We start from the raw sequence: 72,089 nt of genomic DNA, 5'->3' as shown, positions 1-72,089 counted from the left end.
TGGTGATTTGCAAGAAGAGGTCTATATGGAGCAGCCACCAGGTTATGTGCATGCTATTCATCCTGAGTTTGTTTGTAGGTTGAAGAAAGCCTTGTATGGCTTGAAGCAAGCACCCAGAGCATGGTCTGACAAGATAGGATAGTATCTTGTCACTGTTGGCTTTCAGATTTCCAAGGCATATTTCTCACTTTATGTGAGAAAAACTGAGAAAGGCATTATGCTACTTGTCATTTATGTTGATGACTTGATCATCACAGGTGATAGTGATGAAGATATCCTTCATGTGAAAATGCTATTGAAGTAGAAGTTTGAGATGAAGGATTTGGGAGAGTTGCATTATTTCTTGGGCATTGAGGTGATTAGATCCACAAGTGGGATATGGCTCTTGCAGAGGCAGTATGGATTGGACATGCTGTCCAAATCTAGGATAACAGGCTGTAAGCCTATTTCAGTTCCTTTGGAGCAGAATCTGAAGTTGAGTGCAGATGCAGGTGAGCTTCTGGAAGACCCTACTGTGTATAGACACATAGTAGGAAGTTTGATTTATATGACTATTACCAAGCTAGATTTGAGCTACGCTATTGGGTTGGTAGGTCAATTTATGCAAGCTACAAGGAAAACGCGTTTGGATGCAGTTAGACACATACTGAGCTATGTGAAGTCCACACTGCAGTATGGACTATTTTATGAGACCAGGGTTCAGATACAGTTGCATGGATACACTGCTCTTGATTGGGCTGGTAGTATTTTTGATAGATGATCTACCAGTGGATATGTGTTTTCTTTTGGGAGTGCTATAGTCACTTGGAGTAGCAAGAAACAGCCTACAGTTGCCTTGTTAAGCACAGAGGCTGAATACAGGGGTGCAGCAATGGATGCATGTGAGGCAGCTTGATTGCATAGGCTACTTTATGAATGCATCATTCTATAGATGGGCCAGTTGTCATTTATTGTGACAACATGAGTAGTTTACACTTGGCAAATAACCTAGTCTATCATGCTAGAACAAAGCACATTGTGGTGCATTATCACTATGTGCAGGAGAAGGTTGTAGTAGGTTTTATTGATCTAGTGTATGTCAGCACAAAGGATCAAGTAGCTGACATATTCACAAAGGCATTGGCCACAGAGAAGCTGCGCAAGTTCAGAGACCTACTTGGTGTGCAGGAATTGGGATTGAGCTCGAGGGGGAGTGTTGAGATATCAAGCTCCACTCGTGATATGCCAGGGTGACCGTTGTGCATTTATGTCACTGACTTGTTAGCTGCAGATGCGGTTGGTACACCGCCCATGAATAATAGCTAGATGATAGCTATCTTTATGTACTATAGTTAGTGGCTCAGTTAGTATGCCACCTAGGTTAGCTGAGTTTGGTTTGAGACCCACATATAGGGTTCACCTATTCCTTTTGTACTAAGAGAGATTCTTTTGGCTTTTACAACTAAGAAGAGAAGAACTGTTTTCAACCTCCACCTTTGTGTGTATTCCCCCATTGTGTATGTGAGAAAGCTGCAAGTGAGACTTCTTACTTCTCTCCCACTCTCTTCACATGAAAATGATGATGTGGCTGTGGAGGTCACATATAGTGTGCCTGTGTGGCACTATGCTTAGAAGGCACATGGTGACTATGCATGCTGGCTGGGCAGGCTAAGGTGTCAAAATTGACTAGGCTACTAACATAGGCATGATGACATGGTGCATGTGGATAAAGTAGCCACATGGCACAATGGTAACCAACCACTCTAACTCATGGTTATCTAATATTGACCATGGTTAGATTACAACTGACCATGATTAAAATGGACCAAGGTAGCTTAACCTAACCAACCTTATCTTGGACCCAAGGTAAAATATACCTAATTGTGGTTGGCAAACCCGAATGCCACGTGTCAATGAACAGAGATCCTTGGAAGAGAGAAACAAAAATGAATGTCCATCGCGTCGATGGCGTAGTGGTGACAAGGGAAATTTCTACTATCGAGGGAGATTATTCCTTGAGAGCAGGTGGCTCATTGGGGGAAGGTAGTTGAAGTCTAGGGCTACTGTAGTAGAGGAGCCATGCATGGGCACTCGATTGTAGCTATGCCGAGTTGCAGTTGTGATGAGTCGTAGGTGGAGGAATCTGAGTGATGGTTGGCGGAGATTTATTGTAGCTCATTCCTATTTGTAGCTGCAGTGTTTGGAGGCACAGGCAGTTGTAGTTGCTAAGTAGGCGGATGCTTGGATCGTAGTTGCTTCAAGAGTTGTGTCTCCAGCCAGAAGGAAGTGTGGCCAAATGCTCTCAAAAGCATTGTAGTTGTCGTGAAGTTGTGGAGGTGGCTGAAGATTTGATGAGTCAACCAAGGACTTGTTGGGGTCGCCTCTCTTTATCAAAGTCGGTTGGTTGTAGGTGTTTCATACGGTGAGTTGCACCCATGAGTTGCGAGTGGAGTCATGCCAACTGCCATTCGTCGAAGGAGATGGCATTTAGGGTGCAGCTGGCTACTGAGCTATAGGGTTCACTAGATGGTTGAGCTTTTGAGGCTACTAGCAATCGACTTGCCTCTAAGTTGCCATGAGCTTTGCCTTGGGCTGTAGAGGTCAAACTATCGTAGAGGCTCGTTGGGTGCTCAGGAGGCATAGAAGTCCTTGTAGAGGCTTGCTGAATTCAGCTTGTTGGAGACGTGGCTTTGAGTGAAGCTTAGACTCGTTGGCAGAGCTAAGGTGCTGCTTGCTTATAAAGCCTTTCATCTTGTTTTGCTGCGATGGTAGCTTGTGCTGGTGCTGTTGCCTTACATTAGGCTAACAAATATGTGGAGCTACATGCCCGTGCAGAGGTTCCCACCATGAAGTCCATGGAGGGTGCTTCTTGTCTCGTTGAGCCTTGGAGGTGCTCGTTGTCGTAGCTATGAGCTACTTTGTGAAGCAGTTGGAGATCAATGGTTGGAGTAGTTTAAACAATAGAGAAGCAAAACTCCTAACATTACACCTCTCAAAACTATGAAAATCTCAAGGCTCACATCTCTCAAGACATGAAGAAGAAGAGACTACCACTAACGAACATAGCTGAAGTTTTAAAAATCGAAATCATGAGCTTTCTATCTCAAATCAGAGAAGGAGAAGAGCTTTACAAGATGAGCTATGAAAATGAAGAAGATGCCTTGAAATGAGGGCTTATTGCCTCGACAGAGCGAGGGCTTATGTACCTTGATGGAAGGAAGGGCTTTCACTCTCTCTGACGGAAATATCTCTCAATGAAAGATGGCTCACGAAAGGAGGGATTGACACTCATGAAGCGAGTGGAGCACCATTGGCTTTGATACCATGATAGCAAAAGTGAGAGAGGGAGAGAGAGAGGACTGCACATGATATAGCTACCTGTACACACAGTGTATTGACAATGAACATGAAGATATACATGTGAACCCCTTAGGGTTAGGGTTAGGGATTGCCCCTATGCCTTATGTGGATAGTGCAATTTACACTATCTTTAACAATCAGAGCTGTTGGAGCCTACACCAACTCTATTGGGACCTACAAACCTAGGTCATCCCTTCTCTCTTCCCAATCAAAGAAGAACCAAAAGGATGACTGCAATCTATAGAGTTTTTTTTACTTTGTCCAGATGATGCAAGAAACTTTTCTTGCCAACAAATGGGGCAAAGCATGTTATCAAAGCACTACCGATCAAAATCAGTGAATCTAAAATTTTGTTTTCTTCCTCTGAATAGTGGAAGTTTTGTCTTCAGACTAGATCTTCCTCCTTAGAGGAGAGTAGTTGTTCAGTAAGGACATCATTGTACAAATCATATGATTATAATATAATCAAATATTTCTTTGCCCATTTGAATCATTTTGGGTGGGATCTCTCGATGTAAAGCTACTCTCCAATGGTTCCACAATATTGAGAAATGAATCAAGTGCTTGTCAACATCTTGGTTCGGTGCATGTTGATAATGGCATAGCTCCTTCTAGATTCCATTAGGGTCTCTTTCCCAAGCATATTAATCTTAGAATGTATCTCTCACTTCCCTATATGTAGGCTCGTGTGTGGGGGATCTTGGGCCTCTTGAGACATTGCTGCATGGTTTCGCATCCATGTACTAGCTTCACCTTTCAAATAGTAAGTCAAGATCTACAACAACACCTCTGGGGTATTATTGTCCTTGATTAAAACTGTGAACTCCATCTCTTCCACAAACCCAACATCATCTTCATGGGGTAGTCCAATGAATCTAGGAAAGTCCTATGCCATCTCTGACTTGCAATTTCACCCTCGTTTATTTCTTCTCTTGTCAACATAGTGCTAAGGATATCTCCTCGTGGGGGGCTCCAAAATAGTGATGAGAATAACTAGAGGCCATGAGTGAATTTTGTGGTAGGCAACTAACACTCAAACATACATTGAACACTAGAAAAGGGTTGGTAACTCATACATTTCACTGAGCACACCTTGTAGCAATTGTGGTTTTTACAACCCACACTACCTAAGCTTTCTCTGCTCCTAAAAAATAACTATTTTCTAAAGCCTTTCATAACAAAAACAAGTTGGTAGTCATGTTTTGAGTTTTTGACCCTTTGTCCTGCCAATTTTGGCCCCAAAATTTTCTAAGAATTCATAGATCTCAATCTCATCTTTGTGCTGATAAGAAAACTCCAAATCCAAGCTAAGGAGCAAAATTTATCACAAAAATAGTAACTGTTCATTTTTTTGGTGAGATGTGACTGCTTTTTTTAGCTGCATGCTCTTTACCCTTGCCTCCACATTGACCTATCTAACAACAATCAGTTTCTATCATCATGCAAATAAACATCTAGTCCTAGCATGCAAGCATGACCTAAGATGTGCAATAGTATTAGTTGTGCCTAGTTCCTATCACTAGTAGTTCAAAATGGGGCCCCCTAAAATTTGCTAATCAATGCTTCTTGCTTACGCTCTATCACTACTACTAATTCAATCCCTTATCTCTATGAAACTTCCATCATTGGTATGGTCTAGTTCAAAAATTCTTTTCCTTCTCTACGTCCAAGGTAGTTGTGAATAGCTGGGTGGATAAGGCATGGGTATCTAGCAGTGCAATGATTCCTTGTAGATAAATTTGTGTTCATCCCTCCTCAGAAGAGATTGTACAACAATCACTCACGAGAGGTGAGGTAATTAGTGATGGTTGTCATCATATACTATTAGCAGAGCTAGTAGGTAAGAGGCTCTAATTGCCAATTGATGGCCATCAAGATGTCTAAAGTTATGGATAACTCTATGCTCATGTAATGTTTGGGGAGAATGGAGAGTTTAAGCTTGGTAGCATACACCAATTGAATAGGTTGAGTGAGTGCCAAGCCATCACAACATGATTTCCACAAAGTTCAAGACCTCTGGACGTCTATAACAAAGAATCCAATTTTTTTAAAGACCAAACACATTTCTCATAGATAGAGGAATAAGGGGAACCTTTCCCACAAAACTAGCCAGCTTCTTGAGGCCACCCCCTAGCCAAGATTGGTGAACTAGGAAACTCAATCCACACCAAAAATTCATGGAAAATAAGCTTATCCACACTAGAATATGGATTCCAAGGGACAACCAACACCACAAATCCAACAAAGAAGAATGAATTTCCCACTGAATTCATCTAAAAAAGCTTTAGATGCACAATGGACAAAAAAGAGCCTCCATCAAGGAACCTTCATTTGAGGGGGTTTCACATTCAAAAGTCAAGAGCTATTCAACATCGATGGTACCCATCTTAGGAAGGAAAGAAAGATGCCACCCTTTGCTAGCTTTTTTACTCTGGCATGACAACCTCCTTTGGGATATCGTGGACCATCACATGATTCTTCCCCAATTCCAACTACCCCTTCTGATACATATATTTAGCATGCTATGCAACCTTTTCCCTGAGCATCTTATTTTCCTCTTCATCCCCAAAAGGGAGAGGCCCCTTGAAGTTTAGGGGCCATAGCATTTGCTTATGAAAGTAGGTCAAGTTCCTTCCTCTGTTTCTTGTCCACCATCTCTATTGAACCTACTTCATGTCCCTTTCCATCTTGGGCACCACTATCACTCATGGGCACACTCTTGGAGTTCTGGGAATTGGCTGTGTGGGGATAGCTCCCTCCCACTTAGTTTTTAATCATGGCCTTGCCCTCATTCTTTTAAACCCGCTTCTTTTCTCCACAATTAATTAATAGGAATTTCCCATTTTTCAATGTAGGGGCTACACTAAAAATAGTTTTATACATTTCAAGCATTCAGCAAATGTAAGTACTTCAAACTATTTTGATTTCAAAAGTTGACAAGTGGTCCCTTGCCCCCTTTCCAATCTCATGTAGCTCCCTCTTGAATTCCCCTACCCTTCGTTTTTACTTAAAATTTTTTTGATTTCAAAAGTTGACAAGTGGTTCCTCACCCCCTCCCCAATCTCATGTAGCTCCCTCTTTATTTCCCCCTACCCTCCATTCCTCTTTAAGTGAAACTCCTTCCCTTGCCCTTAGTTTAATCAATCTATCCTTGCCCTCTTCCTTTTTAACCCTCTTCTTTTCTCCATAAGTAATTAATAGGAATTTCCCATTTTATAACATTATAGAGTACATACTAGAAACCAAGAATATATGCATACATTTCAAGCATTCAAAAATATAAGTAGTTAGACATAAAACTATTTTGATTCCAAAAAATTGACATAATATTACAATAAACCAACTCTATTGGTTCAATATGTCTCAAATATAGACATAATGTTACAAATAACCCAAGCTCTATTGGTTCAACAATATACAACAAAGAGTAATTGCCCCAATGGGATATAAAATAGGGGGATTATGTGTCCATTCATCACTAGTGCAAGCCTAGCTAGAAGGGGCGACCATGTCCTATTGAGCTTATGGAAGGATCTCCTCCACAATGTTCATAATTAAATTCTAAATGGTCATAGCCCTAAATGCCTATAGATCAAAGGGCTATATACAATGACAATGGGGGATACTACAAGGAAAGTAGAAGTTTATATTTATTGTAATGAAGAAATCATAAAGAAATATGAAATAACATTATATAGAAAGAAGTCCATTACATACTTGTGACATTGTCTTTGCCTCAGTTGTTCAGCTACTTTATTCTCCTACTGAACGGCTTACAAGGCGAGTACTGGGTATTCACCCTTCGAGCTGGTTGGCCGTCATGCCTTATGAATTTTATCTTGATACCCAGCGGGTGCTTCTAGACAAGGATGACAACTTTGAAGCTTGTACAATGAAATCCTTATGGTATTTGGAGGCACTGGTAGAGCATCGACATGAAGCAGTCTTCGCTCAAGAAGTGTGGCAAAAACAACAAAAAGCATGGCATGATCAAAACCTCAAGAAGAGAGAGTTCAAAGTTGGTGATTGGTATTGTTGTATTCGAGTAGGTTTCTCAACACAAACCTAATGGTTTGTAAGTGGTTGGACAGGACCATTTTTCATAGCCATGCTTATCCCAAGTGGAGGTGTTTACTTGGCCACTTTGGAAGGCAGACTTCTACCTACACTAGTGAATGGGCCACAAGTTAAGAGGTACCATGTTCAATGAGGACACACCCTCCTTGCAAGATAGGTTGGAAAGTTGATCAATGTGACCATATGTACTTGTAGCATACTCTCCAATTGTAGGTATGGCCATCATTTTGCATTGTTGTTTTATATTGTTGAATACTAAGCTAATTTTCATAGCTTTTCTACGTGACTTCCTCAAAAGCATGTAGCAACTTCTTTGCAGACCTATAACATATATTTGAGCATTAATGCATGCATTGTAAAAGATATGTAACATACAAATAATAACACACAAAGTGTACACTCACTATGTCTTGGAGACATGCATGCTATTGACAGAATTGACCAATTAAATTTAGTTTTCCTAAACTCTAATGTGAGCTACACGATCAATGAAAAACAATTATTATTTGACACAATCTAAAAAAGTTACATGCTTAAGGAAAAATAAGCATACGATGTTTTTGCCCCCTCATTGTATGACTGCACGTCATCAAAAGGTACATCAAATATCTAATGACAAATGTCCACATAGGAGTGTTCACTTTGACACATTATCATAGAAACAAGGGAATAAAAAATATATATACGATTTGGTAAGTCATGAGAAAATTGTGATATAATCATACTGCAATAAAAAATAGATAAACATTAGCTCATTAGCTTCAACCAAAATACTCAAGTATGAAGCAAAGAAAAAAAAGGGAATTTTAGGATCAATGGAGGGGCCCTAATCACATTGTGATGATCAAAACTAAAAAATAGCTAGGAAAAACCCAACAAGTCTTGGAATCATCGCAATGCAATATGGAAGTTTTTGACTCAATAGAGGGACCCTAGTCATGTTGTGATGATTTGAATGACAAAAAAAAGGAAAAGGAAAACATGAGTGTTCTTGAAATCAATAGATTCATACCATGCTAGAAGAGCTTACAAAGGTTAGAGGAAGCAATTGGAGAGTGGAGGACATAGAGATTAGTGTTGTCCACTTGAAGGAGAGGGGAGGCCTTGTAGGTGAGGGAGGGAAGGTGCAAAAGAGGGTGGAGGATGCAGAGATTGGTGTCGCACACATGAAGGAGTCCATAGAAGAGGGTGGAGCTATGGTCAAGTGCTCATCTCATTTGAGTTTCATTCTTTGGATGCTTAACAATGACTAATTACTTAGTATGCCCAAAACCAATGATGAATTTGATGCAGTATATGCCCTCATTTTGAACAGAAATAATCGATCTTGAATTTGTATGTAGTGTATTGTCATTATGTATGTCCTCTTTTATGAACATCCTCATTTGTGAGAGAAATCAATCATGAATTCGCAGTGTACCACCATTATGTATGCCCTCATTTTTGAAAGTAGTCATGTATTTGCATGCAAGATTACGATTCACTATCCCATCACTACAATGTGATTAGAGCCCTTTTGTTTGACTCTAGATGAGTTACCTTATTGTATTATGATGATTCCAAGACTAATTCTAAGTTGCAATTGTTTACAAATTCTAAGCTATCAAATCAAGCAAATAGATATCTAGATCGCCATTGGGCTTGACATGCAATCCAGTGAGATCTTGGCCAACTTTGAAAGCTTTAGGACCAAGAAATTCCCCAAATTTCCACACATTACATTGATGTATATGATAGGTTGTATGATATTTAAGGCTATGATTCTAATGAGGATGTGGGCATTGGCTATTTAAGTCATCCTCCTCCTATTCCACCCTCATCTTCCCTTTGGTCACTCTTTGACTCCACTTAACAATGTTAGCACTTAGCAATTAGGAAGGCACCAAATGTACTTTTTTTTCAAGCTTCTTCAACACGATCTATCTGCTCTCTCTCTCTCTCTCTCTCTCTCTCTCTTCTAGCAACTTGTCTCTATTTCATGCTCCCTTACAATAAAACTACCTTATCACATTGCCATGATTCAATGAATGTCATGGCGCTGACCGATACATGGCCCAAAGAGTCCCATGAGCCCATAAGGTACCTACTCTTGAGCAATATCGATGACCATCACAACCTTGTAGTTTGTTGAGCTACAAGGACTAGGGATACTCATGAGCTTATAGGTGAGCCTAAGGGCTAGAGGGGGGAAAATTGTTCTAAGATTTTTTGAGATATCTCCAGTGACAATCGACAACCATCATGGTGTGTCACATCCCCTTATGTCTTCCCATTTCTTATATCTTATGAGATATCTATGTAAAGTATACATGACCTTCATACTTGTGCAATAGATGACCTTCATGATGATAAGGTTATTCTTCAAAGGGTGGAGTGATTCTGAAAGATGAGTCTCAATTTGATGCTTTGGTATTCATATTTTAAGTGTTCAAAGACCATGAGAATTCCACAGATGGCTACTTCACTGATGGAAATCTAGAGGGATGGTTGCTTCACTTGCAATAGGGCTAGAGCAAGACAACTACTATCAAGTCATTTCAAAATTTTCAAGGAAATGGCTTGCATCAACTTGGAAAATGTAGCGAAGCCGGTGGACATGGCTTCATTGCATGTCGGAGTCAAAATGCAATCCTTCACCCATGAAAAATCTAGCAAGATGGCTATGGAAATATATGGCCTTCGTGGCTACACAATTGGTGACCTTCAAGACAAAGGTGGTCTCTGAAGGGTGGAATGATTATGAAAGATGAGTCACATCTGGATGCTTTGAGACTCATATTTTAGACTTGGTCCAAAGACTACAAGAATGCCATGGCTGGTTTCTTCCCTAATGGAAATCTAGAGAGATGGCTACTTCACTCGTGATATGACTAGAGAAAGTCTTTGATATGGTTCGGTCAATTGCTATCAAGTCTTTGATATGGTTTGGTCAATTTCTATATCGTCTTTTGGCTTTTGCAAGGGATGATGAGTCCACACAAGACTTAGCACTAGGTTGCATGCAGTATAGTTTGTGCTTTTTGCATGTAATAAAAATTTGGTTAACATGTTCTTGACATGGATGGTGTCCTAATCATTTCTCTTGGTCCTACTCATCAATTATAGGCATGTCAAGAATGAGATAAGTAGTTAGACCATGGCTATCCCACATTCTTCCATCTGACTTCTATGAGCCCCACCCTCTTCTATGGCCCTCCCTTCCTCACCTGCTTGATCTCCTAGATCATTTTCTCTAAACTCTATGAGATCCATCCCCTTTGATTATTCTTCCAACATAGTATTCTATTGGTTCCAATTCTTGTCAGGTTTTCAAATTTGTGGGCTCCTACCCCTTGGGTTGTTCTTCCAACATGGTATTCTTTTGATCCCAAGTCCTATTAGGTTTTTCATTTGTGAACTCCACCCCCTTTGATCACTCTTATAACATGGTATTCTACTAATTACAAGACTTGTTGGGATTTTATTAATCGCTTTTTTGTCTATATGCAATTATGGCCCCTTTGTAAATTTTGAACTCCCTCCATCTTATTATGTTTATTATTCAGATCATTACAAGGTGATTAGAGTCCCATTGTCTATTCTAAAACTCCCTTATCACATTGTGATGATTTTGTGACTGGCTAGCTAGTTCTTATTTTCTTTTTTGTGACCGGCTAGCTAGTTCTTATTTTCTTATTTGTTTAGATCATGATTCATCACAACACAATTAGGGACTCTTTATTGATGTTGAAACCCCCTTATCATGTTGTGATGATTCCAAGATCTGTCAAGTTTTTCTTATTACTTTTTTTGTTTAGATCATCACAATGTGATTAGGGCCCCTCCATTGATCATGAAACTCCCTTATTGCATTGTGATGATTTTGAGACCTATCAGGCTTTTCTTATTTATTTATTTGTTTAGATCATCACAATGAAATTAGGCCCCTCTATTGATGCTGAAAGTCCCTTACCTGTCCCTTATCGCATTATGATGTTTTTGAGACCTATTGAGTTATTCTTATTTGCTTTGTTTGGATCATCACAATGTGATTAAGGCCCCTTCATTGATCATGAAACTCTCTTATCACGTGATGACTTTGAGACCTATCGGGTATTTCTTATTTACTTTTTTGTTCAAATCACTACAATGCAATTATGGCCCGTCCATTGATTCATATTTCCTCATTGTGTTGTGTTGATTGGGTTTCTCTTGTTGCATTTCTCCTCCAATCGCGGTGATGGTTTTGAAGCCTATGATCTCTTCATTTTATGGCTATACTCATATATGGATCCATTACTGAGCCTTGGTGTGCTAGATTCTTTAGAAGAAAAGATTTTTGACTTTCTTTAAAAAGTACAATAGCATCATCGGTAGTTGTGGATATATCTTGGATGTTTAATTATGACTTCCTCCTTGAAGAAAATCTTGTCTAAGTAGCCTCTTATCTTGAAAATAAAGAGCAAGAGTTCTAGGCAATCACTTCAAATGGTGCTATGGCATCTGGCAATGACAATTTAGTGCATGCCATGACATCATGCAGTTTGATGTTATGAGGAAAGAGTTAAATAGGACTCTTGCCTTTGTCCCAAAGAAAATGAAAAGGATAAAAAAAATTTCCACAATGAATGCCGACTTGCCAATTATTATCATGCCTTCATGTGTTCCTTGCATATGTTATTTTCAATGGTGAGACAATGAAGGTAAAGAGACAATAGAGCCAGCAAATGGAGCCCTTGAAGTGGAGGATGGCAACTAGAGATGAAGCAAAAGAAATTGGTCTTACTGAGAAATTCAATATTGATGCTTTGCAAAGAGAGACCATAGTCCTTGCTAATGAGGAGGTCATCACCACAAATGTGAGAGAAGACATTCCTACAACCTAAATCCTCCCTTCTTTCACTTTTGGTGACAGTGAATGTTTGTTGATGATGGATAATCAAGCTCTTTTTGACTTATGGGAGGACTAATGCCTTGAAATTGTTTTTGAAAACTTTGAGGAAGATGAAGGATTTATAGATGAGGACAATGAGGACAAGTATTTCCCACTCCATTTGCAATGAAACACATATTTACACAAGTAACGAGTAGGCCAACAGTACTTTCCACCTAGTGCTACTCTATGAGCTAGGATTACTATGCTAGGAGTGCTTGCACTTAGCACTTAGCAGACATTTAGAACTTACTACAATGATAGCAATTAACTTAGCACTTAGCACTTAGCAATGCTAGCACTTAGCACTTGGCACTTAGCAAGGCTAGCACTTAGCACTTAACAATACTAGCACTTAGCACTTAGCTATGCCAGCATTTAGCATTTAGCAATGCTAGCACTTAGCACTTAGCAATGTTAGCACTTAGCACTTAGCACTTAGTAATGCTAGAATTTACCACTTAGCAATGATATCACTTAGCATAGCACTTACCACTTAGCAATGCTAACACTTAGCAATGTTAGCACTTAGCACTTAGTAATGCTAGCATTTGACCACCTAGTAATGATATCATTTAGCATAGCACTTACCACTTAGCAATGCAAACACTTAGCACTTGGCACTTAGCAAGGCTAGCACTTAGCACTTAGAAATGGTAGCACCTAGCATTTAGCACTTAGCAATGCTAGCACTTGCCACCAGCACTTGCCAACACTTAGAAATCAATGCTGGTAGCACTACTACCATAGCTAGTAGTATTAGCACGTGTATACTACTGCATACTTGTACACATAAATGCTTGTATTTGTATTTTTTCTTAGCATGTTTATAGCATATTTTTCCTTATAAAAGATGCCATCAATAAGCTCATTTGTTAACCTATAGCAATGTTTGGATATTGGAAACCTATAGTCTCACTCTAGGATATCCACATGCTCTGATAAATAGATTCAAGTTATTTGATGTCATGACAAAATGTATAGTTTTTACATGAATTGCCTAGATGAAGTTTGGAAATTCTAGAAGAAGAATAAGCCATGTGTTACATGTCATGTGTCATAATGGTAATGGCTAAAACAAAAGTATAGAGTTGGAAAGATTAAAGAAGATAGAACGGTTGAAACAAAGAAATTTTGTACTTCAAGTAGACCATGGCTCTATAAAATAATATGAAATCACTAGATGATCAATCTAATAATTCCTAAGGTGATAGAATGGTATAGAGATCTTGGTCTAGCACATGAATATAAATATGTAGGAGGCCATGAATTTTAGCACTCTTCTAAACTAGAAAGATATTACCTACTATTACTAATAGGATCCCAAGCAAACAATCCACCTCAATTGCAAAGTATGCCTCAGTAATAGTGATAGTACTAATTTCTTAGCAGTGAGCCATGCCATGTCCAAATATTCATCTCTTACTTGTAAAGCTTCCTAGAGGAAATTGTTAGGATGAACCCTCTTTCAAAATTTTGAAGAGACACCATCTTCCACACTAGCATCATCTTCTTTCACACCTCCCAACACCTATGACCCGCTCCTCAATGAGAATTTCCTGGCAAGGAATAGCCTCCAATATTTCATAGTGTTTTGTAAAGATGAGAGATAATTTGAGCATATTGTGAAGGAGATTGGCACAAAAATCGTTGGTCCTCACCATCACTTTAGTGAATTTCCTACCTCATTTTTTAGTTACTTCACCTATTTTTTTATTTCTCCAAGCTATGGATAGCTTAGAGCATATAATCCTTGTTCTAGCAAATTTAACTGCTTAAAACTCTGCAATTGCATGCAAGAGTCACCACCGTGACTCCACAATGATAATTCAAGATTAAAAATGTTGATTTCATTGAACCTAGCCCGAAAGTGAAATGACATTATTTTAGTAGTGGCAAGAGTACTAAGTTGTGGGTTTATAGATGGGCACAGCCAACTCTAGCATTCCCCAATGGAATTTACACAACGTTGTTTGCAATAGGAGCCAAAATCATTTTCCATTACAAGTCTGATTATTTTAAAGATAAGAAATCTAAGAGTATGTACACCAAATTTGAGTTTAAAATGCTCATATATACAAATCGAAGAGTACATACACCAAATTGGATTGTTGGAGGGACTTCAACAATCTTGAGTTTGGAGAAGACAAACAAGGGGGTGCTTCTTTCTCCAAGATGTATGCAGCAGAGAAGAGTACTTAGGAGCAGTTTATCTTTTCGATCTATAGCAGGGACCCCTGGAGGGAGGCTGAGTTCTCCAGGACCCTTGGCAATCTTAGATTCTTATTTGGCCAGTGCCGGCATAATGGATTGCTTGAGAGGCTGGATAGGTTCTACATTGGAGATTGGTGCATAGAGGTGGTTCCACAAGCATTCTTGCAGGGACTACCCTCTTAGACCACTCTCCGATTGTGCTTCATTTGGAGCAGCCTCATCGAGGGCTCCTAAAAAGGGGGGTTTGCATATTGCAAGAGGAGGAGGAGGCACAACAGGTTATATTGGAGATCTGGCAGCAGCCAAAGGACACTCCGGAAGGTGGTTGGGCATCATGGACAGTCGAGGCGATTCAGAGGAGTAGTGAGGAGCTCTGCACCCAAGCTCTCCGTCGCCGTTTTTCCCTTCAGGAGTGAGAGAGAGCTTTGAAATGTGACTGGCAGGGTGGTTTCGAACCCTCATGTGATTTTGGAGTTGGCTTTGGATTTCTATTGACACCTTTTTCAGGTTGAGGAGGAGTCCCCCCAGGTGTAAGAGGCCTACGAGGCGGTATGGGAGCATGTCCCAGTTGTGGTCTCTCAAGGCGTGAGCAGCCAGTTGGATTCTCCCTTCATAAATGATGAGCATTTCGGACCCTCATGAGATTTTGGAGTTGGCTTTGGATTTCTATTGACACCTTTTTTCGGCTAAGGACGAGTCCCCCCAGGTGCAAGAGGCCTGCGAGGCAGTATGGGAGCATGTCCTAGATGTGGTCTCTCAAGGCGTGTGCAGCCAGTTGGATTCTCCCTTCACAGATGACAAGCTTCGAGAAGCTCTCAAGGCACTTCCGACTCAAAAGTGCCCGGATCGCTCGGACATTCGACAGTGGAGCCCGATCACTCTGCTAGACACCGCATACAAGATCTTAGCCAAGGTCTTGAGTTTGCAGCTATAACCCCATCTAGCTGACATCATCCATGACACGCAAATAGGTTTTGTCTAGGAGCATAGCATCCTCGACAACATCTTCACCTTTTGGGAGGCATTGGATTGGGCCAGGGATGAGACACAGTCCCTTGCGATCCTGCTTGTTGGATTTTAAGAAGGCCTACGATCGGGTAGAGTGGTCCTTCTTAGAGGGCACGATGCAGAGATTAGGCTTCTCAGACAGGTGGATCAGAGGGGTATTTGCCTTGTATGCAGGGAGTTCCAGTCAGATGTTGATTGGTGGGTTCACAGGGGAGGCCTTCCCGCTTACTCGCTCCATGAGACAGGACCGCCCACAGGCTCCATTCCTCTCTCTCTTTATCGTGGAGGCGTTGGGCTATTTCTTGAGGTCGCAGACGGTTGGCCTCAGAGGGATGAGGCTACCAATCAGATAAGAGGAGCAGCTTCTAGACTCGGATTCAAATGATATGGCCTTGTATGTGGAGGGTTTGGAGGAGAGCTTGGATGCAGTCAGGGGGGCTCTTGAGGTTTATTGCACGGCCTCAAGTGCAAGGATCAATTGGGGAAAATCAATCGGTTTTCTTTCAGTGGATTGAGGAGTCCCAAGAGATTCTTTAGTGGGGCACATTGGTAGGCTTCAAGTGGATCCAGTCGGCGAGGTACTTGGGATGCCACGTGGCCATAGACATCTCTGCAGAGGTGGCCAGCATCACGGCCTAGAACATCTGGGTGGCCCATTGCAGCTGGCTCATGGGCCAACACCATGTTCCCCCGACGGCTATGCTGGTTGCCATTTGGCAGGATATCATTTATACATTGCAATCCATTTGGGAGCGCAGCATTCCAAGTTCTCGAGCTACCAACGATAGGCAAGCACGTTTCTGCAAGGCTTGGCCTGTAGGTGTATTTTATGATCTCACACCGCGAGGGATTCGCTGTGGTTGTGTTAGCCGTGGTTGTGTTCACAAGGGATTCCCTGTGGTTGTGTTAGCCCCTGTTACAGAGAATCCCTAGGCAATGAGCTAGGATCTCGGGCAACAGGCGAGTTTTCTTTCAGCTCATTTTGTTTTTTGCCATGATTGGCACCTTTCCTGTTTTGCCAATTTGTATGGTTGGATTTTAAGCATTAATAGAAGTTCCTTTTCTCTTTTTTAAAAAAAAAGAGAGATCTCATTTTCAGAGATCCATCTTTTCCACGTACCCATATAAGATTCAAAAATTATGCATCATTCAAAATTAAATAGAATATAAAGTGATATAATAGTAAGCTTGTTGAGATATCGAGCTCCACTTGTGATATGCCAGGGTGACCATTGTGCATTTATGTCACCGACTTGTTAGCTGCAGATGTGGTTGGTACACCGCCCATGAATAATAGCTGGATGACAGCTATCTTTATGTACTCTAGTTAGTGGCTCACTTAGTATGCCACCTTAGTTAGCTGAGTTTGGTTTGAGACCCACATATAGGGTTCACCTATTCTTTTGTACTTAGAATTCTTTTGGCTTTCACAACTATGAAGAGGAAAACTGTTTTTCAACTTCCACCTTTGTGTATATTCCCCATTGTGTATGTGAGAAAGCTGCAAGTGAGATCCTTCCTTCTCTCCCACTCTCTTCACATGGTATCAGAGCTCGGTTCGTGGTAAGGAGCTCAAGAAAGCAAACCAAGTTTGCCATGTCCTAGTTTTTTATTCAAGGCTATTTCGGGGCCCGTTTGGTGGTGGAAGTTTTTCACAGGCACTCAGGAAAGTGCCCTGTTTTTGCTGTGCAACCACTAATCTGTAGGTCGGTGAAAAGTTATCGCAGAAATTACATCGTATACCTGTGCACAGAGATATTAGGAGTGACAAAATCGTTCTTATTGCTTGTTGATGCATAATCGTCACTAGGAAGTGACTCTGTGGTCAAATACCACTTTCGTGAGTTTTGCAGATTTGCCCTTGTGAGGCAAAAGTTGTGTTTTTTTGTAGTGACAATATTTTGCAGTGCTATGTAATGGCATCTGATGCTCTTTCACATATTGTCACTGAAAACCTTGACAAGAGCAACTTCCAAGCATGGAAGCTTAGAATGACGAATTTCCTTAAGGGAAAAGGCTATTGGGAGTTCATTACTAGAGCTGAACAAGAACCAGTTATTCCTAATGTTCCCAATCAACAGGAGTTGCAGGCATTTAAAGGTTGGCATGAGAGAGCCAGAAAAGTTATGTACTGGCTGTCTATCTGTATTTCAGATTCTATGATTGTGCATATTCAAGATGCAAGCACATCAAAGGAGGTGTGGGATACTTTGACAAAAATGTATAGCACAAATACGCAAGTCAGGAAAATGCAGCTCAAGCAGGAGTTGCATAATGTGCAGAGAGAAAATATGAGCATCAATGACTACCACATAAAGGTGAAGAAGATTGCTGCTTCTATTGGGTTGCTAGTGGAAGATGATGATTTAGTTTCTGTGACCTTGAATGGTCTAGGGAAGGATTATGCACAATTCTAGACATCCATTGCTGTTCGTGAGAATTTTCCTGATTTTGAGGAGTTGATTGCTCTTCTAATTTCTGAAGAGCAGAGAAATGGTGGTGCATCTTCTTTAGGAGGTACTTCAAAAGAAGCTATCTTCTACTCAATGCTAGAAGAGGTAGAGGTAGAGGTAGAGCAGGCCGATTTGGAGGCCATGGTAGAAATCAGAATATGCAGCAAATTCAAGAACAGCAGTCCTATGGAGGAGGACGTGGTAACTTTAGAGGTAGGGGGAGCCAAAGAGGTCATGGTGGATGGCAGAGAGGCCAAAATGCAAACAGCAATGTTGAATGCTAAACTGTGGTAAAATGGGTCATATGGTTAAAGACTGCTATAAAAAGCAGACTGACATCATGACTGGAAAATTGCAGCAAGGCAGTTATGCATCCTCTAGTAGATAGGGTGATGACAAAATGAGCATCTGATTATGGTGCAACACATGACCGTTTCTGTGACAAGTGCAGAAGAAGGCAATGATGTGTGGTATGTTGACACAGGTGCATCAAACCACATGACAGGTCATGCAGAATGGATGCAGGATGCAAGGAAAATGGAAAGACCAAGATTTGTGGAGATTGGTAATGATACTACACATCCTATTGTGTAGATTGGTAAAATTCCTTTGTCTATGCAGGATGGAAAAAAGAAATACCTATCTGATGTATTCACCAAGAACCTGGCTTCTATTGGTCAAATGGTTGAGTAGGGCTTGCACGTCAGATTTAATCCTCATGGATGCATTGTTGAGGATATGAAAAATAAAGGTTGTTTGATAGCAAAAGGGAAGAATAAGGGTAGGATGTTTACGTTGGATGCGGACATGCCTGAATTGAGTGCAGCAATATTTGCACATGGGACTGCTGTAGTTGTAGATATTGATATCTCGCATAAACGCATTGGTCATGTTAATGTACATCGACTTAAATTAATGCAGGCCCAAAATATTGTTGCGGGATTGCCTAAGTTCAAGGTTGCAGAAATGCATAAGGTATGTGAAGCCTGTCAATTTGGAAAACAGGCAAGGAAACCATTTCCTAGACATGTTCAAGAGAGTAAGAGGCCATTGGAACTAATCCACTCTTATGTGTGGACTACTAAAGTTGCATCTATTGGAGGCTGTCATTATTTTGTCACTTTTATTGATGACTACAACAGAAAAGTTTGGGTGTATTTTATGAAGAAGAAAAGTCAAGTGTTTGGGCATTTCAAAGCTTTTAAAGTTATGGTTGAAAAAGAAATAGGCCTGCAAATAAAATGCATAATGTCAGATGGAGGGGGAGAGTACCTCTCAAATGAGTTTACAAGTTTCCTGCAGGAGCATGGCATAAAGCAGCAATATTCATGCAGTCATACCCCACAACAAAATGGACTTGCAAAAAGGAAAAATAGGCATATTGGAGAGGTATCTCGTGCCATGCTTAATGAAAAAGACCTACCAGATTATTATTGGGCTGAAGCACTTGCTACAGCAGTCTACATAACGAACAGGGTTCCCACTGCAACAATACATGGCATGACGCCAGAGGAGAGGTATACTGGTAGGAAACAAGATATTTCTCATTTGAAAGTTTTTGGTTGCATTGCCTATGTTCATGTGCCAGATGAGTTGAGATCCAAGTTGGATCCAAAAGCTGAGAAGTGCATCTTTATTGGTTATTCTCTACAACAGAAAGGGTATAGATGCTATAACCCTTCTACTCGTAAGATTACAGTGAGGAGAGATGTTGTTTTTTATGAGATGAGCAGCTAGTATAAACCAATAAATGTGATTGATGACATAGATGCACAAAATGGTAATGCTGCACAGAATTCACAGCAGCAATCACAAAGTATTAGTGGACCTGTAGTGTCCTTTAGCAGTGGTTCGCATACTTCGCCATGGACAGGAGGATCTCCTCAAAGCAATGCAGATAGTGGTATGCAAGTATCACAAAAAGGAAAAGAGAAAGTAGATCAGCCCATGGTTGATGTGAATGCGGGTCACTCTTATGTCGATGGTGAATCCAGTGGGGTCAGATTAGAGCCTTGATGATGAGTTGGGTATTCTTTCTATTGTTACACCTGGAGTAAGGAAGACAAGGGATGTTTTGAGAGCACCATGTAGTGAGCCTATTTTGCGTGGTCTACTAGAGCTAGGTATCCTGTGGATAGGCTAAAATATGATGGATTTACAACCATTCACTATGCCTATATGGTCAAAGTGATACATGAACCAGAACCCACTTCTTTTGAGCAAGCCATGGGAAAAGAAAAATGGGAGAAAGCCATGGATGAAGAAATGGATGCCTTGGAAGCAAATGCTACATGGGAATTGGTGCCTTTGCCTAAAGTCAAGAATGCAATTGGCTGCAAGTGGGTTTATAAGGTGAAGCACAATGCAGATGGTTCTGTAAAGAGATACAAGGCAAGATTAGTTGTCAAGGGGTATGCACAGACATATGGCATTGATTATGAAGAAACATTCAGTCAGGTTGCAAGGATGGCAACCGTAAGAGTAGTCATTGCTATGGCTGCATCAAAGGGATGGTCTTTACATCAGATGGATGTAAAGAATGCTTTCTTACATGGTGATTTGCAAGAAGAGGTCTATATGGAGCAGCCACTAGGTTATGTTCATGCTGTTCATTCTGAGTTTGTTTGCAGGTTGAAGAAAGCCTTGTATGGCTTGAAGCAAGCACCCAGAGCATGGTTTGACAAGATAGGACAGTATCTTGTCACTATTGGCTTTCAGATTTCCAAGGCAGATTTCTCACTTTATGTGAGAAAAACAAAGAAAGGTATTATGTTGCTTGTCATTTATGTTGATGATTTGATCATCACAGGTAATAGTGATGAAGATATCCTTTATGTGAAAATGCTATCGAAGCAAAAGTTTGAAATGAAGGATTTGGGAGAGCTGCGTTTCTTCTTGGGCATTGAGGTGATTAGATCCACAAGTGGGATATGGCTCTTGCAGAGGCAGTATGGATTGGACATGCTATCCAAATATGGGATGACAGGCTGTAAGCCTATTTCAATTCCTTTGGAGCAGAATGTAAAGTTGAGCATAGTTGTAGATGAGCTTCTGGAAGACCCCACTATGTACAGACGCATAGTAGGAATTTTGATTTATAAGACTATTACCAGGCCAGATTTGAGCTATGGTGTTGGTTTGGTAAGTCAGTTTATGCAAGCTCCAAGGAAACTGAATTTGAATGCGGCTAGACGCATACTGAGGTATGTGAAGTCCACATTGCAGTATGGACTATTTTATGAGACTGGGGTTCAGATACAATTGCATGGATACACTGATGCAGATTGGGCTAGTAGTATTTCTGATAGATGATCTACAAGTGGATATATGTTCTCTTTTGGGAGTGCTGCAGTCACTTGGAGCAGCAAGAAACAGCCTACAGTTGCCTTGTCGAGCACAAAGGCTGAGTACAGGGGTGCAGCAATGGCTGCATGTGAGGTAGCTTGGTTGCATAAGCTACTTTATGATATGCATCAGTCTACAGATGGGCCAGTTGTCATTTATTGTGACAACATGAGCAGTATACACTTGGCAAATAACCCAGTCTATCATGCTAGAACAAAGCACATTGAGGTGCATTATCACTATGTGCGGGAGAAGGTTCTAGTAGGTTTTATTAATCTAGTTTATGTCAGCACAGAGGATCATGTAGCTTACATATTCACGAAGGCATTGGGTGTAGAGAAGCTGCGCAAGTTTAGAGACCTGCTTGGTGTGCAGGAATTGGGATTGAGCTCGAGGGGGAGTGTTGAGATATCGAGCTCCACTCGTGATATGCCAGGGTGACCGTTGTGCATTTATGTCACCGACTTGTTAGCTGCAGATGCAGTTCATACACTGTCCATGAATAATAGCTAGATGACAGCTATCTTTATGTACTCTAGTTAGTGGCTTAGTTAGTATGCCACCTTAGTTAGCTGAGTTTGGTTTGAGACCCACATATAGGGTTCACCTATTTTTTCTTTTGGCTTTCACAACTAAGAAGAGGAAAACTGTTTTCAACCTCCACCTTTGTGTATATTCCCCCATTGTGTATGTGAGAAAGCTGTAAGTGAGACTCCTTCCTGCTCTCCCACTCTCTTCACAAAGCTTACTTCACAATACCACTGATCTTGTAGATAGCTTTTCTGACATCTTCTAATAAACCTACTTTCATTATAATTGGGAGAATAAACTTTTCACGCGACGAAATATTTATAGCTATCCATTGCATTTGTAGTTATAGTAATGCATGCACTCATAAGAGCGACACTCAAGCATTATAATACATACATACATACATACATACATACATACATATATATATATATATATATATATAAATTTGAAACATTGCTACATCCCTATAAGAACTTGTGCCAATCATGGGACTTGAGGCCACTAAGCTTATTGTCCTTTGTAAATGCTCCTTTCAATCAATGCATGTGTTTTGTTGGTGTCCGAAAAGAGGCATTGTCCCCTCATATCCACAGTGCTTTCAAGAGAAATATTTTGCTACCATGCATTTGGGATGTTGACAAGTGTTGGGATAGATTACAACACTATCCATGCTTGTCCTAATGATTTTATTCTCTTTCTTCATGAGCATGAAGATTTGGTTAATTTTCCAGAGTGTGGGACACAGTGGTATAGGTAGGACATGTAAGGTGAGACCATCCCACTAAAGGTCTTGAGACACTTCACAATCGTAATAAGAAAACAACATGCAAGTCCATAGCATAGTTGATGATGTGGTATGCTACACATCGGATACTTTTTGGATTCCTCTGGATTATGTTACCGCACATAGATAACATGTGGTTGGACTTTGTAGTGGAGATATTGGGCTTGCAATGGACGGCGTGAACCCTTTTGAGTACGCTTAACATCTTGGTCAAAATGGCTATAGTTTTGGTGAGTTGCAACATCCCACCATGGCTGAAAATAAATAAGGGACAACTCATGCTTTCCCTCCTCGTGTGCTAGGAAAGTAGAAGGCAAACAATGTGGATGTGTCCATGGCACTTTTGATAGAGGAGCTCTGGACTCTATGGAGCTACATAAGTATCTTTGATATTTATAGAGCTCTCAGGCATATCAATGACATTTTGATTAGGGTCATTTTCGTGTAGACAATTCATGACTTTGTAGGATATGGGAAGTGCCTAGGTATCTACTTGTACATCTATGCATGCATGATGACCCTTTTATTCTTTAATTTGTGATTAATGTTGGAAAGTGAAACCTTGTTAGGTGTGATTGAGGATATGGTTGGTGTGATGGAGATCACGAGATGCTCTCTTGAGCTCATGTGTGATGTCATCTACCTTTGTATTCAGCCTATTTAGAGGCTTCTCTTTCTGAATGAGATTATCTATTGCATTTCGTGTTCATCGCTTCATATCTTTTAGCTATGTTTATCTTCAACCTTCCATAGCTATTCTCATAGTTCCCTACAAGTGGTATCAGAGCGGGTTGTTGCCACCATATTCTTTGTGATGTTATTGACCAAGCTCCATCGTCACCATGTGCTACTTATGTGCTGAGTTTTTCCAGCAAGTGCTCAATTTTTTAAAAGTCGGATTCCGTTTCCCGCATAGTAAAGCATCTATCGAGTTGTGTGCCACTATTTGGGATTGTCTATAAGCTGGTCTGCATAAACCAGATCTACAATCGTTGCCCTCTTTCCAACCCAACAGTGTCAGAATAGCTCCTCATCAATAGAATATAGTTTGAGAGGCTAGGGAAGGATATTGCGCAAGGCTTCTAGAGGCTTTGCACTTTTCAACAAAGGCGAAAGATTTGCATCTTCTCCTTCAAGATTCAGCTCACTATTTGTAGTGATCTCTGTGTGAGGCACAATAAACATATTATGCAAAGAGTCTGCGCAATGTTCTTATTTTCACGTTTTCAAGCAACGCTATACTTATCTTGATAGTGAAGGAGAGTGTAGTGTAGTAGAAACGGCAATAGCTCATCAACAGACCCAAAGCAGCAGGCTGCTGTTGTGCAACGGAACAAAAAAAAAAGAGGCGTCAAAAAGAAGCAGCTACACTTATTCATACAAGCGACTCTCTTTACAAGGAGATCTACATTCAATACTTCTAGGATATGCTCATCGGCCGAGGGGTTGCTGTATCATGCAGCACCCAAGAAACTTCTAAAGCATCCGAAGGAGGGAGACGGAGTTCTAGAGTCAGCCAGCCATTGAAGGAAGAAATTCGTGTTATGGGTACGAGGATAAATCAAACGGGGGTAAGGAGATTTATGGGTCTATCACAAAAGATATTTGGCAGGTTACAAGATGCTTGCTCGTGTCTGGAGGTTCATACATTGCATGCATCAAATCCCGGCTTTCAAGAAATCTGTGCCAATCAGTTTGTCTGATTGCTTGAACCAGATGCTTGTGTTGGATGGCTGCAAATCGTTGCAGAAGCTCTCCCTCTCTGCAGTTGCCATGGCAGATTGTCTTTTGAGTCCTTGGTCACTATCTCCTCATTTGAAGTTGCAGATACACAACTTTGTTTTTTTCTTCATTCCTTGGTGAAGGCAACGTATTTGCATGAGGCAATATCTTTTGGAGCAACGAATTGCAAGTGCTATATGAGAGGATTATTAAGAAAGTGATACAATAAGATCGAAACATCAGCATGTTCTCTTGATATGGACAAGAAAGATCCTTTCTTTTTCAAGCTAGTAGGCTCTTTAGAAACATGGTGAATTCTTTCACCAACGAGGTGATAATTTGAAGAATTATGATCGCTTGGTCCACCAAGTCCACGACTACCTCAAGAAGGAGGTCACTATGGCCAGGTAGCAAGTTGATTTGCCTACTAAAACTTGGAACCCGTTGGTAAACATTGTGGAGGGCTACCAAAAAACGAGAATTGAGATGATGTTTCTCCTTCTTTATCTCAATGTGCTCCTCATCGAACTTCTTATGTAGCTGGTCCCAAACCTTTGGCCTCTCAATTTGTTAATCTTTGAATTGGGAAATTCAAAACCCTTGTTTTGCTGATTAGTTTGTGGCCCTATCAATTATAAAGTTTACTACGCTTATAGTACCTAGTGCATTTTAAAGGGTTTCTCTCTCTAAATCTTACTACAACAACTGATTGGAAATCTTCTTAAGTGGCTTACTCTTCTATACCTAGTCATTTTGTGGCTTTGGGAAATATTATTGAAATGGTATACAAAAGAACAGCTTTGTTTGCATTGAAAAAAGTAGCATCCTTGTTGACTACTAGGTTGGCTAAAAAGGATCCATCACCAACCAGTGTGCCTCACCAGTAAATTATTTATTCCATACACCAAGGTCCACTCCTGAAGACTTTATGTAGTGGTAAGATTAGATACTCTAGTGGTTCAAGCTAGATATAGTTGTTAAAAGCGAGTAATGTAACTATGGTTTGGTGGAAAATCTATGCTGAAGTCAACAATTTTCATTAGCAAAGTTATACCACATGTAATCTTTTTGACTTATTAATATAAACATGCAGTTTTCACCAAAAAATGAAATCTTAACCTATGTTTGTCCATGTGTTAATTTATTTTTTTCATAGGTTAATATTTTAAGCCTATGTTTAAGAGGGGTGCATATTATATTTGGAATTCAAGAGAGGATAGCTCTTCCCCAATGTTTCAAGAAAAGATTCAAACCCATAATATTATATTTTTCACACATGAGCTATACCACTAAGCTATAGAATAGTATAAAATCTCTAATGATAACCATAATACTATTTCCCCTCCCACTTTCACATGTCCCTTCCTCATTAATCCCCCTTCATAAGTGGTCCCTCCCCACCTCCCCAATCTCATGTAGCTCACTCTTTAATGCCCCCTACCCTCCATTATTCTTTAATTAGAACTCCTCCCCTTAGTTATTTTGCAAGAAAAATATTTGCATTTAGACCAGAAAAGGGGAAAATACAACTAAAATACGAGTTTACAATCTCCTATAAAAAGTAATACTTAAAATTTTGTTCAAAATAGCTGTGAGTTGACGAGACAACTCATTTTTATCCCAAACTTCCAAAGTATCCTTAAGAAGACTTGCATGACCGCCTCTCGGAGTGGGTTAATCTCATTTATTGAAAAGATTAGTTATTACAAAATATTCATTTCTAAGTAGGCTAATAAGACCTCTAATGAGCCTAATAAACTTATTTGAATTTTCTTGAATAATTAAATGCCAAGAAAGCTTTGAGGCCTTGATAAGATACACGTAGTTTTGTGGTTTACTATACTTTGACGACACATTTGCTAAATTCATGTGGACAACTTCATAGGATATACTTGACTTCCCGAAAGTTATCAGTGCTAGTGCATTGTAATAGGGGTTATGTGCTTTAACCTCTAGTGTACCACACATCTATCTCATCTAGTTGTGACCTTGGCTAAATGTAACCACTTACACCATCAGGAGGTGGATGATTCTCAATCCCGAAGAGAGGTAACCCTAAGGAGAAATCCCATGGTAGAGGGAAGGAATGCCGAAGAGAGGAAACCTAAGGAGCAATCCCATGGTAGAGGGAAGGATTGTCGAATGAAGATTGTCATTGCTAAAACATCAAAGTGGGTGGATGTTGTGAACTCTGGGCCTACAAAGGTAACCATTTTAGTTGCATTACTTGAGCAACAACAAAGAGCAAATAATGATCTTTACAACAGGGTCTACAAGTTACACATGCCATCTCAATCATATTAGACACTACCACCTTTGTGACCTCCACCTTGGGGGTGCCAAAGCATAGTATTGTGGGAGATTTTTGGGTCAAACAAGACTCAAGCAAGACCCCACTATGGATCAACCTCTTGTGATGCATTTCAAAAACACATATATTGACAATTGTGCAGCTCTTTGAGACCACCCATAGGTTCACATGGATGAGGAATTTACTCTTCTATAAGTACAAAAGAGCCAAGGCCTCATACAGTGGGTATTGCTTATAGGGAGGGGAAGTGGGTAGTGGGTACATGAGGGTCAACTCTTGATCATCCGTAGGTGAGGGTTCATTGAGGATTAATGCCTTGATCGATCCTATGTGGAACAAGAATGGAACCTTGTGGTTAGAGCGAACATACATGGACGAGACATTGTCTTCTATATAGAGACTCATTAGAACCCACAACATATGCTACCTGCAATCTAAGGGCACACATGCTGAGTCATCCTATCAGTATGAGACTCAAGAGGCCTACGGTATATGTTGATTAGGAGGGTATAATTTTATACCGTTCATCTCTCATGGGGATGATCATCATGGAGCGACATGACCCACATGCCAGATTCCTCTGAATTTAGGTCAAGAACCAAGATTGGCTAACTATAGATCCTTCAGAAGTTGCATTATCCAACTAACCATAGACCTTTTATAAGTTGTAAAGTTGGCCAATGTGAAGGCAAAGCTGGCCAATGTGAAGAAAGAATTAGTGAATGCCATCAAGGAAGATATGTTCATTGCTGGGTAATGGAAAGATGTTTTGTGTTTGTGATAACTTTGGGTGGTGAAGGTTGGTAGGCATTAGTGTGCATGGAAGCACATGTTAAAGACATAGGGATGGTTTCAAACCATCGGAGGTGTGGGTTTCAAATCACGTGTCACTATGGGTAACAATCAAAGTTGAATTCGATCCTATAAAGGAAATTAGAATAGTACCATTCAAGATGACCACTCCAAAATGGAAAGACATAAGGACGACGCTATATATGCTTGACCTATGCAAGAAGCTGCTATCTCTCAACCAACATAGCAAGAAATGGGATGAGTGCAGTTTTCAATGCACATGATGTGATTCAATCCAAATCCACAAGAGCGGTGATTGCTAGAGTGGTAGAGATGGAAGTCCTCTATCTATCCTATTCATAATGATAAGGATGCCTCAAAGCTCTGGCATGATACTGATAGTTGGCTTTGGACACAATGCAAAAATCTCGAATGGTTGGACTTTCAGAATTCACCAGATAGTCACAAAATATGTAAGGCATGGATGGGAAGTCAAGCAACAAAGGGATTCATTGCCAATGGTGGCCATGACACAAGCCATGAGACCACTCAAAGTCGTTCACTCGAATATCTATGGGGGTTGATGCCCATGAGATATCATGCCTATATCACAATACATCCTCATGTTTCAATGACATGACAAAAGAAGTCCCAGGCCTTCAACAAGTTTAAGAAATATAGAGCAAGAACTTGGAGATGCTTCCAATGGATAGAGGGGGCAAGTTCACGTCAACAAAATTTGACATGTACTATAAGTTGATCGAGAGGCAACTAGACATCCCAACAAAATGGGGTGATGTAATGAAAGAATTTAGTGGTTTGAATGTACTAAGAGGGAAGAACCTTCAACATTCATTCTAGGTAGCAAGAGTCGATAGATGCAAATGCAAAATACAGCAAAGGCAATTGAAGAAAAGATTCCTTTGGAGGTATACAAAGGGATGAATCCCATATTAATTACTTTGATTCTAATGCTTGGTTTCATGTCCACACGGACACACAGGACCAAGATGGATTGAAGGAGCCAAAAGTGCATCTTCTTCGGCCATAGTGAAGAATCCAAGGCCTACAGGTTATTCGATCGGGACACAAAAGCTGGTGACTACTTAGGATGTGATCAATTAGGGGGTGGTCTTTCAAGAGAACCAAATAGAGGTGGCCTCCCAAGTAGTAGAGTATCCTTGGGACTACACAAAGAACCAACTATAATTCCAATACTAGACCTAGATCCAAGATCAAGTGATTTCTTATCCAATCGGGACAATTGAAGCTTCAGCAACTAAGAAGGGGAGACTATTTTGGTATAGGAGTAGAAGGCTATAAGAATGTCGACATTGCAGAGACTAGTTTTAAGGTGGTGCGGAGGTCAAGGAGACTTTAAAACATGCCTACAGTGAATTATGATATGATGCCTCAGGTCATGTTGATCAAAGAGTTAAAGGACAACCCGGACTAGTAATCTTGAAACTGAGATGGAATCCAATGAGAGAAACTAGACTTGGGATATGGTTCTGAGATTGGCACGATGCAAGGTCATATGGTCCAAATGAATATAGAAGATCAAGCATAAGTCTAGTATCAAGAAACATGGAAAGGATAAGGTGCAAGAGGTGGCCAAGGGGTTGCACCAACGGAGGGTCTTGATGACAAATCGCAAGAAATACCAAGCAAAGTCTATAAAAGTCAAATCCTAACACATCGATGACTCAAATGTGACACAAGCATAAATGAATGGATCTAAGCAACAAGACGATATACTCAACTACAACAGTAGCAAGGACACTCACACAGCTAGTAGCTCAGCACGCAGTTGCACGACATAGAGCAAGCAATGGTCAATGATGAGAACAACAGCTAATCGTAAACATATGACTTCAATAGCAACCACACCACAAGCACTTTTCAGCGAGCAAGACTGACTACTACAAGCCGGCAAGCCAGCGAAGAGCAAAACTAGCGAGACCAGACGCAGCACAAGAAGACACAAACGTGACTAACTCAGAGCATATACAATAGTAAGTGTCGATGCTCAGACGCAGATGCCAGCAATACAACTATAGATGAATGACAAAAGCAAGGCAATACTAGCAACAAGAAGCCAAGTAACAACATGAGTGACAACAATAAGGCTCAATTGCAACGACCAACAACTCACATGCAATAAGACTCATCGCTGACAACTACAACCAAGCAAGCCACGACTCAAAGCCAGCAAGCAATAGAAGACTCGATGTCGTCTTCCTCTCTCCACAGCTCCAGAAGCATACCACCACGGTCGACTCCCTCTCTTCACGCCATCTTATTTTTCAGAAGCTTCTCCTTTCACAACAGTGCTAGCGTCCTTTCGTGTATTTTGCTAAAATTGAAAAAATCAACTAGAATACCGACTGAGATTTTGACTAATTCTGTAAATGTGTATGTTTTGAAACTAAAAAACCAGCATGACTTGGAGATTGTTCTTAATTTGTCCACATGGTAGATAAGATTTAGGCCTCTACAGTTCCATGTCCACATCAGCTTGCACAATCATAATAAATGAGTCAACTTATGAGCCACTAGTCCAACAAAATGGAAATTTCCAAGCGAATCCCCCATGATCGAGTCACAAGCACTCCCAGAGGTGGAGGGCTAACCTAGAGGTATTAAGGGGTAGTGAGTAACATATAAACTGTTGAACCATACAAAGGATTCGGATGGAGGAGCCAACAAAAGGTAGAACAATCCAAGGAGAATATCCACACCCTCATGATAAGGGAAAAGATGATCAAATCCAGATGGCTGGTTTTCAGGAGTGTTAAAACCCCAAAACTAATACTCCCTACATTTCAAAGGAGTGGAGAACTACATATAGGTCTCATTGTGCAGAGTGTTCAAGCCTTTACAGCTGAATGTTTTTTTGTAATTTGGCAAAATATTGAAGACATGGCTCTTTTAAAGTCCCGATCAAACCTATCCTCGGAGAAAGAAATAGCTTGTTTCCTTGCTGCTGTAGCCATTTGTATTCGCTCATCTTCTGGCATAGTAAGCACCGTGCTCATAGCCTCTGCATACTCATCAGCAGATGCTGCGAGAAACCCTGTCTTTTGTCCTTCCTGTTCAAGGACAATGTCCATCCTTGGTCCAGCAGAATTGTGAGCTGCAGGTTAAAATCCCAGTCCATCAAATTGCAGGTTGAAATCCAAGTCCATCAAAAACTTTGTACGCATCCTCTCTCTCTCTCTCTCTCTCTCTCTCTCTCTCTCTCTCTTTGTGCCTGTGTATACATGGATGGACGTGCGTGACATGGTAAGGCATGTAGATTTCTGTCCTGATTTCATTTCTGCGGAGTGTAGGATTCTGTGAATTTAAACATCTGCATGAGCATGCACCCTACTCCAATGAAATATCAAAGCCGTGCATACCTTGAATGCTGACCATAAGAAAACAGTTCAGAAAAGGCCAAGTAAGAAAAGAGACCTATAGGTATGGCACCGGCTGCCATGTACTCCACAACAACTATCCCAAAGTGCTCGTCTATCATAGAGTGTAAACCAGCTATGGCTCCTCCCAGCAACTCAACCAGCTCCCTGCTTGACAAACAAAACATAACCGAATCGTAAGTTCTAGGACACCTTTGAGATAGTTTGTAGAGTCATTCACGAACATTACTAAATTCAATTGATCTTATTCTTTGTCAGGGCCAATGGACACAACTGCCATACATCTTCACAAGTAATTATTTCATTTCAAGGTATATCCAGCAAGTTGCACCAACTGAGCAGTTCATGACATGGTGATAACAATATTCCTCTTGCGCCATTCTATGAGCTTTTTACCTGTATGCCAAATTTATGAGGAAATCTACTTGTTCTTCAATGCCTAGGTCAGAGCACATGACCTTCAACTTCTGCACTCGGTCCTCGTCTTCCTTGTGACGGCAGCTTCCCACCAGTTTCAATCGTACATTACCACTGCCATTCCTTTGATAAAAGGAATCTGCATTCAGCCTTTTCACAAGTTTCGCAAATGCCTCTAGCTGTAAACTATGTGCCTACATAACAAGACACACGCTAATTGGTGCCAAAAGACGAAAAGTTATGCAAATGCTTGCACACCAAATTTGCCCCATGCTCACAACATTGGACATGCTAGATTCCAAGGCTTGAAACGCTATGAAAAGGATGCACCTTTTCTGGTCTGAACTGAGCAACAGAAATGAAAAATGTGCTGTCTGTGTTCCTCCTTAATGGAAGGGCCTGCTTGTTCCAAATCTTTTCAAGAGTTAATAGAGTACCATGTGCCACCATGCATTCAGCAAGGAAAAGCTCAACCGAAACTACAGCTTGATCATCAAAATCCGAAGAAACAGGGATAATCAAAGCAAGAAAGCCTATACCTTTCCAGCGAAATGTTAACTGTGCATCTTACCTGAAGAGTATGAGTATCACAAGGAGGATAAATGCGTACTATTCGTCCTGAAGCCTTCCATAATTTTTCAATATGAGACTGAGTCCAAGAAGAGTTTACCATCGCCAAATGTGCACAGCGGCCAACAAGTCCGTATAGCAATGCCATGACCTTGTAATACATGGCCTTCATGTAAGAAAGAAGCAGGCTGCATGCTGAACAAAAGGATGGTTAGTAAGTATACCATATGTCGCCACTGTCAGCTGTGTAAGTTCGCACTTCGACAGCTTACGAGAGCCAAAAACAGATCTGATACTTGCCTTCTAGCAATTAGAATGTTGTTGTTGTATGCTGATGTGCGGCCAAGAACCCTTGCAAGCATGTCAGTACTGATTGTAGGGTAATGTGTGTAGCAAACAACCTTACAGCCAAAAGCACGGGCGAGTGGATAAGTGAAAGCATAGCCACTTGTGTCAAAGAATATTAGGGGTGTGAACTTGTTAAGGGCCTCCATTCCAAGCAGTAGAGAGCCCAAACTCTGTCCTATAAGTGTGAAATGGGGAAAAGTTGTGGGTTCCACCCAATATCTTTTCCGTAACCTAACCACCTGAGGAATGTTCAATAAAAAACAATAAAAAATGTCAAAGTTAGGGATGCCACAAACAGAGCATTTTTTTTAAAACATAAGCCCTCCATACAGTATATATGTCTTGCTATCCATGTCAAGTAATTAGACAATTTTGAGAAGTTAACCAAGCACAACACCCCCCACCACAAATTCTAGTTAAACAAGATGAATGATATGTATCATTCAATAGGCCTGCCCAAGAGGAGGAAGAAAGAGAGGGAGTCCGGACTTGGAGGGAGGGGTGGAGAGAGAGAGAGAGAGAGAGAGAGAGAGAGAGAGAGAAGAGGAGAGGAGGGGGCTAAAAATGTGGAGAGAGAGGAGACTCTAGATTTCTACCAAGTGGCTCAAATCCCTCAAAAAAATGAGCTTCTCAATGCCATCGGCTTTACTTAGGCCTCCATATATGGCAGGCCAAAAATAATGCAATGTTCTTGTACACAATTTGCTTTTATGATGTTCATACTGCTCTGCTTGTATTCAAATTAGTCACTAAGTTCCAATTGAACAGGGCCATGTGAACACAGCACAGAGACCAGATAACACGCCAGTTCTTTTAGACCATGGGTCCCAACTCCACAAGGTACTCACATTCAATTGTGGGACACTTTGTGCAAGATGCAAAGGGACCCCCAACAGGACTTCGAAATTATCACAGCCTTCTACAGTGCACTTTTTCAGACAGAGGAGGCTTTCCCACAACTTGAGGCAGGTGGGCAGAGCACTAGACTTAGAAGCGCTCAGTAGTCAGGCCAGCAATGATGCACAGGATGGAGGCGCCGTTTACACATAAGGAGGACCAGTGACTTAGGGGAGACAGGCTGGCTCTAGCTCTCTTCAACCAACTCTAGACATCATCTTGATCGAGCCCACACTTGCCTTGCAGGAGATTTTCGACAGCATGAGGATGCCCTCCTCCCTTTATTGTGTTTGACCTGGCTTGTTCCGAAAGGCAAGAACATAGCACACACGATGGTGCTTCATCACAGCAACAAGAGCAGCCTCTTGTTGGATTTTTTGCTGGGCTTCCAACAGGCATATGAGCAAGTGAATTGGGGTTCGAGATAAGCTTCTGGGGAGATCACTTCAAGGAACTTTTATGCTCTATGTAGGGAACTTGAGCAAGGTTGCTCTTTGGTGAACATAAAGGATGTATCAAACTTACATTTTTTATCAACTACATTTACGGACTATTCTTTGATACCTTACTTCCATTTATCCATTCTACCAATTACCCACGGCAAAAAAAAAAAAAGGCTTTTCCCACGTGGCAGCTTGGAGGAGAAGAGCCTAGGAAATGCTGCCAAGTGCAACCCTTGGACTCTTGGACTACATTACCTCTTGTATTACCACCCTTGGTCTTTTGGACTGTTACGATCTCGTGAATTACCACAATCTCTTGGACTATTACATACCACGGGCTCTTGGACCACCCACCTTGGACTATTACATACCACGGGCTCTTGGACTAACACCCTTGAACTACCACAAGCTCTTGGACTAGCACCCTTGGACTCTTAGACTACCATGGGCTCTTGGACTACCATCCTTGGACTCCTAGACTACCATGCGCTCTCGCACTATGCCACATGCCACCCTTAGACTCTTAGACTATCACTACCTCTTGGAGTACCACCCTTGGACTCTTGGACTTTTACAAACTCATGAACTACCACAAGCTCTTGAACTACCCCACACACACACACACACACACACACACCTTTTTTTTTTAAAGTGAAAGCACGCGCGCACACACACGTGTATACAAGCACACACAAACACACATATGCGCGTAGTGGCTGCCGTAAGAGTTTGCACGACCCGGGGTCATGCAAACGCTATTGGAAATTAAAGCAGAGAACACGGGACAATTAAAGCTGAAATGAAACTGTAGCAACAAGAATGAAGTACAAGACTAGGGTAGTCACAAAGACAAACCCTAAGGATGGACCCTAACTAGGTTCAAAACATGTGTCGTGACTAACTCACCACAAACTCAACCTCCAATGGAAGTTGGGGAAAAAAAACTTAATAAAGGGAAAAAGTGCCCCTAGCCCCTTATTACATAACATTGGCCATTGCCTTAGGAAATGTGAATATTTCTAGCACCCCCTGCAATGACAATGTCACAATGTACGAGATAAATATCAATCACCAAACGGAAATAAGTTCAAAGCTTTGCGAAAAGCCTCAAACTTTGGATGAGGTCATGCTTTGGTGAGAAGATCCACCACATTCTGTTGCATAAGCTGATATCCCGTGCATGTAACCGCTCCTTGACATAGTGATAGTGACTTTCAATGTGTTTCGTACGGGCACGAAACACAAGATTCCACGCCATGGCAATGGCACTTAGACTGTCAGTGAGAATTGGAGTAGGCTCCAACAATGATGCATGAAGACCAGCGAACAAACGCCTCGGTCAAAGACTCAATTGTGGTTGTGAAGGCTGTCCTGTACTTAGCCTCACAAGATGAGGTAGCAACTGTAGACTGTTTCTTGCTTCAAGAAAGAAACAGTTACCACTGGTTGATTGCCAAGTATCAAAGTCACCAGCCCAATCTGAATCTCTATAAGCATGTAAATGGAAGTCACCCCCGCGAGAAATAACAAACCAAGATACTCGGTGCCTTGCAAATATTGGACACACTTGACAGCCTACCAATGAGAAGTCTTAGGGCTGTGCATAAACATGCTTAGCTGGGACACTGAATACTGAATATTTGGCCGCGTATTACATAGGTAAATGAGGCATCCTACAGCTTGATTGTATACAGTGGCATCAAACGGTTCATGAACAGACATCTTAATCCTTGGCTCCACAAGAGTGGAAATGGGCTTGCAATTCTGAAATCTGAACCGTTCCAAGAGTTTTCCAATATATTCGGACTGCAATAACCCAATGCCAAGGTCATATTGCACAAATTGGATGCTCAAATAATAGCAGCCCCAAATCAGACATGTCAAAAGTCCGCTGTAGTTCAGCCTTGAAATCTGCAATTTTTTCAAGTTTTGTAGCCAGTTGACATACAGAACAATAACAAGCAAATCCGTCCCTTCTTTTGTGACAAAGGGTGCTTGCGTGTGGACTATTCTGCATTCCCTAGCTTGTATAAAAGGCATCAATCCTAGCATATCAAGCTCGAGGAGCCTGCTTTCACAGCTGTAGCCAATAAAAATGCACTTTTTCACCTTATCATCAAGCTTGCCTAGCAATTCCTAAGGCACATGTGCATAGGCTACACAACAGAACGTACGGAAATAACCCACACCGGGTTTTAGGTCATACCAAGCTTGATAACGTGTAATCACTTTGATTGCTTAATGGGACACCTATTCAAAATATGATCGGAGCACATGATTGCTTCCATTCAAAACTATGTGGTAGCACTTTGGCCTTAAGCATGCATCTCCCATATCCATGAGTAACCGATTTTTCCATTCAGCCACTCCATTATGCTCAGAAGCACTGATGTTTAATGAGTGTTTAATGCCTTTTTTAGCCTACAAATTTGTCAATGCCTTGGACATATACTGAACAAAGGGTCTGTAAGACTGGGTTGCTACCATGGTCGGATGCATTCAAATTGGGTTGAAGTAATATGGTGAGATGCACCGGGGCCGCCTCATTCATGCTGAAAGTACTGCTGCCCAAGAGGCATCATAGCCACAAGTAAAAAATGCCCAATCATGCTCAACATAGTTGGCTGAAGATTCATCTCGTCCTGTATCATGGGCTGAACCTAAAACAGCCATACTAGATTCCTTTTCCTTTGCAAGCCTCTCTGGGAACTTACTGGTGTGATGACCCAGCTTCTTGAAGTAATGGAATCTACCTTTAAAAGCTTCATGGCATTCTTTTTGTCCGTCCGACCTACATGTCTAGAAGCATTCTATTGCCCTTATCCTTGGCTGAAATCGCTAGCTCCCCACTACAAGAATGTGATGACATGTTCTTTCAAGTCTGCTCCCTCTTGCAATAAGACTCCTACCAACTCTTGAAAAGTGAAAGGATTCCGATTTTCCCTCATTGATAGATTGAGTGATGTTAAAAAAGAAAGACATGACTCGGATAAGGAGTCCAACATAGTGGAAACAAGCTGTGCATCTAGAATAAACTCATCAATATTCAAGAGTTGCTCAAGCAAATCTTGAATTCTAGTGACATGTTCCTATATGCACCTCATCAAGCTCCCTGCATAGAAATGACAGTCTAGCCTCATTTCAACCTTTATACATGTTTTGCAAAATATCGCAAGCTGCTTTTGAAGTCAAGCAGGACCTAATATGAGGAATTATAAACCTCTTTACATTAAGTGAAATCAAAGATGTTGCCTAGGCATTACGAGTATCCCACCTCCTCTACTCAGGAGTAACACCTACATGTGCTTGCGCTTGTGCTTGTTCAACTCGTGCAACTTGTTGCTGTCCTTGTTCCCCACGACCGCAACCCCCCTTGTTGTCGAGGAGTAGCTTGTGCAATAGAACCATGGCGGATTTCGTCACCTGTGACATAGTCTCATAGGCCCTTGGCAACCAAAAGATTACGAACCATAAAGCTCAAAAGATAATAGTCGGTTCCATCCAACCTATCCTCCTAGGCAAGCATCTAAAAGACATCATTTGGATTATGCTATGCCATTTGAGCAAAGTAAAAAGAGACAAGAAAACTCAGAAAAGTTCACGAAAATAGCACCCAAGCAAATTATGATTTGCCAGAAACAGTCCCAAATCAATTCCAATTGGATCCAGGCCCTTGTTTCAGTGTTTTTATTTGGCAAAATCTTCCTTCTAGTTGACGTTTTTCACTTCTGGGAGCCAAATTTCTATTCCTAACTTAACATGTCGAAACACTTTCAAGACATTGTTGGATTAATAATCTTGGGATTCGATACCATTTGGCATCAATTGGGTGATGAATTCATTGTTCGTTATGCATTGAGGCTGTTGGAACAATTTCTGGGAAGATTTCTCAGTGTTTTACACTAGATTTCGATTGTGGGTTTGAGTTCCTAACTCTTCTAATGTGGGAAGTGATGGTGCCAATGTCTTCATGTTATGAGGATGAAGAGAGCATAAGGACTTTGATTTCAGCCTGCTCTTTTGGCTGAGTCTTTGGCATCTGACAAAGAACCCAGGGATATCACCACGTTTGGCTACACAGGCTACATCTTTTGTTTTTTATTCTACATATGAAGCATTGTAACTACCTCCTATGCTCATAAAGGATTGGTTTCATATGTATGTCTCCTAGGATTTTAGAGGCTACATTCTAAGTTCTAGAATACTATTATATTAAGATTCAGCATTACTAGAATACGGAAATATGCAAGTGTTTTAGCTTTGGCAAGGGGTGACCCTCGCTCGCACCCAATACTCATGTTCCATTCTTTCAGTTGTTTTCTATTGTAAGACTATTGTGTGATGGATGATGTGTGGTGGTATTAATTTTCAGTTCATTGTTCTAATTACTTGTTCTAATCAAATAAATCATCGGAAATAAGCTTCCGCATAAGCACGGTTCTGACAAATTTTGGGGTGTGAGTCGATACCCTACAATTGATGGATAAATACCAACACAACCCATAAGGTGGCAAGGCTCGGGTTATAGCCCTCTTAGGGGAAACCTCGCCAAGACTGTGTACTGATTGCACATTTAATGGCACATTCCAGTGGATTCGGTGTATTAAGGCTAGGTCATGCTTTTATGGGACCACCTAAATCTAACCCGTTTGATAGCCCTAGGTCCTTGTACATGTTTTTAAGATTATTTTTTGACTTAAATTTAATGCACTTTGCAGTTTACTCTACCAAAGTGATGAAGGTGTGATTCATAAGGCACTTTGGGCGAAATGATTCGCCAAAGGAGGTGGCCTAGTCCACCTTGAAAGAAGGAATTAAATTGGCCCTGGAATAATCACTTACTATTTTTACTCAGTGGCATAATACTTCACCATAAAATCAAGTTCAATGGGAAGAAGGCACTAAGGAAGGTCTTAAGGAGTATTAAGTTCCACATGCTTGACAAGGATCAATTGCCCGACCTACAGTGTTTAGCCAATGGCCACTAAATGAACTAGCCAAGGTTTTGCGATAACAAGCTTCTCCCCTAAGACATGAAGAGGCATTAGGACTACACATAACTTGGGTGATGCATGAGAGCTCAATTGCAGCTTAAATTTTCTTTAATATAATTTTTAGTAAATAGAGTAATGAATTCAATTTGGGGCTTTTCAAAGTTGAGGTACTGTGTCGAAGGGCTCGAAAAGGCAAACATTTTATTCCAAAGGAGCACTAGAAGGCGCAATTTCAAAATAGATTTTGTTTAAAATCAAAGATTGAAGGCCTAAATGCCTATGAAACATTGAAGAAACCTTACAAAAAGAGGACATGGGGAAAACTAAATCACACGTCCTACATTACCGAGCATGTAGGACAAGTGTTTGGGACCCCCCCCAACCCCTTAGCGGGGCACTATTGCGAGAAGTCCAAGTTAAAGATTGTAAGTCTTCACCTGACAAACAGTGCCAGTGCTTGGTGGGGAGCTCTTGTAGTTGCAAAAGAGGCTTCAAAGGCATGGAAAGACTTTTAAAAGCAGTTTTATGAGCAGTTTTTGCCCAAGAATTTCTTTGATGATGTTCATACAGCCTAGGAAAGTGTGTGCATGGAAGCCTCGGACACCATCGAGACATATAATCAAAAGTTTTGGACAGCTTATCTTCACATCACACCCTTCAAATAAATTTCAGAAAAGACCAAGCTTTGGAAGTATCGAGCGGAATTGCTTCCCAACATACGAACTCAAGTAAGCATTGATTCAAAGAAGACGAAGCTCCGAGATTTGATGCATTCAGCTTCCGTGGTTGAACTATTAAGGGAATACCTCCTTCACACTATGGCAAAAAAAGGAAAGGGTGTGGATACTAGCAAGAGGGTTGTGGCACCAACCCAAGGTTCTAAGAGATTTCTGCCTCAGAAGCTGAGGGGCCCATTTAAGCCCTTCAAAGGGAAGTCAAAGTTTACTCCTAAACAAATTGAAAACTTCCGAAAGGAGGGTAAGTGTTTCCATTGTGTTAAAGAAGGGCATATGGCTGCCCAGTGCCCCGAAAAGCCTGTGGGTCCAAGGGAGCAAAAAACGCCAAGAGAACCGCCAAAGCTTGTGGCGAGAGTCGTCCCAGATATGTTAGACAAAACCACAGAACCAGGAAACCAAGAACTTTGCCTCGCATGGGGTAAAGTTAGAGATCAGAATGCCTTAATTCTTTTTTATCCAAAAGCTACCGATAATTTCATTTAAGAAGACCTAGCTTTGAGGCTAGGAATTAACACGTAAGTATTGGGATTATCTTTGGATGCAGAGCATGTTTTTGAAGGGGATCCAGTCAAAGTCACACCTTTGATTGGAAAGCTCAGAATTCATGTACAAGACTATGTAGACCACGAAGAGTTTTATGTTTCAACCTCTCAAGCATTATGATGCTATTTTGAGTATGCCGTGTATCCATAGAAAGGAGGTAGTTCTTGATTCTAAAGCAAGAACTCTCAGTTTTGTACATCGGAATAAGCAACACAAGATTTTTGCCAAGTGAAAAGGCGAGACCATTCCAGTTGTATCAAATATTTCCATTGCTAAATCAATAAAGTCTGCAATTTCTGCGTATATGGTCTTTGTTAAAGAGAAAGAGGGTTAACCTCAAGTGGGAATATGTCCTTTAGAAAAAGAAAATTTTCAGTTTCTAGAATCTTTCAAAGATTGTTTTTCCGATTCTGTACAAGGAGAGCTTCCTCCAGAACAACCAGAAGATCATGTTATAGAGCTCCTTCCACAAAGTGAGCCCCTGAATCGACCACCTTATCGTGTGAGCGCAGCCAAGACTGAAGAAATCATGGCACAGGTACAAGATTTGCTCTCCAAAGGACTTATCAAGCCCAGTTCCTCACCCCTTTTTTCACCAGTGCTCTTAGTTCAAAAGAAGGATGGCTCTTATCATATGTGTGTGGATTATAGAGCTCTTAATAAAATGACAATCAAGAACAGGTTTCCAATCCCTCACATAGATTATATTTTGGACAGACTGAAAGGGGCCATGATTTTCAGCCATATTGATTTAAAAAGTTGATATCACCAAATAAGGATCCACCCACAACATGTCCATAAGATAGCTTTTCGGACCACTTTTGAACGTTACGAGTTTTTGGTGATGCCTTTTGGGCTTACCAATGCACCAGCCACTTTCAATGGTATGATGGACAAAATCTTCAGATCCTACAAGCACTTTCTTTGATGATATTTTGGTCTTTTATAAGACAGAAGAAGAGCACTTGGCTATTGTGTTTCAAGAACTAAGAAATCATAAACTTTTTATTAATGCCAAAAAGAGTGAATTCTTTCTTGATGAGATTCATTATCTTGGACACATTATTTCCAAGGAAGGGATTAGGATGGATCCAGCCAAGATTAAAGCTATACACGAATGACCAGAGCTCACCTCGGTACATGAAGTACACAGCTTTCTTGGGCTTTGTTCCTATTACAGACCCTTCATTCGACACTTTGCTGATATGGCAGCCCCCCCACATGACTTGACCAAGAAAAATGTAGTTTTCAGGTGGGGAGAAAGACAAAGGACAGCTTTTAATGCAAGAAAAGCTAACGAGATTGAGCCTATTCTCATTGTTCCACATTTACAGAAACCGTTTGACGTGGACTGCGTGCATGTGGAGAGTGTGTGAATAACCCTCCATCAAGAAGGTCGGGTTATAGCTTATGAAAGCAGGAGGCTGCAAGATGCTGAGATGCTTTTGGGTGTTTATGAGAAAGACATGCTAGCAGTTATTCATGCTTTAAATATTTGGAAGCATTATCTTCTTGGAACTGACTTTATAGTAAAGACTATTAGAATTATTAATATATTCTAGGCAGTGGCCAATGTAATGTAATAAGTGAGTTAGGGGCACTTTTCCCTCTTAGAGGTTTTTCCCCCTAACCACGGTCTAATCTCTAACTACGGTTACTGATTAGATAGGGTTTTGTCACTTAGACAAAACCATTATCTCTTTCCTTAAACTTTTAAATGAAGATTCTTTAAAATGAAAAATTATACTAGGATTTCTACAATATAGAGTAATGTAAGAATTACATTTCTTAGTTTTTGCAAACTCTTTATTTCAAAAGGGTAGTGTCATCTTTTGGTTTTGGAATGATATTTTCATAAAGTAGATTTTGTCAATAGAAATTTAAGTATAAAAATGAATCGGGACCGTGCACCAGTCTATGTAAGAAGTTACGTACTGTTTCTTATCTTTTGGTGTAGCTTATCTTTGTTACGTTTGTATAATTTTGATTTTATTTCCTTCAAAACACTCTTAAAAATTCCTTTTTTTTATGTTTTTATGTGTTTTGAAGCGTGAGTTTTTCCTTAAATTTTATCCATAAACTAGTCCAAAAGTACCTATTAAAATGAATTTGTACATTGACAAGTCCAAAATTAATGAAATAAGTGTTATTATCCCATGCTATATAGCACGCAATCTATTCTTCCAAACATAGTGTACCTATATAGCTCATACTGTGTGCTAAGTACATTATCTATGCTATATAACACTCAATCTATTCTTTCAAGCCTATTGAATGAGCTATATAGCACAGTGTTGTACATTATCTCTGCTATATAGTACTTAATCTAATATTTCAAGCATGCTAAATGAGCTATATAGCTCATGCTATGTGCTACGTACATTATCTGATGCTCTATAGCACTCAACCTATTCTTCCAAACATAATGTAAAGAGCTATATAGCTCATACTGTGTTCTATGTACATTATCTATGTTATATAGCACTCAATCTATTCTTTCAAGCCTACTAAATGAGCTATATAGCTCGTGTGATGTACATTATCTCTACTATATAGTACTTAATCTTATATTTTAAGCATGTTAAATGGGCTATATAGCTCATGCTATGTGCTATGCACATTATCTCTACTATATAGCATTGAATCTATTCTTTCAAACCAACTGAATGAGCCATATAGCTCATGCTATGTGATGTACATTATCTCTCCTATAGTACTCAACCTAATATTTTAAACATATCGAATGAGCTATATATCTCATACTGTGTGTGTCATGACAAGAGAAATGATTATTTAGTTAATTAATAGTCATTAGAACTTTATTATTGTTAGGCGCCAATTTGATGGTGCGGTTATATGTTTGTATTTATGATCGATCAAGCGGTGTAAATAGTACCGCCAAAACGATGTAACATTGGCCAATGATTAGTAATAAAGATGTGCACACACGTGTCTAGGTCCTAGGGGCAATAGGAAAGGGAAAGGGTGCATTAGAGTGCATTGAATGGTAGGTGCATGGGTCATAGGCTAAGGGTAGGTGTAAATGGGAAGATGGAACTTGAGTGATCTCAAGGGACATTAATGAAAGGGTATCACCCTTTCATTGTGAATCTCACGTAGCATTCTTTCTACCACATTGCATTCATCCGTCATCTCTCTCTCCCACCTGGCATGTAGGTCGAAAAAGAAACAAGTACTCTCACGAGGGCGCTCTTCCCCATTGGAGGGCCAATCGGCATTCAAATTCTGCATGCATTGCACACATTTGCATTTTCGAAAAGTGTGGATCTTCACATTTGGTATCAGAGCGGCGACGATCCACGAGCGGGACGAGAAGAGGGCGACAGTTGCGAACGACGGAAGTCGCAAGAGAGGTTGGCGGAAAAGGATCACGACTGACCGATCTCGAGGTTCTGAGACAAGGGATTTTTCTGAAAAATTTTGGCCTTCAACGGTGAACGGCGAACGGGGTGTTCTCTTCCCCCCCCCCCGCCCCCCATGTGAATGTACCCTTAAACCGTGAGAAAAAGGGATTCCCGTTCTACCCAACCGGAAGTCGGATCGGAATAAGATTTTAAGGGAGTGATCCACCCATCAAGTAACCCCTATAACGGTATCTAGAGCTCCAATCCGCTCAAAACAAGTAGCCCAAACGGAGCGTACCAGTTTACAGCAGAAATACAAGAAGAAAAGCTTCAAAGAGAAGGGAAAGGAGGTCATTTTAAGTGTCTTCTCAACACAAACGAAGCGGGAGTCGGATAAGTACCACCACCTCTAGAACACTTGAAGTTTGCTGTAAAATAAACCTTCTTTTTTGAAATTACAGCAAGACATTTTCTCTCTTGTATTAATAAAAGGAAAGAATGGAAGGGGAAGGGACATATAACAATGAACTTATTCCTTTTCCTCCATTACCCCAAGGAGAGAGAGAAAGAACACCTTCACCCCCTCTTGAAGAGGATGGATTAGGTGAGAGTTATACACATCTTGAGTATGATAACCCACAAATAGATTTACAGCAGTCTCTCCTTCAAGAACCTATTGATAGGGAGTTCTCCTTTCGTAATGAAAGAAGAAATGAGACCAGCCAAGAACAAGGTGATAAGTTCACGCCTTTAACTCAAAACCCAATACACATGGATTCTAATCCAAGTGCAAGAGGAAGAGAGGAGACTCCTGTTGATAAGCTGGTTTTCCAGCTTAGCAATATGATTGAGCAGTCCATTATGACAAGATTAGGGACTAAGAGGACTTTAAACTTCGGGGATGAAGAGTTGAGTAACCCTTCTAAGAGGTCCAAATTCCAACCGCGAGAGAGAATTGAGTTCCCCAAATATGATGGGGCAAGGGAGGCTGACAAAATCCTCAATTGGATTCGTCATTTTGAGCTATACTTTGCCCATCAAGACAAGACCGAGCAAGAGAAGCTTGCTCTTGCCACATTGCATCTGCAGAAGGATGCTCTAATGTGGTGGTCCTTGTCACAAACAGGAAAAGAGCCTATTCATGAATGGGCTAAATTTGTGGAGCAACTAAAAACCACTTTCATGCCACCGAGGCATGAAGAGAACCTAACCTTTCGTTGGGAGAGGTTTAGGCAGTTCGATAATGAGAGTAATGCAGATTTTACAGCCAGATTTTGGAAACTCTCTCTAGAGTTACCCGAAAAGAGTGAGGAAGATAGGAGAAAGAAGTATTTAGCAGCTTTAAGCCCAAAAGTAAGGTACGAGGTTGAAATGTTTAACCCGACCACGCTTAAGGACCTCACTAAGCTGGCTGAAATAGCCGAGAGAAAATTGAATCCTCGTAAACCCTTCAATAAGGAGTATGGGTCATCATCTAAGACCAATAATATACCCACTTTTAGGAAACCAAACCGGTTTAAGAATAATAAAGGGAAGGGTAAAGCTCTTGTAAGGAATGTGAATAGCCAATCACGTCCTGGATGGGTGCCATTTCCTTCTATGACTGACGAAGAGAAGAGGAAGTTGATTAAGGAAGGAAAATGTTTCGGTTGTAAGAAACATAAGCCAGGGCACGTATGGCATAAGTGTCCCGTTTTCTTGGCTAAGATTGCCAAGACGAATTCAGTAAAAGGGAAAGCCAAGGCATCCAAGCAGGAGGGTGAGGCTTCTACCTTGTCACCCTCGAAATCTACTGTGACTATTGAGCCAATAGTGAATGCTATCCATTCAGCCAATACCTTTGGGCCTCATGATCTTTTTAAGGTGTATGGATTCGTGAATGGACAGAGAATAGTGGTTCTCCTAGATGATGGATGTAATTATGACTTAGTAAGTGATAGATTGGCAAAATTACTCCATCTTAAACCAGAACCTATAAAAAACATGTCGCTTTCAGGAGCTTTTAGGGGACACAATGAAGAAGACACATCCATAGTACGAAATATTCCTTTTCGTATACAAAAATATAGAGATCGAAGGGATTTTCTAGTAGCCCCTTTACAAGACGTTGACATGATACTAGGTAAACCATGGCGGTATGATTTTAACCCTGCTATTCATCCTCATACTCATCATTGTTGCTTTGTACATAAGGATGAAAACATAAGGATCGTAGGGGATCGGGACGTGTATACAATTCCATTGATTACTCCTACCCAAGCCAAAAGATTGGTAAAAAGAGGGGTAGATTGTAATCTTGTGTATATACGGGATTCACGAGATCTTCATATCTCAAAAGAAGATCGGAAGAGAAATGAGTTCCTTAGAGCTTATGAGGATCGATTTTCAAGAGATGACTCATTCGAATTGCCCATGGAGAGAGAAGATGATCATGCCATAGACTTAGAGCCAGGAGCTTCCCCTCCATGTAGAGCCCCATATAGGATGAACAGGATAGAAATGGAGGAGGTAGAAAAACAAATTGAAGATCTGTTGCAAAAAGGCCTGATTCGACCAAGCAGTTCTCCATTTGGAGCACCTGTATTATTGGTTAAGAAGAAGGATGAATCATATCGTATGTGTATAGATTACCGTGCTTTGAATAAACTTACGATTAAGAACCGGTATCCGATTCCAAGAGTGGATGATTTATTGGATATGCTTAAAGGTGCTAAAGTTTTTAGCAAATTGGATTTGAAATCTGGTTATCATCAACTTCGTATGAAAGCTGGGCATGAACATAAGACAGCTTTTCGCACTCTCACTGGACATTATGAGTTTTTGGTCATGCCTTTTGGCCTAACTAATGCTCCAGCCACTTTTAGTAGGCTGATGAGAAGGGTTTTGCGACCCTACTTGGGAAAATTTGTCATAGTCTTTTTTGATGACATTTTAGTGTTCAGCCAGAATGAGGAAGAGCATAAGGATCACCTTGCTAAGGTGATGGAGCTCCTAAGGAAGGATCGATTGTTCCTAAATATCAAGAAGAGTGAGTTTTTCAAGACAGAAATAGAGTATTTGGGACACATTGTGTCTGCCGAGGGAATTCGGGTTGACTCTAAAAAGGTCAAGGCCATAATTGAATGGCCAATACCCAAAAACATACATGAGCTGAGATCCTTCCTAGGGATGTGTAGTTATTATCGCAGATTCATTAAGAATTTTGCACGTCTTGCTTCCCCACTAACGGATTTGTTGAAGAAGCATTCCTTGTATGAGTGGGGAGAGGTTCACCAAGTAGCTTTTGAGGAGCTTAAGAGAACATTAGTGACTGCACCAGTGTTAACACTTCCGGACATGGACAAAGAGTTCTTTGTTGTATGTACGGATGCAAGTGGTACCTCGATTGGGGCAGTGTTGATGCAAGGAGGGCATCCCATTGCCTATGAGAGTAGAAAACTTCAAGGGGCTGAATTGAAATATATCACGTATGAGAAGGAGTTATTGGCAGTCATTCATGCTCTAAAGTTATGGAAGCATTATTTATATGGTTCTGCTTTCAAGATTAAGACTGACCATCAAAGTATCAAGCACTTGTTCTCTCGACCCATTGTCTCTTCAAGACAAATCAAATGGGCTGAATATATTCAATCCTTTGGGCAACCAAATATCGAATATCAGCCGGGAAAGGAGAATTTAGTAGCTGATGCTTTGAGTAGACGGCCCCAAGTTAATCACGTTTCTGTGATTAAGGAGAAATCATTAGGAGCAATGGTTGAAGCTTATCCTTTAGATGAGGACTTCGTTGACATTTATGGGAAGATTCAACGTAATGAGGTTGGGGATTTAGAGGCTTATTCCATCGTGGATGGATACTTATTTTTGGGACGTGCCATATGTGTACCCAAAACATTTCGGTATCTAGTCATGAGTGAGTTACATGCGAGTCCATATTCTGGACATAGAGGTATTAGAGGAACCATTGATAATATTGAGAGATACTTCCATTGGCCTAAACTTCGCAAAGAAGTTTCGACCTTTGTTCAACAATGTGACGTATGTCAGCGCATTAAATCTGACACAAGTAAGACTGCTGGTCTTTTGCAGCCTTTGCCTATTCCTTCGGAAAGGTGGGAACACATTACAATGGATTTTGTGTCTGGTTTCCCCAAGGTTGGTCAATTTGAGCAGATTTTCACTGTTATAGATAGGCTGAGTAAACAAGCTCATTTTATTCCCTGTAAAAAAGAGTTGTCTGCTCCTGAAACAGCAAGGTTATTCATTAGGGAAATCTTCAGGTTACATGGGTTACCAAAATCCATTGTATCCGATAATGATGGCCGTTTCATTAGCAACTTTTGGACAGCTCTATTAGAGAATCTCGGAACCAAACTGAAATTTACTACAGCCTTCCATCCTCAAGGAGATGGACAAAGTGAGAATGCCAATCAAACCATAATTACTTTACTTCGAGCTTATGTCCATGACCAACCTAGAAGGTGGCCAGAGTTCTTACCCATGTTAGAGTTTGCTTATAATAACACTGTACATACTTCCACCAAGAAAGCCCCATTTGAAATCATCTATGGGCAATGTTTACCCACTCCAATAACACACTTGGGGGAGCGAATTTTTGCCGCTGACCAGTTTGCTGAGGATATGTCACAGGTTATTGAGCAGGTAAAAGAACATATTAAGAAGGCCCAGGTTCAACAATCCAAGGCAGCCAATAAAAAAAGAAAAGAAGTTTATTACAAGGAGGATGATTGGGTTTTATTGAAGATTGATAAAAGAAGAATCAAGTCAGTGAGAGGAAGTACCAAACATGTCAAGCTAGCACCGAAGTTTTATGGTCCATTTCAGATTTCAGCAGCTTTATATCCAGAAGAAGGATCCAGAGCGTATGAGCTGAAGTTACCAGCCCACTGGCGTATGAAGAACATCTTTCATGTGAGCAATTTGAAGAGATACCATGGCGATACTTCTGCGTTTTTGGATACTCAGCAGCAAGAAGAACCTGAACTTGAAGATGGGACTGAAGTTCTTACTCCGGAACAGATCGTATACCATAAAGAGAAGAGTACTCGTGGAAAGAAGAGATATATGTATTTACTGAAGTTTAAAAACCAGCCAGCTAGTGATGCACAATGGATGGAAGAAGAGTTCTTTACAGATTTTCCACAGATACTCGCAGATTACAAAGAGGCGATGCAATGGCAGAAGTAACAAGAGAAAGTGCACATAAGAGGAAAAGACAAGCAATAATCCAGAAGAGGACTTCTGCTCATTCAAGCAGGAGGGAGTGTCATGACAAGAGAAATGATTATTTAGTTAATTAATAGTCATTAGAACTTTATTATTGTTAGGCGCCAATTTGATGGTGCGGTTATATGTTTGTATTTATGATCGATCAAGCGGTGTAAATAGTACCGCCAAAACGATGTAACATTGGCCAATGATTAGTAATAAAGATGTGCACACACGTGTCTAGGTCCTAGGGGCAATAGGAAAGGGAAAGGGTGCATTAGAGTGCATTGAATGGTAGGTGCATGGGTCATAGGCTAAGGGTAGGTGTAAATGGGAAGATGGAACTTGAGTGATCTCAAGGGACATTAATGAAAGGGTATCACCCTTTCATTGTGAATCTCACGTAGCATTCTTTCTACCACATTGCATTCATCCGTCATCTCTCTCTCCCACCTGGCATGTAGGTCGAAAAAGAAACAAGTACTCTCACGAGGGCGCTCTTCCCCATTGGAGGGCCAATCGGCATTCAAATTCTGCATGCATTGCACACATTTGCATTTTCGAAAAGTGTGGATCTTCACAGTGTGCCATATAACACAAAACTTGTTCTATATAAGTTGGACTTTTCATCTTCTTTTCATCCTCAGTCTGACGGACAAGGCGAGAATGTCAATTCCACGGTACTGGATCTTCTCAAGTGTTATGCATCTGAGCAGAAGGTCAAATGGAATTCCTCTTGTGGAATTTGCATACCATAGCACTGTTCATAGCTCCACAGGAGAAGCCCCATTCGAAGTTATTTATGGAAAGGTGATTCTACCGCCTATCCTCAGAACAAAGGACGAGATATTTGCAGCCGACTAGTATGTCCGAGACTTAGATACAGCTTTCTCTCAAGTACAAACAGCAATTGAAAAATCTCAACAAAAGCAAAAGAAAGCAGCAGACAAGCACCAGAGGGAGATAAATCTCCAAGAAGGAGATTGGGTCTTACTAAAGTTTGAAAAAGCACGACTCCGAAAGATGAAAGGAAAAGAGAAAGTATACCCAAAGTTGTCTCCTAGGTATTATGGACCATTCAAAGTAAATGATGCAACCTGCTTGCTGTATTTTGTCAATGCAACCTGCTTGCTGTATTTTGTTATCTCTCCATGGAAATCTTCTGCAAACACTCTCTCTAGTTGTTTCAAGCTCTCTCTATTCCTCTCTCTACAGACACACCGGGGCCCAAGACAAACGTCGGGCTGGACCCCCCCAAGGTTTTTATTACTTGAGAGAAAATTCATTACAAGAGTTCAGCATAGAGCTGCTTCTACAAGTTCCAAAACGTGCATCCTTTTTACAAAGAGCTCATGGCTCAATAATTTGGCAACATGCCAAGTGTCAAAATATCTAACTAAATTTTAGTACATGCCACAAGAGGGCAATCTCTAGGGTCTTCGATGTTCCTTGGTCACACGAACATCTTCTGGTCGCTTGCTAAGCTCCTTAGCGCTTGGGAAATCAACCCTTCTTAGTACTTGCAACAATTAATTAAAGCGCACCACCATGGCACCCATTAATTGTTAGCACTTTGCATGCAAATAATAAACTGTGGACTAATCCTAGTCACAGGTGGGTCACGGGTGTCCCCACTAAGTCCATTGCAATACTTTCCCATGGTGCCTAAGGCACGGGAAGAGGCATAAGTAGGCCAGGTGCCTTCCGTCTATCATACTTCACTTTCTGACATGTAAGGCATTCAGTAACAAACTGATGTATATCTTTCCGCATCCCTGGCCAAAAGAAATACCTCTCTAGTGCTTGAGTTGTTGCTGTAATTCCTCTATGCCCAGCATAGGGAGGTGCATGGCATTCTTCCAAAATCTTTTTCCTCATCTCTTGAGTGATGTATAGGCAGTCATCTTTCATTAGATACCCATCTTTCAGGAAAGAGTGACTGGTGGACTGCCCCTCTTGCATTTGCTGTAAAATCTCACCAAAATCTGCATCATTAGCATATTGCTCTCTCATGTCTTCCAAGATGATAAGCAATAGTCACATTGTTGACCTGGGGTCTTTGGGACAAGGCATTTGCCACTCTGTTCCGAACTCCCGGAATATGGACAATCTGAAAATGATACATTGACAGCATATTTGCCCATTTCATATGCTTCTCGGAAAGCTTTGTCTAAGTCAAAAAGTATCTCATACTTTGGTGATCTATCTTAACTGTAACATCTGCACCCAAAAGATAATGCTTCCATGTATGGATGGCATGAATTACAGCCAATAACTCTTTCTCATAGATTCCCAGATATCTCTCTGCATCCCGGAGTCTCCTGCCCTCATAGGCCACTACATGACCATTTTGATGCAATGCAACCCCAACGCATTCCCCACAAGCATCACAATCCACATTAAATGGCTGATACAAATAAGATTGGCTCTGTCGTCAGCCTCTCTTTGAATGTGGTGAAGGCTGACTTTTGAGGAATTCCCCATCTGAAAGCTGCATTTTTCTTAGTAAGATCGTGAAGTGCAGCGGCTATATCCGCAAAATGCCTAATAAATCTTCTGTAGTAAGAGCACAGGCCTAGGAAACTTGGAACTTCATGGATATTTTTCAGCTCTAGCCATTCCTGAATGGCACGGATCTTTGCCAGATCCATCCATATCCCATCTTTGGATATTATATGCCCCAAGTAATGGATCTCTTCCAGAAAGAATTCACTTTTCTTGCTGTTTGCATAGAGCTGATGATTTCTTAGCTCTTGAAACCACAGTTACGCTGAAACGCGCGTTTCAAAGCCCAGCCAGGCCTGAAACGCCGTTTTAGGGAAGCCTGGATCCTGAAACGCTTTTTAGGGTCTGAAATGTTTCAGGACCCTGGAACGGCTGGCTGAAACATTTCAGCCAGTCTGAAACGCATTTCAGGGCACAGAAACGGCCCGTTTCAAACAACAAAGCGTTTAGGGTCTCGAAAATCCGCCGCCAACCCGATTTTGGTCATTTTGATTTCTATTTTGACCTCCTGTGCAATGTTTCACTCCTTCAGCCTCATACTCTCTCCATACTCAAGGTTTTCCAGCCCTCCTTGAGCCCCATTCACTCCTTTGTACTCCTTTCTCTCATGGACGCTGCTTCAGCCCTCCATCATCATCTACTCCCCTTCAGCCCTCCTTCAAAGCTCAAACTCCACTCCTTCAGCTCTCTTTCAGGCTTCAGCCCCCTCTTTCAGCCCTCTCTTTCAGCCTTCTAAGTTAACTTCCAAGTTCTAATTTGTAACTTGTTCTGAGTTCGAACTTCTAAGTGACGTTGTGGTAAGTATTATGCACTATATTTTAAGTTATAGATAGGCTGTAGGCTGTAGCATTCTAAATGTGGGTGTTCTCATCTCAAAACCCCCTTTTCTAAAAAACCCCCTTGCTAACATGGCGTTTTCCCGTTTCAGCCCTCCCAAAAATCTCAAAACGTTTCCGTTTTCGTTCCCCCGTTTCCCCGTTTCCATTTCCCCTAACTATGCTTGAAACACTGTAGCAAGATGTTCCTTGTGCTCTTCTTCGGACTTAGAAAAGACAATTATGGAATTGAAGAATGTACCAGTGAACTATCTGTAGGGTTGGAAGATACAATCCATCATTCGATTAAAAGTAGCTGGGGCATTTGTTAATCCAAAAGGCATCACCAGATACTCATATAACCCAAAAGTAGTACGAAACACTGTCTTATGCACATCCTGAGGTTGTATCCTCACTTGGTGATAGCCACTTTTTGAGTCTATCCTACTGAAAACTGAAGCTCCATTCAACTGATCCAGCACATCATCAATGCGCGGAATAGCGAATGTATTCTTGATGGTCATTTTGTTCAGTGCACGGTAATCGACGCACATACGGAATGAGCAATCTTTCTTCTGTACTAGCAATACAAGGGAACAAAAAGGAGAAGAACTGGGTTGAATCAGCCCCTTGGACAGCAAGTCCTGCACCTGAGTCATAATCTCCTCTCGTTGAGTTGTACTAACTCTGTATGGGGGGCTATTGGGTGGCTCGCTGCCAGGAATAAGTTCTATGCCATGATCCTCAAGTCTCTCAGGGGGTAGCTCCCCTGGTAAAGCGTCAGAAAAGCAATCTTTAAAATTTTCAAGAAACTGAAATTTATTCTGATCTACCTCACTTATTTCAGCATGCATTTCCATATCTCTTTCTTTTACAAAAACCATGTTAGCTGAAACTGCAGACTTTATTTCTTTTCCAACAGAACTATTTGATACAATGGGAATAGTTTCCCCTCTATTCCTAGCAACCACACGATGTACTTTGCCCCTATGTACAAACTCCAGCACTCTTTCAGGAAGAGTCAACTTCACTGCCTTGCGATGGAACCAAGGCATACCCAAGACTACATCATGATGTTTCAGTGGAGAAATGAAGAAGCCTTCCTGATCCACATAACTTTGTACATGAAGATGGAGCTTCCCTATCAAGGGAGTGACTGGCACAGGGTTCCCACAGAACATCTAATCGGCATCCCTGCCCAACTCCTCCATCTTTACTCCCAGCCTCGGGGCTAGATCCTCCGATATAAAGTTATCAGTAGCCCCTAGATCAAATAAAAGCAGTGCTTGCTGGTCTCTGACTTTGCCCCAAGATAGCAGCAATTCTCGTTCCTCTGGGTTTGAAACATGACCCAGTATGTCAGGAATTCCTCCTACCATTGGCTTCTGCGGTCCCCGTGGCTTCTCTGCCTCTTTTCCCTTCAACGTTGAAGGCTTTTTTGGGCACTGGGCAGCCACATGCCCCTCTTTGCCGCACCTGAGGCATTTACCCTCTTTCCTGAAAGTTTCAATCTGTTCGGGCGTAAACTGTGGTCTTCCCTTATAGGGCTTTTGCACTTGCTTACCCCTCGGCTTCTGAGGCTGAAATCCCCTCTTCTGAGCCTTCGGAAACTCTCTTGTTTCAAACTTGAGGGTCGCTGGCTTTTTATCCCCCGGTAACCCTGCCTGTAGTGAAGGCACACCAATAGGATCCTGCATGTACATGAGACGCCACATTGGCTGAATGCATGAGATCTTATATTTCTTTAATATCTTTGGTGTTCAGTTGGGCCTGTATCTTTGGAGTGAGTCCCGCCCTGTACTTCCTAAGTTGAGTCTTGTCAGAAATATTCTTGAAGGGCGAAACCTGCAAGTATGCATCCCAAAATTTCTGGTTGTAAGACTCAACTGTATCTTGTGCTTCCATATGAATGCTCTCCCAACCCAGAAGAACATGATTAACTGTTTGGGAATAAAGTATTTATAGAAAGCTTTCTTGAAGTCCTTCCATTTCCTGGGGACTACATAGTTAGCTATTTTAGCTATCCACCATGCACTGGCTGTACCAATCAAGTGTAAACCAACCATACGAAGCTTTGAGGACTCTGAAATTTTCCACGCTGAAAGCAGCATCAAACTGCCTTATGAACTGCATAGCCTTTTCAAAATTGGCCATACTGGCCATTGTAAGTGGCAAATCTTACTGACTTCCCACCATCCTTGAATTCTTTAGTCTCAGCCTTCCTACTGGACTTCTTCTTCTTCTTCTTCTTCTTTGACTCTGAAGATCCCGAAGAAGGATGTGATGTCGAGGATGAAGAGGTAGAGCTAGAAGATGAAGACGAACTAGATGAACTGTGATGATGCTTCGACCTTTTTCTTCTTGGGAAGAGGACCTGCTCTTTTTCTCTTTTTGCCCACTTCTTCCTGATCTGCTCCAGAGGGAGGCTTCTCTGGCTTTCCCTCAAAAAGAGGTTGTACCATCCTACGAAACAAGGGATCGCTTGTTGCCTCTCCCAACTGAGTAATCAACTCTCTGTAGGCATTCTCTTTATTTATCTGTATAGCCTCAGCCTACTGTACCTGGTTAGACTCTGCCATTCCCTCATGGGCTGATTGGGCATGCTACTGTGAAGCCATCTCTACAACTTGTCTGAGATCTGCAACTCCCTCACACACACTGTGTAAGCAACTGATGCACTCAGCCTCTGCTTTATCAAAGAGAAAAATACCTCAACAAGAGGTGTATTGCATTCACACTTGTGCCAGTACGAGCTATCAACTCAAGGCATGAACTCAAAACTGCGTGCCTATTTTCTGGCTACTGCAAATGACACTCACAAAGCATCTGTTTTTCCCCTTTTTCACTCAAAGGCATGCATATTCTTTTTCTGCAAATCTCTGATTTTACTGTGTTTCTGCTGCTTTTCTGACAGTAAAGTCTGACAGGTGGGTAAAAACTGCTGGCAGAAACAGTCTCTGCAACTGTCGTTTTTTTTTTTCCTGTGACAGTAATTGGATTGGTAACCGGCTGGTTACACTAACCAGACTGACTGGTTCTGGTCTGGTTAGTTTGTGACTAGACCTCTAACCAGTTTGACTAGATTCTGAAGTAACTGAACCAGACTAGTCTAGTTAGGCTGACCAGACTAGTTAGCTAAGAGTAACTACACCCTTAACCTAAGTCAACTAACCACAATTAACCTAACCAAGGTAACTACCACGCTTGCTAAGCTCCTTAGCGCTTGGGAAATCAACCCTTCTTAGTACCTGCAACAATTAATTAAAGTGCACCACCATGGCACCCATTAATTGTTAGCGCTTTGCATGCAAATAATAAACTGTGGACTAATCCTAGTCACAGGTGGGCGTCCCCACTGAACAAACATGTGAACAAAACATAGAACACAATTCTTGGTTGACCGAAGTCAACCCTCTTGGTCGTAATTAAGGAGCTTTGACCAATGGTCGTGGCGCCTTAATTATGGCCAAGTCTCTCCAACTGAAGCTGGCACATCTCTCCAACCGAAGTTGGCACAGCTTGGTTAGCTGTAGTTAACCCTCTTGGCACATGCCAAGTCTCGTTGACCGAAGTCAACACTCTCTGACCGTAGTCAGCAGCTCTGTGGTTCTCTAGTTAACCGCAATTAACCCTCTTGGTAGTAAACCAAGTCTCCCCAACTGAAGTCAAGCTTACTTAACCAGAGTCAAGTATCTTTGACCGTAGTCACTTCTTTGACCATTAAAAGAACTCTTTGACCATAATTAACACCTATGAAAACTCTTTAATTATGATCAGATAAATGGTCAACTGTACTTTGACTTAGGATATTTACATTGTGGTGACAATGAAGTTGCTTTTCGACTTAGAACAGACACGGAGATTACACTTAGAGAAATTCCCTCCATGTTTGGGGTCAGGGTGCATCCAGCAGGGGTCACCGTAGCTGTAGTCTAACACAAAGGCACTGCCAGGAGATCACGTCACACAGCACCCACGGATAGCCAGCAGCACCCTATCTCTGATTTTATTCTACCACTGTCCCAGGTTGCTAGGCCCTCCATGATATTGGGCCAGCTTTGCTTTGTACTTTGATGATGTGATGACATGGGTGATAGGGAGGGTCATATTGACATTATGGTATGACTCGGTATTGTGTTCTTTATGGATATATATCATGTATTATGTAGTTTGGGTGTTGATGCTCGCTTAGTAGCTCCACCCTCACAGCTTGTGCTGTATCAGGTTTCTCATAGTCTCATAGACCCATCGGTCTTCTGAAAACTTTAATAACGTCTCTCTCTCTCTCTTCCAATGCAGCTCTATTGCTCTTTCTCTTTCCAGCACCTATTCCTGATCCAGGAAGCTCCAATCCCGTCTGCATGATACCTTGAAGAGTATTTTCACAGCAAAGAGGAGGGGCTGGGTAACAAATCGCAGAAGCAGAACACTTTCCAGATATATTGCAATTTGGTCTTTCCCTCCTACTGCTCAGCGCTGACATTGTTGGCCACTCCTGCTTGCAAATTCTTGTCTGCGATTGCTTTTGCCCCTTCCTAGCCTAACGATTTACTGAAAACTCTGCTTGAGTCCTGTGATTTCCATATTTCCAAGCTCTGGACAGACCAAAAGGTAATTGCAATTTGCAGATTCAGCCAGTTCTTGATTCTATTTGATTTCAAGCTGTTTTTCTCAGTTCTGAATTTTATTTGTAGAATTGCTGGACCTAACTGTTTGTGTTTCAGGGTTTTTCAGAAATAGGTAGATGCCTGCACGGAGAACTCATAGATCTTGGCCTTGGTGTTTGCTGAAATTGGGCTCTACGTGGAGCATTTTTTGTCTTTTCTTTCCCCGGGATATCTCCAAGCAACTGCCAGTGGCTACTTTTCTTTGGATATTTTAGTTCTCATAATATTCCTCAATAGGAAACATCGTTGTAATACTTCGGTTATATGTGTACAGATTTCTAAATCCACCATGGATTCTGTCCAAGGATCTATGTTACTATTGTAATTAAAGCCTTGCATAAACTGGAATAAAAGAAACATACCTTGGATTAGCCTGCATAGAGGATGTACCTCATTCACACCCGGTCGGGTGCCGGAGTCTTCTCTTTTATCTATTCTATCTCGTGTGAATTCTTAAATGGTATGCGCATAAATGTTAATTTCTGCCTAATGGCTATTTTAAATTCTATGTAAGTAATTAACTGGAATTTGCATTTTTTCTATAGCACAATTCTAACAAAGGAGACGCCTTCCCCTTTTTGAGATTTTTATGTTGGTTTATGGCTCCCTTACTAATCTTTTTTGACACCTCCAATAATTACTTGAGAGCACATGATTCTCGCCTAAAGGGGATGTGTTTCTGACCCACCTGGAGCAAGAGACTCTAACCTGACAGATGATGTTTATGGACGGCATGCCCCATGCCTTGAGCATGTCCGGTGCCTTCCCGCCGACCGATTTTGCATCGCATCCAGCAACCCCATCAACTAGCACAAATTCTTCAGGTTTCTTTCTGGCTCAGTTGCTTCTTTGATAGAGGGCTTCAAATCAATCCTCAAAGGCTGGACAACATAGTAACATCATTGCCAGATTGGAATCGACATGTCAGTGCAATCCATAATAGCACAATGCTGTCTCTTTTGCGCAACATAGACAAGTGTGTGACATAAGCTTGATGGCACATAGTATTTAGACAAAGGAGGCAAATGGGCAATAAACCCTGACCCTAGCAGCAACTATCCATGTGGCAACTTTGATTGTGAAGAAGACAGCCGCTTTGAGATGTATAGTGGGAAGCGGCAATATCTCACCCAGACATCTCAGTACACTGCTTGCATCGGCAAGCATTTTCAACTCGATCATTAGATCGAAGGCCCGTATTGGCTTTAGAGGCAAGTCCCCCACTAGATCTTCCCTACCTTCTATTCTAACCACCGATCAAGGCACTTTTTTACTCCTGGCGAGCTGCTCATACAGGTCTACCAACGTCCCTTGGCTAGAGCAAATGATATTGACAGAAGCTGCCATCCTTGCACAAGTGGCTTCCAACAAAGCATACAGCGCTGCCTCTGGAGTTGCCAGGGCGTGCAGCAGGTCTTGAGACATGCACTCGAGACCCTTGCACACCTTTCCAGAAATCCAGACTGTGAAGTGGGGGATGGTAAAGCAAGTTTTCCACTTTGAGGCCATGAGGACCCTTCCTTCCTTTTTTTTTCAAAGATGAGTACCCTGCCTTCCTGATACAAGATGCCTCATTGATCGAGTCGTACATCATATATGCAAATCAGAGACACCAACAGAGAGCCTTACTTCCTCCACGGAATATCATCTCCAAGATATAGCCAGTACCGCTGCTGTCCTCACGGCCTTGGCTAACCAATGGCAGCCCTACTACTGCTACTGATACCATATACTCTTATAGAGGGTGCATGCCACAAGTGGCAGGAGACAATAGGCTGAAGCAAAATTCCAGCTTATGGTGCAAAATGCTGCAAACATCTCTGAAATCAAGTCATCTAAACTTCAAACAATTGCTGGAATTAGAAACAGACTGTTTCAGCAAAAAAAAGGAATGCTTGCTTTGGAAAAGCAGTGCGAAGATTTGCTAGAATGCTTGTTGAACTGATGTAGGCTTCCAAATGCGATATCAAAGAAGCTAAAAAGTGAAACAAACCAGCTCTAATTTCTCCCCTAAGGTGTGTCATTCAGATGAATGAGCACAGACGTATCACACAAGAATGGCCAACTCATTCCTCGAGGCTCGTATTTTAGAGCTCATATCTAGAAACTACAAGATTGAAACGAGGGACAATTGGTCCATAAGAAAAATCCGAATGCATATAGCTGGAATAACAAGTGCTCTCCTGTGGTGGGGAACCCCCTAGGTCCCACCGTATCGATACTATGTGATACTTTGAAAGTTCTGGACGATATGATCCAATGATACATGCCAACTAGGACTACTTCCCAATACATACAACTATATGTGCAGGAGGGAGAAAACCACCCATGATGACTAACTCGCGTGATCCCAACGGCCCTAACAAAAAGGTGGCTAACATCTGTTTGACATCTAACAAAAACCACTGGTTAATAATGATTGCCCACCTAAAAACATCAGAGATCCTAGAAACCGTCTCTAGTTTTCAGCCGAAAAGGACATACATACAAGAACAAACTTGACAAAATACAATAAGCTTCAAAACAAAAACTAAGCCGGATCCTTGGTCTTATCTCTAATATAATTCACAATTCATAATACAGAACATGACTTTTCCTCCTGGCCATAATTAACTAATGCGAAACCAAAAATACAGTAAAGCCAATGCAATTTTGAAACAGACGGTCAATAGACTCAGCATACCATGGGGAGTGACGGAAGTCGGACCCCAAACTGGCGTAGAGCACGTGCACACAAACTTTCTGGTGTGGCTTCATCCCCCGTGTAAATGACACATTTGAATTCAGGAACTTCTTCTTGGACAGCTTTTACTGCACACCATAGCACCCGTTCTCCTCCACCCCCATCATTTGTGTAAGGATGAAAGAACCCTACTGCATACTCTTTCTTACAGCTTTGGAGATAAAGCACAAGTAGACAGCATGGTAACATCAAGAGCACCGTAGCAAATGCAGCAGACAAATACCATAGTGCCATTAGAAACTTGCAGCCTATTTAGAAAAACGCATACCACCTGATTTTTTGTCAAAGGGACTCCCCTCTCTCTCTCTCTCTCTTCACACACACACACACACACAACAAGGGGAGGACAATACGAGACAATCCGAGCAGCTGCAAACGTCCAAAGAAGCAGGGGGAGCCCGAATTTCCAAGCAATTTGGAAGGCAGGGCCGAGATCAAGGGCGAACTTCCAAGCTTCGAAACTAAATGCCGAGGGAGGGGATTCCGGGCTGGAAAGTGTCCACAATCCGGCTAGTGGACTGCGGCGCGATTCCGAGCATTGCGGGGGAATGAATCGCGGTTGGGATTCCGGGCTCGGAATCCGGCAAGTGGCCGGCTGGAAAGGCGTAGGGAATCGGTGCCGGGAGTCGATTCCCGAGAGGAAAATCGGGACACATGGCAACCGGTCGTAGGCCAAGAGCCGGTCATCTCAGTTTTCCAACCGAGAAGCGGCAACCAACGCCAATTCGTGGCCGTCAATGGCCTAGGGGAGCGATACACGTGGCGATCTTGAGAGGAATACGTGGAGTCGCGTCTGCGGACATACACGTGGCGGTCTTGGGAGGAATGCGTCGTAATTTTGCCAGTCATTTGTTGTGGGGTACATTACGGTTCTGAAGATTTATTGATCGGATGGCTAGGATTGATCTTCTGTCAACCCTAGCTGTTGACGTGCTCGAAATCCCGCTTGTAGCCACCGGCCACTTACCACTGCCGGCAGTTGGAAAGTGCTCAGAATCCCGCTTGCAGCCATCGGCCGCTTGCCAGATTCCGAACACATCAAAGGCTAGGGTCGCTTGTAACAAGATCTGAGTCGTCGGATCAAAAATTTTGAGGAATGGGAATCTCCAAGCTGCCCGAAATCATTGCCCAGATTTGCAGAATGACATGTGGCAAGCTCCCCTTGCCTTTGACGGCCGCGAAAGGGGGGAGGTCTACCTTTCCCCATCGTAAAATGGCTTGCGGGCTGCCCGCCCACTCGCCATTTTACGAGGGGGAAAAGCGTCCCCCCTCCCTTTCCCTACACCTTTCTAGCCAGACCCATTCCCTCACGTGGAGGGTCTAAGGGAAGGCCAGTGGTTAGGTTAAGGTTAACACTAGTTTGCAGGTTCCGACATTTGGACGGACGAAGAGATGGGTTGGGCAAATTCTGTTTTAGTTCTGGTTGGACGGTGAAGATTTAATCTCCACCAACCTTAGACGTTTATGCATGCCTATAAAACAAGTACGTGGTGCCGAATGGTTCGGAGGGAGTTTCATTTCCATGTGGAGAGGTACTCATTATGGGATTCCAATCTGGAAACTAGAGACAACAAGAACAAGGTACGAGCCTAGCCTTCCTGCACTTCTTGTTCTTGATGTCGGGTTCAAACCAGCAGGCCGGACACCACAGTTCTCACACAGGCATGCATCAAACTAGCAAGATATGATTGGAGCTTTTGCACGTCCAGTGGACCCCTCCCCCGCCCAAGCTTTGATCAATTGGCTGTGAACCCAAGCTTTTGCCAATAAGGTTTACGTTCTGCTACCAGATGTCTGGTTGGTGTGTGAACGTGCAAGCACGGCGACAATCCTCCAAAATAAAGGCTGTGAGGTGTGGCTACCAATAGCTGGTGTGAACCGTGCCTAAGATAAAAAGACAAAGCCAAGTAGAGACTTTGTAGTTGATCTGATGAAGCATTAAGAGCATTGTCAACAAGACTAGATACGATTTGGGACAAAAGCTGTAAGAAATATTGATGTTAATTTCCACATCCATGACTCGTGAAATAAGGTGAAATTTTTCACACATATTGCAAAGAGGACTAGGTTCGTGGCTTTGGGACAAGAAGATAAGCGTAGGAGTGATGGGACCAGTAGTAGTAATTTGTTGTTCCGGAGATCATGTGATGGAGGTCAATGTTTTGCCCAAACATGGTCCAATGTGGATCCGTTGATGGTTGTCGGTCCATTAATTCTTTGTGTGCACTATATCCAACGACGAGCATTAGTGAGCCGGCTAGAAGCATACACAGCATCATGGTAGTAAATATGGAAGTCGTCGATGATGATGATTAGCATCCAAGGTTTACAGAAGTTCTTCTAGACTTCTTGCGATGTCTATGTTGTTTGTTTAAGGCGATTTGTATGTTCCGAAAAGATGCATCTTGGGAAACGTTTCATTTGGAAAGGTGGCGCTGATTAGTTCAATGCCCTATGTTGCTAGGGTTGTGCTTGTGACAAGATGTTGTGTGTCTTTGTATAGAAGTGAGAGGCCATAGTTGTCAATGCAGGATTGTGCATTGAAGGATGGTAGCAAGGATTGGATTTTATTGTTGTTCTTTATTTCTTGGAGGCATAGGATATCAGCGGCAGTATGAAGGTTACTGTCTTGTGAAGACGTCATGTTGGTGTGCTTGGAATGAGACAATGTTCAAAAATTCAATGACTGTGAGGGATTTACTATGGTCGGCATGCCATCTTGTGGTTGTCTACAGCCTTGATATTTCATTCAGGATAGTGCTGTCGACTCTAATATGTTTCTTCTATATCTTTTAAGGAGGAATGATTGTCTGTGGATGTAACTCGAGAAAGTGATTTGTATGTTTGCCCATGGGCTTAGACCCCCTTGGGAGTCAAATGTGATGCTTGCCATTCTAAGTCCTTGGAATCTATATATTGTTCTTGCATTTGGTAGTTGTATTGGGAACTGCTTGTGTGCGATTATGTTTATGGAGTATTTCCCACTTGAAATTCCTGGGTGGTTAGCCGTATTGGTGTCCATATTGGCATTATGGTTTTGTCATAGAGGTGCCGGTTGTTAGAGCAAGTTTTCAAACCAATGTTGGTGTTTTGAAAGGACACTCAAACAATGGATTGGTGGTCTTTATAAATACTATACCATCTACACCATTGACAACCATCAGAAATATCTATATTGCCTCTACAAATTTCAACTATCATTCCTTCTTTAGTACTAATGCTTCATGGAGGCCAGCTGTTGCTTGTATGTCCTTTGGAGCCCTGAGCTTTCTATTGCATGTCTTATGCTTTGTGTCAATCGTTTGCAAGATGTGAACTATTTCTGAAGTTTGTTGAAAACATATTGATTGATTGTGATTCTCCTTTTAGACATTTGTGAATAAGAGGTTCCTCCATTTTGAGGGTGATAGTTAATATAACCTTGATTGGCTCCTATTGTGTTGGTCTCACCATCGTCTTCTCTCCTTCTCCCACGTGAGCTTTCCTCTTCTCCCATTGAACACTCTAGATTTCAACATGGTATTAGAGCCATGGTGGATCCTCTCTCTTTCTCAAGAAGCTGCCTACTCTAGCACTTATTTAAAGCAATTTGTTGAGGAGTTTTGTTAGCTGATGTATTGGAAGTTCCCTTGTTCAAAGACTACTGTGCATGGACTTTGAGTTGCTGCCGTTTCATTTTGCAATGGTTTTTCAAAGGAGGCTATCACTCCAATGGAGAAGATTACAATCAAGACTAAAGGTCGATCTTGATGTGGCTCTTGAGTGTTTTCCTTCTCAAAGCTTGAAGAGATTGTTGTTATTATTGCATTTTTTTGTTGAGCCTCTATGTCAAGCACCAAGCTTGTAGGTTTTTGGTTCATTGTCAAGAGCAATGGATTCTAGCTGATGAGGATTCATCGATGGGAGGCCGATGGCGACTTCTTTGCAGAATATTTTTCCCCCCTAAAGCCTTGTGATAAGATTCTTCGAATCTTTAATCTCTTTGACACATGGAAGTTTAATTAATACTCCCTTATCCCCTTTTTATAAGGTTTTTAGAGGGTTCTTTGTGACTAGTCAACCTTTGAGTAGATTGACTCCCTTATCCCCTTTTTATAAGAGGGGATAAGGTTTTTAGAGGGCTCTTTGTGACTAGTCAACCTATGAGTTGATTAGAAATCATACAAGGAATCCATTCAGTGCCATCTATTGGCTGGTCGTTTGGATATTGTGTGGAATTCTTCTAAGGTTATTTTCTGAAGGCCAACCACTTCTAAAAGGGGTGTTGATTTCCTTTACTAGCAGCTTTTACTATTTCTCAAGCATCAATGGCCCAAGATATTTTTATTGGCAAGAAGATTTACATATCACAAACTTTTCTTTATCTCTTGTTAAGAAAGACTGAGGATATTGTTGCCATATATTCATGGGAGAATTGGATCCAAAGAGTGCATTATGGATCTCGCGATTTTGTCTTTGCTTCATAGACTCGACCATCATTTTGACAAAGACTCAATAACAAATCATTCATGGAGAAGTCACTTTTATAGTAGCGTGTAATTTTTTTGGGGCCACAAGGCAAGTGGTAAGACCCTCTATCTATATGTAGAGAAATCTCTTGCATGTTTAGAGCACCCTTTCATATCCATGTGTACATTACTTCAGCGACAAGCGTGAAAGACTCACATTGGTCATTGTGTGAGATTGACCAAGGTGCAATGCATATAGATGTTGAGAAGACTAAGCAACTATAGAGTCATGCTATAATCAATGCACTACTCTCATTATGTAGTGTGTTCCTAGTTAACACCATGTCTTCATTATATCCAAAACATTGTAAAAGCCTGTTACTAATAAAGGCTATCCATCTTGTGGTTGTCTGTAGCCTTGATATTTCATTCAGGACAGTGATGTCGACTCTAATATGTTTCTTCTATATCTTTTAAGGAGGAATGATTGTCTGTGGATGTAACTCGAGAAAGTGATTTGTATGTTTGCCCATGGCCTTAGACCCCCTTGGGAGTCAAATGTGATGCTTGCCATTCTAAGTCCTTGGAATCTATCTATTGTTCTTGCATTTGGTAGTTGTATTGGGAACTGCTTGTGTGCAATTATGTTTATGGAGTATTTCCCACTTGAAATTCCTTAGTGGTTAGCCATATTGGTGTCCATATTGGAATTATGGTTTTTTCATAGAGGTGCCAGTTGTCATAGCAAGTTTTCAAACCAATGTTGGTGTTTTGAAAGGACACTCAAACAATAAATTGGTGGTCTTTATTAATACTATACCATCTGCACCATTGACAAGACCATCAGAAATATCTATATTGCCTCCACAAATTTCCACTATCATTCCTTCTTTAGCACTAATGCTTCATGGAGGCCAGCTATTGCTTGTATGTCCTTTGAAGCCCTGAGCTTTCTATTGCATGTCTTATGCTTTGTGTCAATCGTTTGCAAGATGTGAACCATTTCTTCAGTTTGTTGAAAACATATTGATTGGTTGTGATTCTCCTTTTAGACATTTGTGAATAAGAGGTTCCTCCATTTTGAGGGTGATAGCTAATCTAACCTTGATTGGCTCCTATTGTGTTGGTCTCACCATCGTCTTTTCTTCTTCTCCCACGTGAGCTTTCCTCTTCTCCCATTGAACACTCTAGATTTCAACATGGTATTAGAGCCATGGTGGATCCTCTCTTTCTCAACTCCTTGTCATTTGCTAAGTCTCTCCTTGAAGCTCCCTACTCTAGCACTTATTTAAAGCAAGTTGTTGAGGAGTTTTGTTAGCTGATGTATTGGAAGTTCCCTTGTTCAAAGACTACTGTGCATGGACTTTGAGTTGCTACCGTTTCATTTTGCAATGGTTTTTCAAAGGAGGTTGTCACACTATTGGAGAAGATTACAATCAAGACTAAAGGTCGATCTTACTGTGGCTCTTGTGGCTCTTGAGGGTTTTCCTTCTCAGAGGCCTGAAGAGATTGTTGTTATTATTGCATTTTTTTGTTGAGCCTCTATGTCAAGCCCCAGGCTTGTAGGTTTTTGGTTCATTGTCAAGAGCAATGGATTCGGTGATTTACAAGGAGGCGGCTTCTCCAAGGATTATCGATTCTAGGTGATGAGGATTCACCGATGGGTGGCCGATGGCGACTTCTTTGCAGAATATTTTTTCCCCCAAAGCCTTGTGATAAGATTCTTTGAATCTTTAATCTCTTTGACACGTGGAAGTTTAGTTAATACTCCCTTATCCCCTTTTTACAAGGTTTTCTTTGTGACTAGTCAACCTATGAGTTAATTAAATGTCATACAAGGAATCCATTCAGTGCCATCTGTTGGCTAGTCATTTGGATATTGTGTGGAATTCTTCTAAGGTTATTTTCTGAAGGCCAACTTTTATTGGCAAGAAGATTTACATATCGCAAACTTTTCTTTATCTCTTGTTAAGGAAGACTGAGGATATTGTTGCCATATATTCATGGGACAATTAGATCCAAAGAGTGCATTTTGGAGCTCGCGATTTCATCTTTGCTTCATAGACTCGACCATCATTTTGACAAAGACTCCATAGCAAATCATTCATGGAGAAGTCACTTTTATAGTAGCGTGTAATTTTTTTGGGGCCACAAGGCAAGTGGTAAGACCCTCTCTATATGTAGAGAAATCTCTTGCATGTTCAGAGCACTCTTTCATATCCATATGTACATTACTTCAGCGACGAGGGTGAAAGACTCACGTTGGTCATTGTGTGAGATTGACCAAGGTGCAATGCATATAGATGTTGAGAAGACTAAGCAACTATAGAGTCATGCTGTAATCGATGCACTACTCTCATTATGTAGTGTGTTCCTAGTTAACACCATGTCTTCATTATATCCAAAAGCTTGTAAAAGCCTGTTACTAATAAAGGCTATCCCATTTTATCACCTGATGTTAGTGAAATATTCTACCCAATTCGTATTGAGGGGGAGTGTTGAGATTTGTACATCAAGATGATTAGAGGGGCATAAATCCACCTTCACATGATTGGTGGAAGTGGATGTTGGATGGGATTTGGATAGGGACTTGGTTCCTATTTAGTGGGTGCTATCCCCCTTGTATTGGGTGAAATATCCTAGCTCTCCATTTTGAGGGTGATAGCTAACCTTGATTGGCTCCTATTGTGCTAGTCACACCTTCTTCTTCTCTCCTTCTCCCATGTGAGCTTCCCTCTTCTCCCATTGAGCACTCTAGATTTCAACACCAAAGACCTAGCATTTTGTTATATACTTTGAAAGAGAAATTTCTATACCAAGCATGATATATTCTGCAAATTGATAGAGAAAGAATGCATACAAAATACATATTATTGAAGCAGTTGTTGCAACTACATTAGCCTCTTCCCATATCCCAGACTTGAAATTTTCCTTGTGAAGGCATCCATCAACTCATTCTATATGCGAAATATGGGAAGCAGAGTGAGAATGGTCTTGCCTAGTATGGACATTGTGTTGCTTCATTGCTTTTGCACCCCTTTTTTTGGAGCAACATACATTGCACTACCTTTCTCCCAAAACACATTGACAATGGAACGACACTTAGAGCAACACACAAAAACTACAATAGATTAAACCAACCAAGTTCTTAAGAAAGTAATGCCAATAATTCCCTTAACTTCCATACAATCTAGCTGGCTCTATCAGTATGACAAAGGTCCATCAACTATTGCCAACTACTCAAGTAGCCCCCCACTTGGTTTCAACATAGCATCAATGTTCATAATAGCAAAGGTGATTGTTCAAGATCTATCAATAGGTTGCATGCATTTGCATTGCATGACACTTCAACCAAAAACCCAATAGAGGACCCTCACATTCCCAAAAATAAATCATTATTTAGTTGGGGAGGGTGGCACGATTAATGTGAGGTGAGAGGGCCAAAATACATTGAATCAACCGGATGTTGCTTGAAGCTTCTAGCCTATGTCTTCAAAATAAATGCCTCCTTGTTTTGGCTGATTCGCATGTGAGCAGAGCGATGAAGTGTAGAGCGAGTGACGAGGGAGGGAGGGATAGAAGAGTAGAGTGGACAAGCCAAGGGAGGGAGGAAGGGAAGAGAAGAGTGAACGTGAACTATAGAGTGAGGGGTGAGGGAGGGAAGGAGGGAAGAGTAGAGGGGCAAGTGAGCAGAGGCAAAAGCCTACGGATGGGGAAGGTAGGTAGGCTGCAGATGGGGGAAGGTGAGTGACAAAAGGAGGTGGAGAGGAAGTGAATGGAGGCAAAGCGAGTTCGGGGCGAATTCGGGGCAGAGGAGGCAAGAGGCAGCAAGCAAAAGTGAGAGGGAGGAGGGTGGTGAATTAATAGAGGTATGTACATTAGGTTAATCGAGACTGATGAGGGGGAGATAAATTAATTAATTGAATTTTGGAGAGGAGGTGAATAGTTCCGAACTTTGTCAGGAAATAATGATATATGGCAAGGGAATGCCTCAACTTTCACAATCACCATTGTTGCATGTATATGCAGTGAAAGTCACATGTGCCACTATTGTTATAGTCCTTGAGCTTGAAAACATGACCTTTCAATTGTAGGTAATTGTTAACCTCTACAGACTATGAGAAACTACCTAAGAACACCTAAGCATTCAAATATGTCAGGTCAACCTTCATCGCGACTTTGGCCAAGTCCCTTTTGGTGCAAAAAATGTGCCATATTTTGCAAGTATCTTGCAATCAAAAGCAAATCTAAGGCAAGTCTTGTCAAAGCTCTTTATTTACAATAGAGGTAGTCCATCTACTCATTTTGCTTTTTGCTTACACAACAATCGAAGTCTCTTCCATGCCTTTAGCAACTTCATATTTTGCACAGAATTATTATAGATTTTGCTGCACATCTTTCTTTTCTGGAAGTTCTCGAATTCTCTGTTACATAAAAAGACTCTCATTATAGTGCAACTTGATCTATAGATTTTGTAAATAAAGCTAGAAGGGCTTATTTGAGCCTCTCAATCCTATCTTCATATGCAATGCCAAATTGGTTGCTTTTTGAAGTCTAAGGATTTTTGAACCTTTGTTGTAGTATTACGTTTCAAGGACATTTTTTGAGGAGTAATCACAGAACTGGATGGCTCTTTGGTATGCATAAGTACTTAGTTTCACTGGGCTGCATTTCCTCATCAAAAAACCAAGATTTTCTTGTGCATTCCTGCAACACTCATGCTTTTCTTGGTCTATCGAAAGGAACTACAACGACACTCAGACTAAGGAATTGATTCCAAGCTATGTCATAGGTTTAAGAAACCATGTTCTTGGAAGAGAGACTGACACAAAGCAAAGGCAATATCCTTGATACATTTCAAAATAATGACATTAAGTAGTCAGACCTAAACGTCCTCCAAAAATAGCAATCTTTATGAAAACACATAGGATGAAAGATGCAAACATAAATAAGTACTTGACACTACATTCACTTGCAAAGATAGATGCAACACAAATGTATATGAATTATAGCAAGCCTTGCATGCAAAGGTTGCACGTCTTAAGTCTCCTGAGTTTTAGTATTGCCACAAATAGTGAAACTGATTGAACATAATTCAAACTATAGCTTTGCATGCATAGATTGCACATTGTAAGTCAAAGTCTCCTCAATTTTAGTACTAACACAAATAGTGAAACTTATTGAACAAAATTCAAACTACAACTAAATAGCAAATTTACTGATGAACCTCAACTAAAGTCAAATGCCAAAGAATGCCACCAATGTTTATATACAAAGATTGTCGATTTTCAAAGAAAGTGTTCTAGCTTTATGTTCTTTTCTTTAGATAAAATTTGAAGCACAACTGAATAGTAGATCTACTCATTAACATTAAGTAAAATGAGACATCAAAGAATCTTACCAAAGCTCGCATATACTGATCAAAGATGTAATAAACTATTCTAGGGTTACATTTTTTTTCTTAGATTGAGTTACCACAAATGTTACTCTTAGAAGAAGGCTGCCAAGAAGTTAAGACCAACTATTCAAATATATGAACAATGAAGGTTAGACAACACAACAAAGTACTCAAAACCATGGAATAGACTTGCCAAGCAAAGATACACATATTTTATGAAGATAAAGGAAAGTCTTCAACAACCTAATAGAAGCATGCTGGTGCTGACAATCAAAGAACACATGTTACTAATAGTCAAAGAATACAACATTACATTATTTTCTTTAGATCAAATTTAAAGTGCCGTTGAATAGAACATCTACTCCTAAATATCAACTAAAATGTGACATCACAGAATCTCACCAAGATTCCCACCATCCATAGATCATAGATGCCACAAATGTTCCACGTTTCTATTCTTTTCCTTAGATTCAACTACAACTAATCACTCTTAAAAGTAGAGCCTCCAAGAAATTAAGACCAAGTATTCGAATATATAAGTGCTCAAGGTCAAATGTCACAGCAAACTACTCAAAATCATGACTTGCTAGTAGTAAAGCTAGAGATATTTTATGAAGATATAAAAGAGTGGTCAAGAAATTAATACAAACAAATTGCAAACACTTGCTTGAGAGTTGAAGAATACAACCAAGTAGTGAAAGCCATGGAATGCACTTTTCCCTGTTAGAGGTTTTTCACCCTTACAATGGTCCAATCTCTAACTACAGTTAGTGATTAGATAGGGTTTTGTCACTTAGACAAAACCCTCTCTTTCATTGTACTTCACTTTAGTTCAGTACACCTTGGGGAGTGAACTATGTTCAGCTCACTCTCTCTATTTGCACACTCTTGCTCTCTTGTTTTCTCACATTTGGTATCAGAGCAGCTCTCCTTCTCGGACCTGCTCTATTGTCCGCAAGCTCAGCACCTCTAGCTCCCGCTCATTCATAGAGCTTCATTGTGACCTGCATTTTGTATAGTCCGCACGATTGTATGGATACCGTACCAACTGCCTGCTCCCGTCCCTACGTCGCATCCCGTACAACTGCGGAGAACTCCATCCGTACATAGTTGTACAATTCGTACAATCCCTATAAGTACGAATTGACCTCCATTGCCTGCAAGCTCCACACTCCAACTCTCGCTCGTCCGTACAACTTCATCGCACCCGCATTCTGTACAATTCGTACAACTGTGCAGATTTCGTACTAGCTTCCTACTCCTGTCCATACATCGCATTCCATACAACTGCATAGAACTCCATCCATACATAACCATACAACCCATATAGGTTTCGTCGTACAACCGTACGATTCCATTCGTACACCTGCACTGTCTATACAACCGTACAGACTTGCTGCTTTCGTATAGTCGTCCGTACAGCGTACGAATTCCATACACTTTCGTACTGGCAACTTGTTGCAAACTAAAGGTGTCCGTCATTTTTTTGGCAGAGTTCATTTGCAGTTTCAGTTGTGCAGCCATTATTTGGCTTAGCTTTTGGGAGCACATTTGGAGCTTTAGCAAACATTGCAGTTGATCTGCAAGTTTTGGAGAAATTTGGGGCTTTTGCAATTACACTATTATTTTACAGCGGCATTTGGGCCTTTTGCAGGCAGAGTGCAATTTATGCAACAATTGGGGCTTTTAGATCATTTGCCCTCTTCTGTATGCAATGTTCTACAATAAATTGGGGCTTTTGCATTTGGGTTGCAATTTTGCAAGTCAAATAGCATTTTGGAAGTTTGCAAGCAATTTTGGACTCAGTACAAGTCAATCTGAAGACTTTTGCCACTTTTTGCAAATTTTTGGGCATTCAACAGAGGATTTTGGTGCATTTTGAGTCTTGGATAGGCATTGACAGCATTTGTCACTATGGGCCGATTTCTTTGCAGATTTTACTTATGCATTTGACATCCCAGAAAGGGATTTTACTTGGTTAGTTTGCTGTGTTTTTTGAGTTTATCTGGCATAAATGGTTCAAAACAACCCCAATGAGGTGCTCAAAGTTCTCACACAGGAGGAAAAGTTGGATGGCACCAACTACTCCTTGTGGAGTTTCATGGTTCGCAATATCTTGGTTGGCAGACATCTTTGGGATTATATCAATCAAGATAAGCAAGACCCGATACAGTGGCTACACATGTCACTCCTACAACTGGAGGCAAGGGTAGAGATCAAAATGCAGCACAAGTAGTTGGAGCTATCGCTCTAGGAGCTCCCACAGCAAAGTAAAAAAGATGGGACTCTAGAGATGCACAAGCTCTTTCAGTGATTTCTCTCTCTATCAAGAGGTTCATTATACCTCACAATCGATCATGCAAGACATCAATGGCAGCTTGGGAGATACTAAAGAGTATGTTTGCACAATAGGAAATGATGCCAGAGTTTCCTTTCTGAAGCAAGAGCTTTCCCATACACCTATGGATGAGGGAATTCTCACCTCACAAAGCTTCAGGACTTGAGGAAACAATTGCTGAGTATTGATGAAGTCATTACGGATTCAGAGATGACAACCACCACTCTAAATTCTCTTCCTGAATCCTATTTTGGTTCCCACACCTTGTTGAATTTGTCATTGAGGGGGGGCAGCAATCTCTCTCTTTTCATGAGTTGGTAGGACTTCTGTTACAGGAGGAGTAGACACGCAGAAATATGGCAACTTGGGTTGGCGAGCATGCCATGCTTTCCAAGTTCAAGCCCAAGGTTAAAGGGCAACAAAAGCCACATGCCAATTAGCTCGCACATCAGCATAAAGCTGGATTCAGGTTAGCCCTCTTATAAGGCTAAGGGTGATGCAGATAAGCAAAAATTTATCACTATTGCAAGAAGCCAGGTCATTATATTGGAGAATGCAAGAAGCGCTTAGCTAAAGAGAAGAAAAGGGATTCAAGTATGGTTGTGTCAAATGCATCAGCTCCTCATGATGGGGGAGATGTTGCAGCCAACTTTATCGAAGAGCACTATGCCTTTCTATCTCGCACTTCAGATTTTTCAGTGGGTAGTTTAGATGCTACAACCACT

The 72,089-nt window shown here is 41.2% G+C and overlaps 1 protein-coding gene across 1 annotated transcript; it reads right to left on the bottom strand.

The window, feature by feature from the left end:
* Positions 1-30,263: 30,263 nt before the first annotated feature.
* LEW3 (UDP-Glycosyltransferase superfamily protein) lies at positions 30,264-59,723 on the bottom strand. The gene is made up of 7 exons (XM_087395766.1): positions 59,121-59,723; positions 32,198-32,484; positions 31,899-32,085; positions 31,658-31,726; positions 31,307-31,521; positions 30,948-31,057; positions 30,264-30,627 (listed from the first exon to the last, which is right to left on the bottom strand). Exons 1-7 carry the CDS (start codon positions 59,412-59,414, stop codon positions 30,362-30,364), a joined length of 1,428 nt encoding a protein of 475 aa, XP_087251892.1. The 5' UTR covers positions 59,415-59,723; the 3' UTR covers positions 30,264-30,361.
* Between the last annotated feature and the right edge of the window lie 12,366 nt (positions 59,724-72,089).

This window comes from Dipteris shenzhenensis, chromosome 24, assembly GCF_047967505.1.
Source record: "Dipteris shenzhenensis isolate YYH24624 ecotype China chromosome 24, Dip_SZ_1.0, whole genome shotgun sequence".
In the NCBI taxonomy this organism is placed as follows: Eukaryota; Viridiplantae; Streptophyta; class Polypodiopsida; order Gleicheniales; family Dipteridaceae; genus Dipteris; species Dipteris shenzhenensis.
This window is presented reverse-complemented; position numbering and strand designations above follow the sequence as displayed.

Excerpts from the sequence above, each read along its gene's own strand:
- LEW3 (XM_087395766.1), bottom strand. The coding sequence starts at position 59,414 with ATGGCACTATGGTATTTGTCTGCTGCATTTGCTACGGTGCTCTTGATG. Across the intron at positions 32,086-32,197 it reads AACATTCTAATTGCTAGAAG|CCTGCTTCTTTCTTACATGA; the intron begins GCAAGTATCAGA and ends TTCAGCATGCAG. Across the intron at positions 31,058-31,306 it reads CTCATAAATTTGGCATACAG|GGAGCTGGTTGAGTTGCTGG; the intron begins GTAAAAAGCTCA and ends TTTGTCAAGCAG.